We start from the raw sequence: 72,089 nt of genomic DNA, 5'->3' as shown, positions 1-72,089 counted from the left end.
TATGGGGTGCCCTGCAGTGTGTTAACTTTTATTAACTTGACGGAAGTATTATATTAGCTGTTTCATCTCATCTATAAAGACAGAGCAGGGCTCTGCTAAAGTTCCTAAATTTCATTTTCCATTGGTGTGCATATTTTCTATTGCTTATATAAATTCCCACTGTTTAGATCACCAGAATCAGGAACAATCAAACAGAAACAGACAAAGCTGCTTTCTCGGGCCAAGCCAAGTGGATGGCTACTCCCCCTTTCCCATCTCTGTGATACCCTAAAATACACCCAAGCAATCGCCATGAAGGAACGGAAGGGGCAGCCTAAAAGCATTTCATTGTTAGCAATCTATGGAGTATAATGTTAACTAAGCGAGGAAATTTGGCATCCTTTATTATTGTGAAAGTGTTGAATGTCTCTTTAAATGTTCTGGTAGGCTATCTCTGTGTGGCCTCTGAGAATGCGGAGCATAACGAACTGCCATGAATAATCAATGAAAACTAAAGGCTTTTATTACCTACAGTGCTTTGAAGCAGTGAAAGATAATGTAAAACTGCAAGCCAAGCAGCCCCGAGTAAATGGAATAAAACTCCTACAGTCCGACGCTTGGCATCATCCTCTCGGCCTAGTAAAAATCCTTAAACAAATTAGGGCTGTGCAAGCTGTGAAATAGACAGACTTAGCAGCAAAAGGACGGAGGTGGCTGCTGGGGTTATGTTCTGTCGCTGCCAAATGCATGCAGCTCATCTTGGCAGTGAGAAAGAGGCAAGTTATAAATTTCCCCAGGTTTAATGCACAGAATCTTCCAGCAAGCGAAAGCAGTCATAAAGAGCAGAGATGAAAGTCGCAGGGTCTGAGCTGCCTACCAAGAATTGCTGGAGGAGGAGGAGGAGGAGGAGGCCTGCCCGCTGTGTGTCCAGAAAACCTAAAGCACAGGGTTGTAGAATTGGTGGAAGCAAGAGCTTGGAATATGCTAGAAAACTGCTTGTGTTCGGCCCCATGTGCTGAGCCAGGAACCTAAAAGCAAATACCCACAAAAGATTAGCCTCTGCTAATAATATGATATTCACGCCTGCAGATCCCTCACACGCTGCTGACGGGTATGGATAAATCTATTTTTAAAGTGCTGTCACAGATATGATGCCTTTATCACCCATCACCCATCTCTGAATTGAGAAATGTCCACCTGTATATAATGCTGCACATGCTTCTGATCAGCGATGAGGCACTTCGCACTGACGGGAGAGGTACCCACAGAAAGCTCAAAGGGAAGCAAAGGCTGGGTTTAGGTCTCCCTGTGAGTTGACATTTATTTGATTGAGATAACATTTGCATTCCACTTTTCCAAGAATGAATGTTGAGCTCAAAGTGGCTCATAATAATCACAGTGGCATTGGGGAGGGAATATTGTAAATGCTATCATATCAAATACAGTAGCATATAACGAAAGCAAACAACAATTCATCAAAACAATTAATGCAATTCAGTATAATAATAGACTATCAGATATTTATGGTTTTAGTTTATTTACTAAATAAACTGGGGCAACTCAGTCAGATGGGCAGGGTATTGTTGTTGTTGTTGTTGTTGTTGTTGTTGTTGTTGTATTTATAACCTGCCTTTCTGCCAAGGAGCTCAAGGCAGCATCCATGGCGCTCCCCCGAATCTATTTTACTTTCACAGTAACCCTGTAGGTTAGGCTGAGAGATAGTGGCTGCCTCAAGGTCACCCAATGTGCTCCATGTCCAAGTGAGAATTTAATCCTGGTCTTGCTGGCTCTCACACTTTGCGAAATCCTTCCAAATGGCCGTTCCCTTGAGGAAAGCTATAAAATGACTGGCTGGTATTCAGGCTTTTCAAGACACAAATCACCAGCCGATAACACCAAAGAACTACCACTTCTCACAACTGTTTGTGTCATTCCATCTCCCAGCACAGACAAGAATTTCTGTGCGGTTAAATCAAAAGGTTGCCTAGCAACCATTCAGGGACTACTCACATGTGCCGAGAGGAAAGAGACATTTGGGGGAAAATTTCTCTGAGAACGTTGCAAAGGAAACAAAGGCTAGATATTATACCCTCTTCCCTGCATAATCAGCTGAGCTTCCCAGCGACACTTCCTCACGTACTTGCCAGACTTTGGGTCATTTCTGCAGTACTTGTGGACCTAGGCACCCCATGTGAAGTAAAAAAAAATCATGCTAATACCCAAGGAAAAGGAAGCAGGAGGCAATGAGAGTGAGGTGGTGGAAACAGGGAGTACAGAGGCAAATTTAGAGGATCACGACAGGTTTGCCCACACTGGATGCCGAGTTGAGAGGGCGCTGCAGGGAGCACTGCAAAAAAGATGCAGAATGGAAGACAAGAGGCGGGTGCGCTAAATTTGGGGCTTTGCACAGGCAGCAGCTGAAATTTGAAAGCCCAAAGTCTGCCACTGGGGGATAGAAGGAAAGAGGCAGAGAGCAAAACGGATGGAGGAAAAGACAGCCCAGGGATTGAGCAATAAAGGCGGCAGGGAAACACAGGAAGGACAGATGAAGCAAAGCCAGCTGGGAAATGATTCTCTAGGGGTGGCAACTGCCTGCTGACTCAGCTGTAATCCATGGTTATAATGACCATATTTCCCACTCTTTAGTGGAAACAGCAGTAGTCTTAGGTAAGGAGGGCTTCCACATCCCATTTTCATTTCTGTGTGTGTCATTCCTCTTACAAGAGTACACTCTTATACAGTGGTACCTCGGGTTACAGACACTTCAAGTTACAGACGCTTCAGGTTACAAACTCTGCTAACCCAGAAATAGTACCTCGGGTTAAGAACTTTGCTTCAGGGTGAGAACAGAAATCGTGTGGCGGCGGCGGGGCGGCAGCAGCAGGAGGCCCCATTAGCTAAAGTGGTACCTCAGGTTAAGAACAGTTTCAGGTTGAGAACAGACCTCCAGAATGAATTAAGTTATTAACCCGAGGTACCACTGTACTCAGAATAGTGTTATGAGATTAGGGGAGGAGGAAATAGGCTGTGCACCTACGGTGTCCGCAACCCTGGGCACTCACAGTTCTGGAGCCAAGCCAGCGGGCCTGCCAAAGTGACTTAATAGTTGATCTCTCTCCCCATGGAATCCTAAAAAGAACTACATTTTCCAGGCTGCTTCAGGGAAAACCATCACTGTTTAAAGCAGTGTGTTACTCCTTTAAATGTACAGTGCTAGATGGAGCCTCAGTGGCAAAGCACGAGGTCTCAGGTTCAGTCTGTGGAATCTCCAGTTAAAAGGATCAGGTGTGCTTTAAAGCAGAGGCTTTTCTCCATCCTGTCATCATGGGCCTTTAGCTTTTATTTCGCAATATGACCGTGATCCTGCTGCACAACAAGAAGCCAAAGCAAAATGAAACCATGATGAAATTGCACCCCGGTGTTTGTGCATCCTGATGATGACTACACAGTATCATTTACAGATGGTACCTGCTTTATTGCAATGAGATGCGAAGACACAGACAGATATGCTAGATATTTTCAAAGAGGGCTCCTGTTGAGCTTTCATGATTCTGTTGCCATGGGAATATTCATTGGCTGCACAAGGGTTTGAGAAGCACTGCAGCGGTTCAGGAAAACCATTCAGGAAAATACTGTTCTGTGCTGCATTGCTGGAGTTTCAGGCGAACAGGGAAAAGAGGGGCGGGGGAATCCCCAAAAGATTATATTTATTGTGTTTTATGGCTCTGGGTATTTTTGTCCTGCTTTTTTCTACACTCTCAGTCATGCTTCTTTGACATTACATCCTAAACTCAACAAAATAGGTAATAAATTGCTGAAGAAGGAGGAATTTCTCCTTCAGACATTGCAAGAGCACTTAGAGGGGAATCTATGTGAATCCTTTGACATTGCTTTCTTGAAGTTCCATTGGGCACAGGCAAGCTAAAGATCTCCCCTGCAGTGTCCCCATTTTGTAGAAGAATTGAGTTAAACTTTTTTTAACAAAGTCATTCAGAATTTTTTGTTCGCAATGGCTTTACTTTTATTGTCTTGTAAATTCTGAAAGTTCACCACAACTATAAATATTCACTGACACAAGATCTTGTCACAGACTTTAGCTATTGCAACAAGATCCTTTGGGCTGTCTGATATGTTTTGCAGCAAGCACTTTGGTGCAATTTGTCCATCTGGGAGTGTGCGAATCTGCAGCCAGTAGGAAATGGAACATGCCATCCCCTCAAGCAGCAATATGGAACATGCCAAGTTCATGCTCTAACATTGTGTACATGTTGCTGCTTACACAAAGCTTCATGTGTGCACTGGAGAGTCCATGGCATTCCACATCACATACTGCATAATCTAAAGCAGATAAACAAAAACTACGAAAAAGTTCGGGAGGGAGCAGATGGGAGCAACTTCAGCCCAGCTCTGTGCAGAGTCTCCAGGCCATATATTTTCCCTCATCATGTCCAAAATGCAGCTAGAACTTTAGCTAAAGCAACAAGCACACCAACCTAGAAGTTTTTAATATGCAAAATGTCGTAAAGCATAGGGTCTGACTGAATTAAATACATGTCCAACTAGCAGGTTTCAAAAACACTGTAGAGATTGCTTCATTTGTTTTCACGTTTAAGCCAATGAAAAAATCTTACCCTTCTAAAATTGTGACAGATTGAAGCATTGCACTAAGGAGTTGCAGAATATGAACTTCAGAGCGCCTAGCAAATGTGTATTTCCTCCTCCAAGCCACTCAATGTTGATCCATCAAAGAAAAACATGTAACATCTGGATCCTGTAATAATACATGCATTTGTTATTAATTCATAAAAGCAGGAAAGTACAGTCTATGCCATTTGAAGATACAACCATAATTTAAGCACCATCTCAGCTTCAGCTTGCTGTGGCTGAGAGAAAGGGCTTCTTCTTGAGTTCAGCTATACTGTGCACGCCTGTATTTAATTTGGCTTTTAGTTCAGCTGGTTTGGGAAAGATATGTTATTTTTGTGTATGGTTTTTGTCCTTCTTAGCTGATTTTTGAAATGCTGAATTTATATTTATAATGGCAATGCATTTTAAAAGAAAAGGATAAAAAGATGCATATACTTCTGAATGCATTGCAAATGTATTTGATCTATTTTTGTGGCACAACCATCCCCACTCACCCCAAAGCAGATGTTCCCATTATGAATTGCTTCTAATCAAATTAAATTAAAATGGAAGTGCTGGGCTTAAAAATCAGCACCAAGCTTAATGCTTTATTTGACTCATAACCTATACCTATGCAGAATTATGTTCTGTTGATCTCAAAGGCACTTTCATCCCTAGTGAGGGTGCATATAATAGCCTTAGTCATGGCAGCCTGGTCCTCTACAAATGAAATTTATTTTAGATTAGGGGCAGCCCATCTGAAGTTGGCACAGGTGCAAGTGACTTTATTTGCAAAATACATACCTAATTCTGGACAGCGGGCATTTGAGGGTCTCAAAGCTGCCTGCACAGGTTTATACCCAGGATGTTTTGTCACCAAACAGAAGAGTTCTGCTAGGTAACATTGAGCAGATCCAATAGTGGCAGAGGAGTACAATTTATTTGCTGCCATCACCACCTGCAAATGTGTTCCCACCTGACTCTTCAGCTATTTATGCTCTAAAATCAACTTAGCCATTTCCTTGGCTTCAGCGTCTCAGAATACCAATATATATAGTATATAATTGACTGCTGTATAAAATACCTGAAGAATCATATCACTAAAGATAAGAACTATCTCCTTCCCACTGCTCAAGTCTTGGCTGGTGGCAGGGGTGCCAACTTGAATAAAATGGGGGGGGGTAAGCCCTGCTCTGCATAATCGATCACGTGAGTTGGAGAGTTGGAGTCTGTTTTGGTGTCCAGTTTAACTGTCCAGTGTTGATAATATAAATCTGTCATGATCCCCAAAGCTGAGGATTAGCTTCCCTGTCAAAGGACAGAAAAGCAGATGAGTGACAGGGAGTTCTTGTTTCTCACCAGTTCCTCCAAGCCTTTCTCTAGTATTCACAGGAACCAGCAGTGTGACACAATGCCCCAGTACTTCTTGCCAAGCAGGCAAAACTACAAGAGCAGGCTGTGTGTGTGTTTTCTTTCCACATGTTCTGTTCCAGCCTTATCCACAGCCCTTAGGGAAAAACATACAAGTAAACCCAAAGAGTTTCCCTTGATGGTTGAAAAAATAGAAATAGATTGGAGAAAGTCTTCTGTTAGACAGCACTCCTGGTTCAACCCTAGTTTTGACATACTATATATTTGTTGCTCTCTAAAATTGCTTTGCCTCATAACTGTGGATACCATGTCCAAAGTTATATGAATATGTGCTTTGCATTAAAGGGGGGCTACTGGTATAGGATGCAGGTGGCGCTGTGGGTTAAAGCCTCAGTGCCTAGGGCTTGCCGATCGAAAGGTCGGCGGTTCGAATCCCTGCGGCGGGGTGCGCTCCCGCTGCTCGGTCCCAGTGCCTGCCAACCTAGCAGTTCGAAAGCACCTCCGGGTGCAAGTAGATAAATAGGGACCACTTACCAGCGGGAAGGTAAACGGCGTTTCCGTGTGCGGCTCTGGCTCTGGCTCTGGCTCTGGCCAGAGCAGCGATGTCACGCTGGCCACGTGACCCGGAAGTGTCTCCGGACAGCGCTGGCCCCTGGCCTCTTAAGTGAGATGGGCGCACAACCCCAGAGTCTGTCAAGACTGGCCCGTATGGGCAGGGGTACCTTTACCTTTACCTTTACTGGTATAGAGGTCCAATGAGCAATGCCGGTAGCTCCCCAAATAGGGCTTTCTAACCCACTGTATATCTTCTGCAATGCTGGATAGGGACCATATGTGAAATCACATTCTAGGATCCATGCCATTCAGCCCCATAAGCCACAATTGTTGCATTCTGTTGCACACAAATGCACACGCAGGTCTCCCTTGCTGACAAATCAAGCATTTGCCCCCAAAGGATGAGGAATTCGGCATGACCAAGTCCTTGAAGAAAGGCAGTGGCTTTTAAGTTATGTTCTGAGAAACCATGGCAGCTTGCCCTCTGCTATTGATTGACATCTGCACTGGGAAGGAGAGTGTTGGGTATATCCAGAGCATGCACTCAGATAACATGCTTCATACCAGGTTAGACTACTTGCCCATCTAGCTCAGTATTGACCACTCTGATTGTTCCCAGGCAAAGAGCTTTCCCATCATTTGCTGTATTGTTTTTAACACTCAATTGGGAACCGCCCAGAGTGGCTGGGGAAATCAGCCAGATGTCTCCTTTTGACTGGAGACATCAGGGATTGAACTTGGGGCTTCTGCATGCAAGACCTGTGCTCTAAGAACTATGGGGCAGCATTCCACGAACGCATCTTGACAGCACAAGGATTTCTGCTTCCACAAAGGGGCTTTCCCCCCCCCTCCCCACGTGAACACCTTATGCCCTCTCTAATTCTGCTCCAGAGCATTGGGAGACCCCCTAGAATAGACTGAGGGGGTGCACAGCAGGGGGAGAAGGGAGAGTGTTCCATTGCTCAAGCAGAAATTCTTGAACTGACAGAACATTTGCATAGCACTGCTTTGCATAGTCAGTGGTCCTTCCCTACATGGAACAAGAGTGAGGCCGTAGACCCCCTCTGGTTGGTACCCTTCATGCACCGGAACACTGACACATAGCAGATGTGCAGTTGCTCCTTGCTGGTGTGGAGCTTGAGAAGGGTTTCCTGAAGCTCAAAAGTTCAGAAGCCGCTCTAATCTTTGCTTTCTAATTAACTGTTTATGTTTGGTGGAAAGCAATTGGCTCTGACGTATCTAAGCCCACTGGAAATGAGACAATCACATGCTTACAGGCTTCCACTCCATTCTGCCCCCCAATCCACTTCGGAACCCTGTTTTTTATTTCCCCCTCAATAGTCAATCAGCATTCTGTGCCTTGTGCATGCTCAGACCTCATTTAAGAGGTGCCAGCTTGTGAGAGCGATGGGGATGGGGGCGATGTCATGCACATGATGTCGGGAAGAGCTGAGGGTAGAGCCCAACACATCGGCAGTACAACTCAATGGCTCCTCCTCCTTTTGCCACCACTACGGGCAGGAGGCTGCTTTGACCTTCCTTTCCCTCCGTGGCAGGAGGAAGAGGAGAAGGAGCCAGCTGCTGGAAGCATGCCATGCTTGGCTCCACACTTAGAATCATAGAACTGTAGAGTTGGAAGGGACCCTGAGGATCATCTAGTCCAACCCCCCGCAATGCAGGAATAGTCAGCTGGTCCATACAGGGATCGAACCTGCAACCTTGATGTTATCAGCACCATGGTCTAACCAACTGAGCTATCCAGGCACTTTTGGGACATGGGGGGGCTGGCCTCTACCCCAAAAATATAGGGAAGGCCAAAAGGGCTTGCCCCCTTAGGAGCCAGTATCCCTGCCTCATTGAATCATTTTTTGGGGGGGTCCTCTTTAGTGTCTCCCCAAAAGATATTCTTCTCTTATTGCTTCATAATAATTGGCACTTGAGGACTTGAGCACAGTGTTAGTATAGAGCAGTGGTTTTCAACCAGTGTACTGTGTCATGGATGCCGTGGGCAACACTGTTCTCTGTCCCTCTTTCCTTCCCTCCCTCCTCTGATGCCCTCTCGTGTCTCTGCCTCCCAAAGGCTTGCACAGCTGTTTATTGCAGCAGAGCTGGCTACAAGCTCCCCAGGCGAATGGTGCCTCTGGGGATGGCCAAGGGGTGCTGGTTGCCAGGAGCTGAGACAGCTTTGGAGTAAGCAAGCAAGTGGCAAGGGAGCCCAGCCAGCCAGTCCACCAGCCCTTGCTGTTGGGAATGGGCAAACAAGTCCCAGGCCCCTGTGGGGCAGTGGGAGGAGGCACCTCTCTTTGGAGCAGGGAGGGGGCAGCTCAGAGACCAGGGGTGGCAGCAGTGGCTGCCCAGAAGACTCCCAAGGAGAGGGGAGAGGAGAAGAGGTTGAGGGAACACTTCACAAGGGCAGCTGTTTGAAAAAAGAGTGAGAGGCTGCCAGAATGTAGTTGGTCAATAGAATGTAGTTGGTCAAGGGAGCCGTGGACACAAAATGGTTGAAAACCTCTGGTATAGAGAGTTAAACATCCTTGGATACAGGAACCTTGTTGTTGTAGAGGACTCCTAAATACTCAGAAATTTGGCAATGAGCATTAGGATTTTTGCAGTCTAAAGAGTTAAAAGCAAAGCTATACAGGTAAGTGGTTTGAACTCACAAATCGGTCATGAACAAAGGCAACATTCTTTGACTAGGTTCCCTCCCCCTGTTTTTAAAGCATTTTGAAATCAGCCTCTTACCCAGCTTTCTTTGCTATAGAAAACTTGTAAGGGATATATATATATATATATATATATATATATATATATGCATGCCTATTAACCTTTTGCTTTCCAGAACAGTATTTATGTTTGCTTTGGCACCTTCTGCTTACTGAGGACAGATCCATTTGGACGTGTTAAAGCATTTTTTCCTTAATCTCATTACAAAGAGGCAGTCTCTTTAATACATTCCAGGACTCCCTACTGCTGAGCTATTTTCTCTTGGAAACATCTCATTTTACTGTGCCCAATTAAGGCCCCATTCATGTCTCTGTAAATCTGGAATAAATATATTAGTCTTTATATGGTTGGTCCAGAAATATATGTCAGCTCCAAATATATCTCCACATGGCTAATTTTTCTAGACCTAAAGTAGGCTGAGAAAATGAGTACATGGAAGCATTTTCATGAAAAGATCTAGACTATTGTGAGCAAAGCCATACTGCGTCAGTACAATTGCCCAGCTATCCCAGTACTGTACCTTCTACTAAGACAAGATTCAGATGTTTTCAGTAGATTTTAAAGCACAGCTTATTTATAGAGGCCATTCTCTAAATATTAACTCAGTGTCTCTCAGTGGTTAATGTGTGATAACCATGTCAAATGTAAGTAGTTCAGTTCTGTGTAGGAAGCCATTTAAAAACAGTAGCCCAATTCAGATGCAACGAGAAACTATGGTTTTTATTACATTCTTGAGCAACAGTGAACCTTGTGCTCACATGATCCCCCTTCCCACTCTGTTTATGAGAGGAGATTAGAAGCTCCTATTCATGGTTTGCAACGAACTACAGTGGTACCTCGGGTTAAGTACTTAATTCTTTCCGGAGGTCCGTTCTTAAGCTGAAACTGTTCTTAACCTGAAGCACCACTTTAGCTAATGGGGCCTCCTGCTGCTGCTGTGCCGCCAGAGCATGATTTCTGTTCTCATCCTGAAGCAAAGTTCTTAACCTGAAGCACTATTTCTGGGTTAGCGGAGTCTAACCTGAAGCGTATGTAACCTGAAGCGTATGTAACCTGAGGTACCACTGTAATGTCTCCTGTTTTATCTGAATACAGTGGTGCCCCACAAGACGAATGCCTCGCAAGACGAAAAACCCGCTAGACGAAAGGGTCTTCCGTTTTTCGAGGCGCTTCGCAAGACGAATTTCCCTATGGGCTTGCTTCGCAAGACGAAAACGTCTTGCGAGTTTTTTCCCTCCCCCCCCCTTTTTCTAAGCCGCTAAGCCGCTAATAGCCGCTAAGCCGCTAAGCCGCTAATAGGGATGCTTCGCAAGACGAAAAAACCGCTAGACGAAGAGACTAGCGGAACGGATTATTTTCGTCTTGCGAGGCACCACTGTATGCCAAACTTTGCACAAACCAAACCATAGTGTGGTCACAAATGAGGATATCAAACCAGGATCGTCAAAGCATGCAACAAGCCATGGTTTGCCATTGCATCTGAACTGAGCCAAGTGAGTAGATTGTCATTTATGATGGTTAAACATATGTGTCAAATATAACTTCTCATTTTTTTCTTGCACCTCTTCCCAACTGTTTTTCACGCTGCCACCCCCGGTCAAGATTTTCTGCTATTCCTCAAACTCCCTTCTGATGTGTATGTGATGATGACAGATCACTCTGTGTTCCATCGCCATTACATGTTAAAAATATGGACACAATAGATGAGTTTTTGTCAGTAATTTTACATAGACTATGGGGTGTCCTTACAGAGGAGTTTTGCCATTGCTGTTTGCTTTCTGCAGACAGTAAAAAGACATCTATTCAAACAAGTATTTGGCTGTTGATTAAACTAATAGATTGCTCTGGACTGAGTTCAACTGGCTGCGATTTTTGATGCTACTGCATGTTTATGTATGAAGAATGCGCTGGTGGCAATCCCTGGTGAGCAATTTCAATCATTATGGCTGCAGCTGAGGAGGATATTTCTGGCTGCAGTGCCAGGGCAAGTATAATGCATGCGCTGAACCTGATTCTTAATTTATAATAAGAGTGTGCCATGTTCTTAAAGATCTTACTAAACCTTTGGTCTTCAATGTGAATATTGCCTGCGAAGGGGCACAGAATCTTTCCTATCCTTCTGAATACTTGTTCTTCCTGTAGGTCCCAGATCTGCAAACACTAAGTAGCAATTGGTGAATAGTCTTGATTTATCACTAGCTGATTCTGGATTAGGACAGCACTTCTGGCCCTGCTTCTAATTTTGGGTGTGTGTGTCCTCAAAACAGCAAGACCTTTGAGTGCCCTCTGCTGTTAAGCAGGAGCACTTGAGTGACAGTTTCCAGAGATAATGTACACTTTTTGTGGCTGGTGGTGCAGGTGTTTAAACAAGTTAAGGAAAAGAGCTATTTAATTTCAGCTATTTTTCGAGAGAGAAAAGCAGAGGGGGATGGGGAAAGTCAATGGGTAGACACAAATCAGTAGGAAAATAAATGCTATTTTCAGCTTTTTGAAAGGGTATTGCTAACAAAAAAAGAGAGCATAGCTATAGAATTGTTCTTGATGGAGCCCTTTTGAGATGAGATAAAGGTGTTTTTCCTCTCGCTGTTGCATGCATTTTCACTCCGTCTTTGTCCAGCTGGGTTTAGAGATTGAGGTCTGGGCGTGCAATTGTATATTTGTTCCACCAGATACTGAAGAGTGTTTGCTTTGAACAATGTGGCCTGGTTCCCCGCCCCGCCCCCACTCTTTTTAAAAGAACAGCAGCCTAGCAGTTGCTTACGGGGTGGGGTGTGGGGGAATAGAACTAACCACATTAGGAAAGTGAAAACCAGTTTTACTTCAGTGAGTGCAAAGAGGAAGACATACGTGCTTTGCCTAATTTCATTTTCCAACAGGGCTTTACGAAGAGGCGAATGTACTGCGTAATATACAGTATGTCTGCCTAGGCCAGTTGGGTGGGATCAAATGTACTCCTTCAATATATCCAGCCCCCATAAGCCACATTTGTCCTCATCTCATGCTGGTTCTTCTCACACCTCTTTTGAGCACATATGCCCTGCTCATCTGCACACCCAACAGAAAGAACTTCTGCCAAGCCTAAGACTAGTACTTCATCTCCCTTTCTTCCCCCACCTTTCTCTTTTTGACAGAAGCGCTGTGCCTTTTACAACAACATCCCAGGGAGCAATCCCAGGTAATCTGTCTCAGCATGGGGCAACAATGATTGAGGAAGCTGCATTTCTGCCTGCCTGCAGTATGTTAAAGGCACAGCGTATCTGGCAGGCATTGGGCCAATGTGATCTATGCAATGTTACTCTGCATATCAGATACATTTGGTACTTAGGAACATGAAATATACTCAGAGTCCTGTAGTGATTTCATGCTCTTTATTGCAGCTTGCAAAACAGTGATTGAATTTCCCCCCAAACCTCAGGCTTTTATATACATTATTTACACAATGAGTCCCATCTGATTGGCTGATTCTGCTTCCCTCCTGGAGCCTGATTGGGCTGCTACTGCAGGCCAATCAGTTGTTGGATTCTATGATCCTACCAGCCTAATAGGCTGATTAACTTCCTCCTGGAGCCTGATTGGTCCTCTCCTGCAAGCCAATCAGTGCAAGCCAATGCATTCTAGGATCCTACCTGCCTACTGTTCTAGGATCCAAGCTTAGTACATAACAGAACACTTACCCTCTGTGCATGTGTGATGTTGCGTAATGTGGTTTATAGCCACATGCTTGTTGTTGTTGTTATTGTTGTTGTTGCTGCTGCTGCATATGAAGAGAGTTCTACGTACAACAGATCTCTCTACCTGCCAGGGCTATTCATTTCCATGGAGAATGCATTTATGTCCCTTTTTTGCATGTGCTGATTTAATTAGAGAGGTTTGCAGGCACAAGAACTCCATGTCTATAGCAGAAAGCACAGAGGGGCCTGGATCAGAATGCTTTTAAGGAGAGAAGCGGCTGCGATATGGAACAAGTTTGTCACTGAACTGCATAATGGAAGCTACCAATATAACTAATTCACAGAGGAACCAGGCATGATTTTCAAAAGAGGGCAGATGGATGGATTAAAAATACCTGAGGGCAGAAGAAGGGAAAGTTTCAAAGAGTACCACTTCATGAAGTCTGCTCCATGCCTGTTAAATGGCATTTTTGCTATTTTGTAAGCTGCTATTGCTGATATTGCCACTGCTTTCTCAGGCTTGCAGGTGGTGTTATCGGTGCAGCTTCGCAAAAGTCTGTGCGCCCATCTTGTCCTTCAGATATGTGGGAGTCAGGAGGAGCTTCACAGAATTGTTCAAGGACAGAGTCTGGCCCAGTGCCCAGACCCTGAGGCATTTTGTAGCTTCTCAGAATGATAACACTCTGGCAAGACACAAAAATACATTTCAAGGTAACATTGACAATCCTTATTCCCAAGGCTTCGGCTGTCCAGAATGATAACATTAAGGCCCTTGGAGGGGTTTTTCTGTGTTCCATTGGCCAGAGCTTGGATGTATCCGAGATCTGCCCCTAACAAAAACATTTCAAATATTCAGACAAGTCTCCATCCACACTGGGATGAGACAGGACCATTTGATGTTTTCCAACACCCCAAAGAAGTAGCAGCTTATAGACAGTGAAGAGAAATAAGATAATACTATGAAAGTCAGACTGGAAGGTTTAAAATGTTGATAAGTATGTGATTCAAACTCTCCCCCTTTGTCAAATGTTACCAAAAATCTGGAATACAGTAGCAAACAAATGGAAGCCCTCAGAGGCTGTGAGTTTTTGTATTCTTTAATTTTCATGGCAAGAAACTGAATCCTCTAAAACAGCCTGACATAGATCCAGAGTACAGTATGAAGCACCTTTGACCCAGCAAAGTCTCCCGTTGATGGAAGGCGGGAGGCAATTTTGCTGGGGGAGCATAGGGGACTGAATGGAGAACTGGGGTGTTTACTGAGCATTCATCCTGATTTGTTTGCATAAAGCTTGCATGGAGGTTATGTGTCAGATGTCTGCTCTTTATAGATCATTCATTCTGATTTGTTTGCATGGAGGTTACATGACTTCCCATAAATCAGTTGTTACCCCCAAACTATATAGTGCATTTTCCCATCACTTTCCGTACTGCAAAAAAAAAAATCTGATTTTTTAATTTTAATTTTTAGTTTGCACTTTAATGCATGTTAATTGTGCAAACCTAAATTTGTTGGTATGCAATTGAACCCCTTCTGCAAAATAGTAAGCCCTGGTGAAAATCACCTCCCCCTTCTATCAGAAGACAATTCCTGCAAGTGCCTTCCCTGAGTGGAACTCTGGTCGCAGGATCCCTGGAGTCAACCATCTCAATATACAAATATTTCCATCTGATTGTAAGATGCCCAGAAGGTCTGGTTTCAGTCAAAAGATTGGGCCAGAAAATTTTAAAGGAATAAAAAGGACATGCTTTTTCACCCACCCTAAACATGCTTATTTGGAAGCGAGTCCAACTGATTTTTCCTGAATCCCGTAAGTATTTGTGCTTAAGATTCCAACAGTTGCAGTACAGACAGAACACATGGCTGTGTTGATCTGAGACAGAGCCTGCCTATGCTGGTAGATCATTTTTTCACAAAGATACTGAACAAACATAGAACACATTGGACCGGGCTGCTTTGCTTCTGTATCACAGCATCACCTAATCGTCTCCACAGGTTGACAGCCGGAGCGTCTTCAAATACCAGTCAATATTACTGTGACTTCTCACATGTACCTCTGCAGTTATGGAACTAGAAGTAGAAATTTAGGAGAGGGGTTACAGATTAGTCATAGAACAGGTATTTCAAGTCTTAGAATGTACACCTGTTCTGGTATAGGGTATGTTGAGCAGCACAGAACATCTCTACAAATAAGCAAAGAATGTAGAAGGTCTCAAGTTCAATGCTTGGCATTTTCACTTCAAAGGGCCTCAAGCAACAGGGCTTGAAAGACACCTTCCTGGACGTTATACAGCCACTGCTACCCAGAACAGACAGTATTGGACTCAATGAACTGACTTAGTACAAAGCTATTTCATGTGTTTAACATGTGTATGTAACAGGGGGGAAGAGTTCAATGGAATTCAGTATGGTCAGGATTCCAACAAGACTCAGATTGTCAGATGGACATGCCATATGTCCTCCCTGCTCTCCCAAAATCATAAATACAAAGAAGTATGATTTACTAGGCTTCCATATGTATCAGGCTCCATTATGTAAATTTTAAAAAACTTGACTTCTAAAGGGAGTAAAAACCTTCAGTGCGGCCGGGCCTTTTTGAAAAGGCAGCCAGTTTGTGGAAAATTTGGAAAATAAAATATTAGCACTTAATTCCTCCTTTGCCCTTCGAGAGGTTTTTCTAAAACGTTCTTAGTCCAATATTTCCTTTGCCAGTTTCACATGAAATGTTTTGGACACATTTCAGTTCAGACTGAGAGAACACAGTGACTGGCTAAACCTTTCAGCTTGGTTGGTTCTGAATTTGGACACAGAACAAAAGTCATGAGTTCTGTGCACTCACAGATGGTGAGAAACCAATAATAGTGCCAGGAAGGCACTTATCCTCATGTACCCTTTGAGTGCATCGCCACTGTCTTAATATGCTAGACCTGGAATCATGCTGTCTGCCATATTGTCTTTTGCTTGCTATGACTGGAGGTGGTCTGTGGAGAAAAGAGGGACCGGCTGCAGTTTACAGGACTTATTATTATAATCAACAATACATTTAATTAATAACATGGCCCAGGCCCCAGGAGTTCTTGGCACCTAAAAGTAACGCTTTTATGTACCAAAGCAGAGGCAACACAGCCCCAAGATGCAAGTAAGTGAAGATTAGCAGTGAGGAACTATCATCCTGTCTATGTTCTAGAAAAGCCATCAACAGCCTGCTGCCTCTGAGATGTTTGGGACTACAATTCCCATCAGCCATAGCTGTGGCCAATGGTCAGGAATGATGGGGGATGCAGTCCAAGATCTGGAGGACATCATGTTGGGGTAAAAAGTTTTCCAAGGTGAGACAGAAACACCTAAGAGGCGTGCTTGGCCAGTTCCAGAAATCAGCATGAGCTGAACGGTTAAGGCCCCATTGGGGCCTGAGATCCATGCTGGTTCCCACTATGTCTGCAAACCCTTTTTGCACTCTGAGCCAAATAGCCATTTTAAGTTTATGGCACATTACCCAAGAAGCTGATATCTGCAACCATTCTGTTGTTGTTGTTGTTGTTTGTTTGTTTGTTTGTTTGTTTGTTTGTTTGTTTTAAATGATGACCACATTATAGCTTGACATATTTTGTATTTCTTTGTAGCTTGTCTTCATTCTGTTCACTCAGAGAAAAGAATGGTTATAATAATAATAGTGCTGTTATTTTTACATCTGTTTCAGTGTCATGAACACAGTGTTCCCTGAGGGCAAAGGGTGCACAACTCAAATCACTTTGAGGACCATTTATATTTCTTTATTCATTTAAGAAGAAAGTGCTGCAATGTTAGCTTCACAAAAGTATTTTTGTGACTATTTCAACCCACAAGGTTTTTAAAAACCATTATGCATTAAGCTCACTTCTCCTGCCTGTGTGTCAGAAAATACATTCTTTTTCTTTGCTTATTAAAAAATTGTTAATATATTAATTAATTTTATTCCAAAATCAGTTCATAAGCACATCAACAGAAAGGCAAACAATTAATATATTGTAAACGATTACAGCAGTTTAAAATTACTCCCAACATAGTAAAATGAGGTGCTGAATCCTGAGTTCTAGAACATTATGAAAACACACCATTTTTTTGAGGAAACTTATGGTGTGACTGTCAGCCTTCCTTAGTCTAATAAAGCCTGTTAACTCCTTACTCAATTACATTTCCCTTCTCTTCTCTCTGTGTTCCATTGTTCTCTCTCTCTCTCTCTCTCTCTCTCTCTCTCTCCACCCTATAATAGGCTCACTTTCTCTCTCTGCTCCATAGGTCTACATCCTCTTTCAGTTACTCCCTCTCTTTTTTTAAAAAATAATATTTATTACTTTTAAAACTTACAAAAAAAAGAAGAAAAGAAGAAGAAAAGAAAAAAGACAAAAGACAAAAGAAATACAATACAATACAATACAATACAATACAATATATAAACAATGCACAACACAACATTAACACATTAAACTAAACATAAAAAAATTTAAAAAACATACATCATACCGTTTCAATGCCCTATCTTTCATTCCCTCGTTTCATCGACCTCCTCTCACCTCCCTTTTTGTATTCCACTTCTATTAATTATTTCAGCAATTCCTTTCCCTCTTTCTCTATTTTCTGTCATATAATTATCTTAACTTATTTTAACCTTATATTCCATTAATACCATAATACTTATTTATACTTAACTCCTTATAACATTTCTACTAAAGCCATATAATTTCATTCCAACATTTTTCTAACACTCATTAATTTTACAATATTTCTATAAATAAACTTTAAACTTTTTCCAATCTTCTTCCACCGTCTCTTCTCCCTGGTCTCAGATTCTGCCAGTCCTTTCCGTCTATTCCATATGGTCCATCAACCTGGTGATCTTCTGTCCGAGGCTCTTAACTCTTTTCCAAGTCCCTTCTGCAGATCTTCTTCATATTTATACATGCACTTTACTTTGTCTTCTGTTGATCTTGTTCTTAATTTCCTTCCTTTGATGCCGAGGAGTAGATCTCAGGGAGGCTCCAACCTAGCAATGTTTTTATTCCTTCTCGACAGGTCAGCCAAATCTCCGTAGTTAGCACTATAGTCCAAAAGATGTTTCAGGACGTGTTTCAAAATCCCTCCAAAATTGAAAGTCCCCACAACTCCAATCTCCTCCTGGCCCAAGTCCAAATCCCAAAGATCAGTACATCCCTGCATGAGGGAATCTATCCAACTTTCCTTCTCAAATCCAAGCAGGGTTCCAATCCTCAAAATCTGACTTTCTCTAAATTCAGTCATAGAAGGCAACAACTTATATTCATCAAATTGCCTCTGTAAGACTGGGACTCTCTCCACTTGTATTACTTTAGGTTCAACAACAACTTTCTCCCTTGCCTTCTCAACAATTTGCCATGTCAAAGTAGATTCCTGAAACAATTCCTGAATAGTTTCTGTATAGATGTTCACTTTTTGTCCCAAATCAGTCACTTTTTGTCCCAAATTGTCAATTTTGATAGTCATCACATCCGTCTTCTTATGAAGCTGTTCCAATGAAGCACTTATCTTGCATAATGCAATCACTAAGGCTTCTTCTGTCGACATTCTTACCAATCCAAGGTGAATCCCTGGTTCTCACAGTTTTTTATCTCTGCAGCTGGTAATCCCCCCAGCTCCACTCCTGTAACAGTTTCAAAGGCTCCCTCTAGAGGGAAACAATTTCTATTTCTATCAATCCTTTTAAACACAGTTCAAGCAACAAAATTAGTTTCAATTTTCAGTTACTTTTACTCCTTTTTAAACGCAGAAGGAAACAATGGAAACAATATATTTCTCTTATTTGCTATCTGTCCACATACGTTTTATTCACAGTCAATGAACTTTCCCAAAACGTCAGTCTTACTAGCAGCCCGTTTCCGGTGGTAATTTATCTTTCTTCGCTCTCTCCTGCAGGCTTACACGATCCAAAATTTCCCCCCTCTTCTCCTGCTTCCAAGGGGGGGGTTTAATGATTTTAACCGATGGAGGTTTAATCCTTTACAGAAGACTTTCTGAGACTTTAGCTTGCAGCCTCTTTGCTTCAGTCTATTTACAAAAGGGGAAGGCGGACTTCCTGTTTTAAACCTCCCCGTTTCGGCACAAAATTAAGACGTTTAAAAATCCAATTTTACATTCTACTCACGGGTAGTTGTTTTAAAATCAAATTGTCCACAGGAAAAAGTCAGCGCTCTCCGACAACAGCTATGCGGCTTCACTCCGTGAAAGAAGCAGTCAATTCGAAGCACCGCGCCACTCACCCCACGTCGCTCCAGATCCCCGAAACCGGGTTTCCCCACGAGTAGGGGAGGCGCAAAAGGTGCCAGCCGAATCCCACGTTCACAGGCTTCTCCCGCCTGTGATTTTTTGTGGGTCCCCGCCTTCGCCATGGCGGCCAGACCCTAATTTCCATGAAGCAAATTCCTCCCGATCAGAGGAATTCAGCCATTGCTGGAGGCGCCAACCCGGAAGTCTCAGTTACTCCCTCTCTCCCATTCCAGTCTTGCTCCCTCCCATTCCTCAGCCTCCCCTTCTTTTTCTCTCTGTAGCTCATTGCACGCTGCTTGGCAGCTCTCTGTCTTTTCCCAGTACTTCACAGATCCTCACCCCTATCTCTCAGCTATCTTTTTCTCTGTGTCCTACAGGTCTCTCTGCAACCTCTGCCTCTAGCATCCCTTTTCCTCTGCAGCCCATCCCTCAGTTCCCCCTTTTCTTCATTCAATGCCTTTTTGTTGTTGCTCAGTTCCCCCTGCCCCATATCTGCCCCTTGCCTGGCAGCAGGAATACAGAAGGTTTTCACTCTGTTAGCAATGGGAGACTCAGCATATAGAAGTCAGAATAGGGTTTAGGAGAGCAAGTAGCCAGTGAGTCCCTGGATCTTTTCTTTCAGATATTTTTTAAGAAATAAAAAAAAATGTTGTTTTTAATTTCCCATTTCTAACTGAGGCATACAATAAAAAAAGATGCAGCAAAAACAAAAGTAGGAACAAAATATGGGGGGGGATGCACCCCCTGCCCATAGGTCCATACATGTTTCCATAGAATTTTAGACTCAGACGTAAGACTATATGTAAGGTAAAGGTAAAGGGACCCCTGACCATTAGATCCAGTCATGATCAACTCTGGGGTTGCGGCGCTCATCTCGCTTTATTGGCCGAGGGAGCCAGCGTACAGCTTCCGGGCCATGTGGCCAGCATGACTAAGCCACTTCGGCGAACCAGAGCAGCGCACGGAAACGCTGTTTACCTTCCTACTGGAGTGGTACCTATTTATCTACTGGCACTGTGATGAGCTTTCGAACTGCTAGGTTGGCAGGAGCTGGGACCGAGCAATGGGAGCTCACTCTGTCGCGGGGATTCGAACCGCTGACCTTCTGAACGACGAGTCCTAGGCTCTGTGGTTTAACCCACAGCACCACCCGCGTCCATAAGACTATATGTAAAATGTCCAATACTAATAGTCTCACCTGTATAACTGCGCTATTAGGGATGAAGGAGAAACTTGATTCAATTCACATTTAAAACAAGACTACCTAACTGAACTTTCTGAAACAATCCACAAATTGAAACAAAGCCATGCTTTAGAATTCGTTCTTCTCCAAAGTTAGCAGTGCCAAATCATATGTACAAAAATGTATAAAAAGGTAAAGGTACCCCTGCCCGTACGGGCCAGTCTTGACAGACTCTGGGGTTGTGCGCCCATCTCACTTAAGAGGCCAGGGGCCAGCGCTGTCCGGAGACACTTCCGGGTCACGTGGCCAGCGTGACATCGCTGCTCTGGCGAGCCAGAGCCGCACACGGAAACGCTGTTTACCTTCCCGCTGGTAAGCGGTCCCTATTTATCTACTTGCACCCGGAGGTGCTTTCGAACTGCTAGGTTGGCAGGCGCTGGGACCAAAAATGGGGAAAGTGCTCAGAAAAATGAATATATTAGTGGGGGGAAACACACACAAAATGTATTACATTAGAGAAAATGCCTTTGCAAAAATGTGAGTTTTGGGCAAAATTGCATATAGATGTGTATATTAGGAGAAATCTGCCACAAAATGCTAATAATTTCTTTTTAAAAAAATAAATGCAAACTGATGTGGAAATATGGAGAACTGAAGAATGGAAGAATGAGAAGCTGAATGAAAACAAAATGGGTAAATCGGGATGCGCCATATATTTATTTTGTACCAGTTTGTCACTGCTGCCCCAATAAATACTGGGAATTGTAGCCTGGTGATGGTGCAAAGCATTGCATTTTACAATTTACAGATCTGTAGCCCCTCAATTCCAAGGGTTCCCTGAGGAGTGGAAATGACTGCCATACTAGTACAAGTCTGTGGTATGAATATCCCCTTAGTCATCTCTGGAAGTGGCCCTTAGTCACCTCCAGAAAGAGAAACCACTGTTGATCTGAGGTCGGTTCGTCTTCCAAACCCCATCTTAGGCAAACATCAGAGTTGTTTCTGCAGGAAAAGTAGTTGCAGCGGATGAAAGAAGATCCTGCTAGCCAATGCATTGGCACCAGTTGTTGGAATATTGCCTAAGGATATTGAGTATGCTGGCAGCTTCCAAGTCTTGCTTGTGAGATGTGTATAGTACTGTTTATTTTCTGACCAGTCTCTGTGTCTTATTGCACGTAGAAGAGATCCTCCTCAACAGCATTTGTGGAAGGCTTTTAAAAAAAATGAATGACTTGGGTGAAGGAATTGAGGGGATGCTCATCAAATTTGCAGATGACACCAAACTGGGAGAGGTAGCTAATGCCGCAGAAAACAGAATCAGAATTCAAAATGACCTTAACAGATTGGAGAACTGGGCGCAAGCTAACAACATGGATTTCAATAGGGACAAATGTAAGGTTCTGCACTTAGGAAGAAAGAACCAGATGCACGAATATAGGATGGGGGACACCTGGCTTAGTAATAGTACATGTGAAAAGGTGGACCACAAGCTTAACATGAGTCAACAGTGTGATGCAGCAGCAAAAAAAAAGCTAATGCTATTCTAGGCTGCATCAACAGACGTATAGTGTCCAGATCAAGAGAAGTAATAATACCACTCTAGTCTGCCTTACACTAGAATATTGTGTCCAATTCTGGGCACCACAATTTAAGAAGGATGTTGACAAGCTGGAATGTGTGCAGAGGAGGGCAACCAAGATGATCAAGGGTCTGGAAACTCAGCCTTAGAAGGAGCGCTTGAATGTATAGCCTGGAAAAGAGGAGACTGAGAATAATAATAATAATAATAATAATAATAATAATTTATTATTTATACCCCGCCCATCTGGCTGGGCCTCCCCAGCCACTCTGGGCGGCTTCCAAAAGAATATTAAAATATTATAATACATCAAACATTAAAAGCATCCCTGAACAGGGCTGCCTTCAGATGTCTTCTAAAAGTCTGGTAGTTGTTGTTCTCTTTGACATCTGGTGGGAGGGCATTCCACAAGGAGGGTGCCACTACCGAAAAGGCCCTCTGCCTGGTTCCCTGTAACTTGGCTTCTCGCAGTGAGGGAACCGCCAGAAGGCCCTTGGTGCTGGACCTCAGTGTCCGGGTAGAACGATGGGGGTGGAGACGCTCCTTCAGGTATACTGGACCGAGGCCGTTTAGGGCTTTAAAGGTCAGCACCAACACTTTGAATTGTGCTCGGAAACGTACTGGGAGCCAATGTAGGTCTTTCAAGACCGGTGTTATATGGTCTCGGTGGCCGCTCCCTGTCACCAGTCTGGCTGCTGCGTTCTGGATTAGTTGTAGTTTCCGGGTCACCTTCAAAGGTAGCCCCACGTAGAGTGCATTGCAGTAATCCAAGCGGGAGATAACCAGAGCATGCACCACTCTGGCGAGGCAGTCCACAGGCAGATAGGGTCTCAGCCTGCGTACCAGATGGAGCTGGTACACAGCTGCCCTGGACACGGATTTAACCTGTGCCTCCATGGACAGCTGTGAGTCCAAAATGACTCCCAGGCTGCGCACCTGGTCCTTCAGGGGCACAGTTACCCCATTCAGGACCAGGGAGTCCTCCACACCTGCCCGCCTCCTGTCCCCCAGAAACAGTACTTCTGTCTTGTCAGGATTCAATCTCAATCTGTTAGCCGCCATCCATCCTCCAACCGCCTCCAGACACTCACACAGGACCTTCACCGCCTTCACTGGTTCTGATTTGAAAGAGAGGTAGAGCTGGGTATCATCCGCATACTGATGAACACCCAGCCCAAACCCCCTGATGATCTCTCCCAGCGGCTGCATGTAAATGTTGAAAAGCATGGGGGAGAGGACAGAACCCTGAGGCACCCCACAAGTGAGAGCCCAGGGGTCTGAACACTCATCCCCCACCACCACTTTCTGAACACGGCCCAGGAGGAAGGAGCGGAACCACTGTAGGACAGTGCCCCCAGCTCCCAGCCCCTCAAGACGGTCCAGAAGGATGTTATGGTCGATGGTATCAAACGCCGCTGAGAGATCCAGCAGAACTAGGAAACAGCTCTCACCTTTGTCCCTAGCCCGCCGGAGATCATCAACCAGTGCGACCAAGGCAGTTTCAGTCCCATGATGAGGCCTGAATCCCGACTGGAAGGGATCCAAATGGTCCGCTTCTTCCAGGCGTGCCTGGAGTTGTTCAGCAACCACTCGCTCAATCACCTTGCCCAAGAATGGAAGATTTGAGACTGGGCGATAGTTGGCCATCGTGGTCGCATCTAAAGATGGTTTTTTAAGAAGTGGTTTGATAACCGCCTCTTTCAGCGGGTCTGGGAAGGCTCCCTCACGGAGGGAAGCATTCACCACCCCACGAAGCCCATCGCCCAGTCCTTCCCGGCTAGCTTTTATAAGCCAGGATGGGCAAGGATCAAGGAGACAGGTGGTTGGTTTCACTCGTCCAAGCAGCCTGTCCACATCCTCGGAGGTAACAGATTGGAATTGATCCCATGCAATTTGACTAGACAGGACTCTAGCACTCTCCCGCCCCGGCCCTGCTCCCACGGTGGCGTCTACCTCTTCCCGAATCTGAGCGACTTTATCTGCAAAAAACTTTGCAAAATCATTGCAGGAGATCATGTGGCCCGTACTGGGCCCTGATGTAGCAGGTGGTTCCGCTAAATTGCGGACCACCTGAAAAAGTCTCCTGCTGCTGTTTTCTGCAGATGCAATAGAGGCGGTGAAGAAAGTCTTCTTCGCCGTCGCTACCGCCACTTGGTAGGCTCGACATTGAGCTCTAACCTGTGTCCGGTCAGCTTCAGAATGAGTTATCCGCCACCGGCGCTCTAGCCGTCTCAACGATTGTTTCATTGCCCTCAGATCCGTGGAAAACCACGGGGCTCTCCGGGCTCCATGCAATCGGAGAGGGCGCTTCGGAGCCAAACAGTCAATAGCCCTGGTTAACTCCACATTCCAGCGGGCCACCAGGGAATCAGCTGAAAGGCCATCAACATGGGATAAAGCATCCCCTACCACTCTCTGGAAACCATTTGGATCCATTAAGTGGCGGGGGCGGACCATCCGAATCGGTCCCACCTCCCTGCAGAGGGGAAGGGTCGCGGAGAAGTCCAGTTGCACCAGGAAGTGATCTGACCATGGCACTTCTTTTGTTTCACTTTTAGTTAGTGTCAGGTCACCAACATCCGTAGAGGTAAACACCAGGTCCAAGGCATGTCCGCGGCTATGGGTTGGGCCAAACTTATTCAGGGACAGCCCCATGGAGGCCATGCTTTCCATGAAGTCCCGAGCGGCCCCTTGTAAGGTCGTGTCGGCATGGATATTAAAATCCCCTAGGACAACCAAACTAGGTGTCTCCAGGAGAACATCCGCCACAACCTGAAGCAGCTCAGGCAGGGAATCCTTGGTGCAGCGGGGAGGTCGGTACACCAAAAGGAATCCTGTACTGCCCTTATTGCCCAACTTCCAGAACATGCACTCAGAGAACTGGGTCTTCCCAATAGGACGCCTGGTGCAAACTAATGACTTCCTAAAAATCACTGCAACCCCCCCTCCCCACCCACAAGGCCTGGGTTGCTGTGCGTAAGAGAAACCTGGTGGACAAGCAGCAGCAAGAACAGGCCCATCCGCTTCATTCAACCAAGTCTCTGTTACACATGCCAGGTCAAATCCCCCATCCATGATCAGGTCATGGATGGCAGTGGTCTTATGAATCATTGACCTGGCATTGCACAGCAGCACCTTCAGGTCATGTGGGTATCCCTTGCTGATTCTAGTATCCATCTGGTCAGGACCAGACCTGGAGGCAGGAATAGTCCTCAGACAACGACTAAACCTGCCTCCTCTGTAATGACATGGTCTGGTCTTAGCGTAACTCCTCCTCCTACCCGAGATCACTGAGATCGGTTGTCCCAACGCATCCCCCCCTGTGGAACATGCCGCAGCCATTTTGTTGGCTGGGACCCACTCCCCGGCAGCCCTGACCCCTCCCCTTAAGAACAAAATAAGACCTTAAAACAATGAAGACAAAACAAAAGAAACCCCAAAAAACAAAAAACAATACAAATAAAAAACTCCAAAAATTACAAATCCATCAAAATCAAAACAAATTCCCAACTAAACATCCATCCCACCCCCACCCCATCCCTGCATATACAGTAATAATAATGACAATAATAATAATAAAGAAATAAAAAGGAAAAGGAAAATTTTAAAACATTTTAAAAAGAACTCTGCACCCCTCCGGATCCCCCTGGGCCGCAGCAGCAGTGACAGCAATCGTCCCTGTCAGGCCTGTCAGGCCCCGCCCTAGGCCAGATGGTGAGTGGCAGGAAGGAGCAGGGCCCTCAGACACCCACGCAGGAGAGTCCTCCTGGGCAGCAGAGCACAGCAGTCCTTATGGGCTTCAGGCCCCGCCCCAGGCCAGATGGTGAGTGGCAGGAAGGAGCAGGGCCCTCAGACACCCACGCAGGAGAGTCCTCCTGGGCAGCAGAGCACAGCAGTCCTTATGGGGCTTCAGGCCCCGCCCCAGGCCAGATGGTGAGTGGCAGGAAGGAGCAGGGCCCTCAGACACCCACGCAGGAGAGTCCTCCTGGGCAGCAGAGCACAGCAGTCCTTATGGGGCTTCAGGCCCCGCCCCAGGCCAGATGGTGAGTGGCAGGAAGGAGCAGGGCCCTCAGACACCCACGCAGGAGAGTCCTCCTGGGCAGCAGAGCACAGCAGTCCTTATGGGGCTTCAGGCCCCGCCCCAGGCCAGATGGTGAGTGGCAGGAAGGAGCAGGGCCCTCAGACACCCACGCAGGAGAGTCCTCCTGGGCAGCAGAGCACAGCAGTCCTTATGGGGCTTCAGGCCCCGCCCCGGGCCAGATGGTGAGTGGCAGGAAGGAGCAGGGCCCTCAGACACCCACACAGGAGAGTCCTCCTGGGCAGCAGAGCACAGCAGTCCTTATGGGGCTTCAGGCCCCGCCCCGGGCCAGATGGTGAGTGGCAGGAAGGAGCAGGGCCCTCAGACACCCACGCAGGAGAGTCCTCCTGGGCAGCAGAGCACAGCAGTCCTTATGGGGCTTCAGGCCCCGCCCCGGGCCAGATGGTGAGTGGCAGAAAGGAGCAGGGCCCTCAGACACCCACGCAGGAGAGTCCTCCTGGGCAGCAGAGCACAGCAGTCCTTATGGGGCTTCAGGCCCCGCCCCGGGCCAGATGGTGAGTGGCAGGAAGGAGCAGGGCCCTCAGACACCCACGCAGGAGAGTCCTCCTGGGCAGCAGAGCACAGCAGTCCTTATGGGGCTTCAGGCCCCGCCCCAGGCCAGATGGTGAGTGGCAGGAAGGAGCAGGGCCCTCAGACACCCACGCAGGAGAGTCCTCCTGGGCAGCAGAGCACAGCAGTCCCTGTGAGGCTTCAGGCCCCACCCCAGGCCAGATGGTGAGTGGCAAGAAGGAGCAGGGCCCTCAGACACCCACGCAGGAGAGTCCTCCTGGGCAGCAGAGCACAGCAGTCCCTATGGGGCTTCAGGCCCCGCCCCAGGCCAGATGGTGAGTGGCAGGAAGGAGCAGGGCCCTCAGACACCCACGCAGGAGAGTCCTCAAGAGATATGATAGCCACCTTCAAATATCTTAAGGGCTGTCACATGGAGGAGACAGCATGCTTATTTTCTCCTGCTCTGGAGGGTAGGACTCAAACCAATGGCTTCAAGTTGCAAGAAAGGAGATTCCGACTAAACATTCGGAAAAACTTTCTGACAGTAAGAGTTGTTCGGCAGTGGAACAGACCCCCACAAGAGATGGTGGTCTCTCCTTCCTTGGAGGTTTTTCAGCAGAGGTTGGGTGGCCATCTGTCATGGATGCATTGCAGGGGCTTGGACTATAGGACCCTTGAGTCACTTCCAACTCTAAGATTCTATTATTCTCATCCTCTGAATGTCCCCTTGATCCCCAATCATTTGGGAATGTCTTCTTTGACTATGACTGTTTTTTGCATGAGGTTAAGGGCAGAAGAAGAAGAGTTTGGATTTGATATCCTGCTTTATCACTACCCGAAGGAGTCTCAAGCAGCTAGCATTCTCCTTTCCCTTCCTCCCCCACAACAAACACTCTGTGAGGTGAGTGGGGCTGAGAGACTTCAAAGAAGTGTGACTGGCCCAAGTTCGCCCAGCAGCTGCATGTGGAGGAGCGGAGACACGAACCCGGTTCCCCAGATTACGAGACTACCGCTCTTAACCACTACACCACACTGGCTCTCCACACTGGAGAGGGGCAAGCATGAGAACACAGGACAAGCTTGCTGGATGAAGCCAATGGCCCATCTAGTCCGGCACCGTCTTCTCAACCAGATGCCTGTGGGAAGCCTGGACCCTGGACCTGAGTACAGCATCCTCCCCTCCTGCAATTCCCACCAACTAACATTCAGAGGCATAATGCCTCTGACAGTGGAGGTAGAACACAGCACATATAAACCTCAGTACCCAAAAATATTCATCCAGAAGCCTAGATCTGTTTTCACTGGATTTCAAAATGGTGCAAATAATCCAGGTGAATATCCTCCTCTGGTATTAAAAGTAAACAAACAAAATGAATAAACAGCCCAGAAGCATCCTAGGCTGCAAACACCCTGGTGCTACAAGCAGAGACAAAGTCAGCCTTGGGTGATTCTTTCAATACAGCGGAGAAACGAGTTGGTGGGAAATACTAAAGAGAACCATTATGAATAAATGTCCTCCGATGGAATTCAAAATAACCACAAGAATATTTGTAACTGATTTTCAGATTTAAAACAGCAGCAACATTATCCGTGACTCAATTAAAGCCTAACAAATTGTTGGCAGTGTGACTTTAAGGACCACTTTTTCACCAAAATATTTAGCTATCAGTGCCTCCTAGGAAAAAACTATGTGTTCTATATTAAATCAATCCATTGTCTGCAGTGCTTGCATTATATGGAGAAAGGTAAGGTGTTGGTAATGAAAACCCACACGTCCTGCTTTAACTCCCCCTATTTTAGCCAACCATGACTTTCCCATAGTCTTCTCAAAGCAGTAGCTAAGGAGGCTGTTATGAAAGGCTGGGCTGTCTCTGCAATTCCACCTCTATAATATGAGCACCATGGTAAGGACTCTGAGGAGACAGACTCCAACCCTGTTATCTGTTGCTCTTGGCGGCTTCTCCTTTTCATTCACCTACTTGAGTTCACTAATGTTCTCACCTTGGAGCCAGGTTTCTTTTGGATCCTGACATTGCCCCAGAGAAAAGGTATTGCTACAGGCCACCCCAGATTCAAAACAAGTAGGATAGCTCAGTTGGTAGAGCATGAGGCTCTTAATCTCAGGGTCGTGGATTTGACCCACATTGGGCAAAAGATTCCTGCACTGCAGGGGGTTGGACCAGATGACCCTCATGGTCCCTTCCAACTCATCAGTTCTGTGATTCTAACAGCCAACGTAGTTCAGAGCCTCTGTGCCATCGCCTGCTCCAGCCAGCCCACAGTGGCTTCTGCCCTTCTGTCAAAATTTGAAACGGGGTCATCCCCAAGCCAAATCCAAAAACTATACCCACTAGGCCACTTTATATCCACATTTGTTCTTTCTGTGGGAAAGTGTTGATGTGATACTCATGCTGTGCCACCTTGGATGACATCACAAAAGGTTACTTTAGAAGGAGTTGGCTGGCAGTTCCTTATTGAAGAATGTAGGAAGCTAGCATCCCAATCAGGGCTGGAGTCATAGTATTCACAGCACCAAGGCCTCTCTACTCCACTAACCCACTCTTTTGTTTGATGTAATTAAACCCTTATGAACAAACCGTTCAGTTTTATTTTCTTTAACTTTTCTGTTTGTTTGTCCCTCTCCCTGCCCCCAACACTGTGCCATTGTTCGGTCCCACTTTAGAACTCTGGGGGCATGAATGGCTCTCTCCTTACTCTGCTTGCAATAATATCCCACATCACAGATGATCTAAAAATAGATGGGTGAATCAAGTGCTTGTGAATGGCTGGAGTGAAAAAAAAAGCCTTATTAAGAAAGAAGTTCTTCAGCTATTCAGCAAGCAGGTCTAGCCCAGGCCAAAAGAAAAAAAGAAAAAGAACTCTGCATGTTTCTATGTAGCTTCTGCCAATGCGCCTCCAGTGAAACCCAGAGGGACTATCTCAGAGCGAGTTCATCATCCACGCTCATTCGGCGTGTTGGCAGCTCTGCCAAAGCTGCCAGGAGAAGTGCCAATCGAGTGGTGGTAGGGTGTTTTGTGTGTGTTGGGTTTCTTTAAAAAAAAAAGTGATGTGGAAGCAATTGCATAACAGAGGAACTCAGTGACGGATGTAACTAAGCAGCACACATAGTTTTTGAGAAGGAGGTGAGCTTGGCATGAATCATAATCCTCTGAGAACAGTTTCAGGGCCCTAGGCAAACGGTTCTGTGTGCATGTGGGCAGGGCTTGAAGTTTTTCATCACTGAAGCCCCAAGTTCCTGTTTACCTAGGCTGTTTGCTTTTTATACTCATGGGTAAACGGAGAACGAGAACAGCATGCAGGGTGGTTCTGAATGTTACTTTCGCATGTTGGGGGAGGAAGGGAAATACTCACATTTTTTTCTGCCTGCACGAACTGACAAAATATTCTGTCTTCTACAGCAGTGTTTCCCAACCTTGGGCCTCCAGCTGTTTTTGAACTACAATTCCCATCATCCCTGACCACTGGTCTTGCTAGCTAGGGATGATGGGAGTTGTAGTCCAAAAACAGCTGGAGGCCTAAGGTTGGGAAACACTGTTCTACAGAGTGCAATCCTTTGGTCTCTGGAAGGGCGTCTCATGGGATCCAGGATTGTTTATTTACCTGTTTCTTTGATTTCCAAACTGCCATTCATCTGATCAGAATCCCGGGCAGTTTTAGTTAAAACACCAAAAAGACAGCCAACAATTTAGGCAACAGCAAAAGCCTGGATAAGCACAACTTCAGAAACTTATATGACAGAGAGAAGGAATTCCATGGCCAAGTGCCACCACAGAGAAGACCCTACCCAGTGTCTCTACATAACAAGCTATTCCTGTCTCTTCAGCAGTGAGAAGGGCCTCCCCTGTCAGTCTCAAAGCCTTGGTTGGCTGGTACAGAAAGACGCCCTCCTTCAAGGATTTAGGTCCCAAGTTGTTTGGGGTTTATACGTTAACATCAGCATCTTGAACAGCACCAAGCAATATGTAGGGAGCCAGAAAAACTACCCTGTATAATTTTTGTCTATCTTCTGGTTACACCAGACAGAGTCCAAGCAAATGCATTTCACACTAGCTGAAGTCTTGGGAACATCTTCGGTGGTCACCTCACACAGAAGGTATTACACAGATGTGAAGATGTCCAGAAACAATGGCCAGTGAGTACTGTATGCATTCAATTTCCTTCTGACCCCCACAGAGTGTCTGCACAATAATTTTCAGCCAGCTCCTACTAGGCTGGAGCTTGCAGGCTGCATGCACAGTCCTCTTAATAATAACAAAAATTAGAGTTAAAGGCACTCTTGCCCACCTGGAAATTCAAGCCCTCCACCTGCCACCTGCAAAGGCAAGCATGGAGACTCCAGGTGAGTCCTGGAGGCCTAGCAACCCTAATTCACATTGGCCAGCAGATAGCCATTATGCTGCCCATCCAGAAGGAGCCCCAGGCACTTTTAATTTTCTGCACATACTAGTGTTGTTGTTATTTATGCATGTGTCTGTGTGTGCTAAGCAGGAAGTGCAGAAATTGAATCGTTCTATACAGTGCAAGGCCCTGGCTGATACAACAGTTGTGGCCTGTGGTGAAGACGGGTAAGCGATTAGCACGAAGTGATGTCACAGGCAGGCACGTAACACAGAGGGATTTCCTCTTCAGATTGTTGTATGAATCCACTTTCTGATGATTATGAATAATATAGAAACTAGAATACAGAAATGCCTCGCTGAACTTCATCACCGCATACAGCTGAACGACCAGCCTGAAGTTCTTGGGGCCTTTCCAGATAATAAAAGTAATGAAGCTAACAAAAAATCCAGACCTTGATTGCGTAAGCTTTTCCATAGAATGAACTCATTGCCCTATATGCAAACTTAAAAAGAAATCAGGGGAGATGTGCTTTATCATTTATGAGAGTAGGCCAGTGGCCTTGAAATAACTGATTTGTTAAGGGTTCCCATGCTTTTCAGGCATTGGCTATGCAAGGGAGGGAAGCAGGGAGCCTCCTGGGGGATTCACTACACTGTGAATAAGCAAAGGGGCACCAATGACAATGTCAAAAGTTGGACTTGGGTGAAAAGTTCTGCTGTGTTACTCGTGATGCACAGGCACTATTGAATACGTGCCCATGGCGCTCATGCACCCACATTCCCCACATCACTTTGCAGTCAGAATGGATGTGGTAGCCAGACTGGGAGGGATTGTTACTCAATATTATTGGTTGCTAGTGAAATGTGAGCAAAGACCTCCAGCATCGAATGAGAAGCAACCAGCTATATGATTATTGCCTGACAAGATCACTGAAGATCAGTAGGCCATGGAAACAAGATAGGATGTAAGGCAGTGATGATGATAAAGATTATTACTTTATTTATTGGCTACCATGGGTGTAGTATGAGCTGGATAGCTCAGTCAGTAAAACATGAGATTGTTAATCTCAGGGTTGTGGGTTTGAGTCCCATGTTGGGTGAAAGGTTCCTGCACTGCAGGAGGTTGGCCTACATGACCCTCATGGTCCCTTCCAACTATACATCTCTATGATTGGATTGGAATCCACCCAACCGCATTCTGTGGTGCACTTTTTCATGTCACTTCCCTTTATTAAATTTCCTTCTCTTCATTTAACTTTATTAGGAAGTAGCACTTCCTAAATTTTGATTTCAGATTCCATGTGTGGCAGTGTATAGAACATTGTGTTACCAGCCCTCTGGAAGCAGAATGAAGATTTAGTGTATGATGCCATGCAGCACATGTCCAGACCAAGGACATTTTTTTAAAGCTATCCCACTCGGAGAGGCTATTTACGCAAGTTTCTCAAAAGCCACATGAGGAGGAGGAAGAGAAGAGTTATTAAGGCAGCCAGCTGTTTCATCTCCAGTGGTTCCCATCCCTCAAAGGTCAATTGCCTATTTTTAAAACACCCTCATTTTATGCTATTAAAATGATCTTAACTCCTTGTATTCTCTGCTGAAGTCCACATTTAACTCCCCCCCCAAAAAAATATTTATGTTCACTTTCTAGAGCTTTGCTGCTTTTCTGTACATGTTTGAGCATGAGAGGCTCTCTAGACACACAGCTAATCATGCAGTTGGAAAACCTTTCTGGACTGCAGGTGAGGCAATAGCCTGACTGCACATTCCTCCATCAGAGAAACCTCCCCGCCTATGGAAGAGGAGACATAAAGGGGAAGGGTTGTAGCCTTCTCTCTGAACTGCTAGTTTTCTCCATAGTGGAATGTACTTTCATTGGGGTGCACTCAGTCATGCACCCTCACTCACCCCCACCATCTGTAGCCTGTAGTCCAGGAACACTTTTACCACCTGATGAGCTTGCTTGTCTAGAGAGCCGGAGGCAAAGAGAAAAAGACAAGCGGGGGGTACATTGCTGCATGCACAGGAACCATAAAACAAGTCATTAAGCAGCAGTAATTTATGCTTCTCAAGGCACAAGGTAAAAACTGCACTTCATCCGACTCACGGCTTCAAAAGGCTTCAGTGCATGTGAGCTACAGTGAAATCTGCAACTGCACTTGGAACAGGAGGAAAAGTATCCATTCCTCTTGAATTGCTTATTAAATATTTCCCAAGATGCTCCTCCCAAGAGGCTCCTCATGCATTGTCGAAACTACTTGGTAAGAGGCATGTAAACATTGTGGCTTCCTAACTGCAGAGCTACCATGTGGAAGCGGGTTCTAGTGGCCTTCACTTGATTGGCATAAAATATGAATATTCCCCTAGCCATACAAGTAACTTGAAATAGCATTCTCTACAACACACCCATACCCACAGTTTGGGGAAACAGCCCTTATTCTCCTAAAATCATTTGAAGTCTGTAGATTAACATCTGCACCCGATGGAATGAAGGGACAGTTCACAGGGCAGGGATTTTGAGAAACGCAATTATCCTCTTTGCAAGCATTTCCCATGACTGGATGCTCACAGAAAGGTATTATGTGAAGGTTTCATTGGCTCCCCTCATGATTACATGAATGACAGTCCTGCAGAATCAGAATTGCCATTCATTCCCAGGCTGCTGGTCAGAGAGAACATCAAGTGCCGACATTCCTCAGCCTGGAGAAAGAGCAGCAGTAGGCAGAACAAAGGCAGCTTTGGGCTCCCTGTGCTTTCATAGCCATTTAATCAAAGCAGCCATAAACACTCCTGTTCTTTGTCTCCCTTTGATTATTTTGAAGCAAAAAAAAAAAAAAAAAGTATTCAGGGATGTAACAGATCTCTCAGATCCCAGGAGCAGGTGACGGAGCATTGTGTAATCACGGTTGCTCCTAAATGAAAATAAGGCGGTGGGTGACCTTTGTCCCTTGCTCTGCTGAAGCATGTTTGCTTTCTTGTGGTTTAAGCCTGTTCAGGGCTGGGAGAGTTAGCATTTCAAAGGCAAAAAGTTGGCCTTCTAAAGTGTAAATGAGATGTGTGGAGGCTGAGCCCTTTCTCTCTCAATGTGAAATGTTCGCAGAGCTATCCCCATCTTGTATGCCGCACATACACCATGACACTGCAGAGCGGGAATACTCAGGAGGCCCCCATGCCTGCCAGATGCCCAGAAGATGAGGGGAGAAGAGTTATTAACATTTTGTGCGGCTCTCTGACTCCCTGTGACAAATGTCGGAATACCTTGCAACTCGTAAATTATGAAAACGAGCTTCTGAAAATCATGAATATTTCTTGCCAGCCTAAACTTACTTTGCTTAAAATTTAATGTTCAAAATCCATTCAGGCATTTTAACTTCAGAGGCCAGGGGCTAGCCATTTAGCACTCCGGCACTCTATTTTATACCTTATTACTCTTGGGGGAGAAAGTATTTCCATACCATGACATCTCTCACCTCAAGGTTTTTTGGGGTTTTTTAACAGTACAGGCCTACTTAGAAATAAACGTCCTTGAGTTTAATTGGACTTACTTCCAGTTAAGTGTGTATAGGATTGTACCCCAAATGATGCATTCAAATCCAACTAACTGGAAACAGTGGTACCTTGGTTCTCAAATGCATTGGTTCCCAAACACCGAAAACCCGGAAGTAAGTGTTCTGGTTTTCAAACGTTTTTCGGGAGCTGAACGTCTGATGTGGCTGTCAGCTATTGTTTCCAGGGTGCCTGCACCAATCAGAAGCCGCGCCTTGGTTTTCAAACATTTTGGAAGTCAAACCAACTTCCAGAATGGATTAAGTTCAAGAACCAAGGTACCACTGTATTTGGCGCTTTTGGTTTTGCTATTTATTTTGCTTTTTTGTTTTTGAGGCTATTTCAGTTAATTTGTTTTTGTGACTGTGTGGAACCCAGTTCAGCTGATTGATTAATTGATTGATTGATTGTGTGACTGTGGAAATGGATAAAAGTCCCCTCTCCAAACAATGACTATCATCAGAGCAAGTAAGGAAAAAAAAATAATTTTAATTTTCATCTTCTACAATACTGTCTTATTTATTTTATAGTACAGTACATTGATTATTTCATTTTATGGATCAATTAGATCAATTTATGGATCAATCGTTAGAAAGTAAAATTCATGTTAAATTGCTTTTTTTAGGGGTTGTTTTTAAAAGTCTGGAACGGATTAATCCGTTTTGCATTACTTTCTATGGGAAAGCGTGCTTTGGTTTTGGAAAACTTTGGTTTTGGAACGGACTTCCGGAACAGATTAAGTTTGAGAACCAAGGTACTGTTGGTTTCTGCTCTCTTCACTGTGCAGCGAAGTGCTTGTCACAAGACAATGTTTACATTCCAGACAGCATTGCTGTTGGGTTTTTCCCATGGGAAAGGGAGACTGGATGTGACCCACACTGGTTTCCTGTTTTTCACTGTTCTCTCAGTGTGATTCTCTCCATGCTTCAGAGGAGAGAGGATGCATTTTCTGCTCCGGCAGAGGCAAGATGTTTTTCTGTAATCTACCAGCTTTGAAATGTAAATAAAGCAATTTAGAGTATGTGCACATATTCCTCATCATTCCGCTGTGCACGGGACACTACAAATCAACATTTATGGTTATGGCCCAGAACAACGCAGTCATCTGAATGCCGGCGAGAGAGTTATTGGGCCGAATCTCTCTCGTGTTTTGTTTACAGTTATAATCGCAGGTTATCTTCAGCGATTGGTTGTACCCCCTATGAGAAGATGTTTGGCAAGAAGCCATACATCAAACACATGAAAATTTTTGGTTCTGACATGTGGGTTCACTCACCACAAAACTCCAAGTTAGACAAGCGTGGTTTGCATGGTATCTTTCTAGGTTATGAGAAAGGTTCTTACAGAATAAGGATGACTGACTCTAAGACTATTAAGCTCACAAGAAGTGTTGAGTACAATGCCAAGTGGGGGGAGAATGTGGGAATTTTCCAATGTTACCCTGATGACAGTGATGAGACTGAGGATAGTCAAAAGCAACCACAGCAACCCACACCCACTGATGAAAGTTCTGATTCTGAGTCTGAAACTGAATCAGGTGATTCAGAGGATTTCAAGAGTGCGAAAGCCTCTATGCGACCCTCTGAAAGCTCTGATCAAGAATTGGAAGAACCATTGTTCACAATAGGTCACTTTTCTCCTAAGAAGGAAGAGGAGAGTGTTGAAGACTTAAGGCTAATTCGCAGGTCACAAAGAGCCACAAAAGGCAAACCTCCAAAGAGATTTGCTGATGAGTTTGCCAAGATAGCAGTAACAGCTGTTAAAAGCTCCAAGAAGGTATTTGAACCTTCAAGTTTCCAAGAAATCCAGGATTTGGATTCAAAGGAAGCTGAGCCATGGTTAAATGCCATGAAGGCTGAGCTTGATTCCTTGGAAAGGAACAAAACATGGGAACTTGTTCCAGTAGTTCCAGGAATGAAACTGCTTGGAAGCAAATGGGTCTTCAAAGCGAAGACTGATCAAAATGGCAAGATAGTCAGACACAAAGCCAGATTGGTAGCCAGAGGTTTTGCACAGGTACCAGGTGAAGACTATCACGAGACCTACTCACCCACAGTGAGGTATGAGAGCATTAGGCTTATGCTCAAGCTAGCTGCAGAGGAGAATCTACACATTAGTCACCACGATGTGAATACAGGTTTTCTGTACGGATCTCTAGATGAATCACTTTATATGCTTCCACCTGATGGCGTACAGGTAAAACAGGGATATGTTTGTGCTCTGAAAAAGTCCCTTTATGGTCTCAAACAAAGTGCACGGTGTTGGCACACAAAACTCACTGAGGTATTGTTTTCTCTAGGTTTTCAGCAAGGGAAAGCTGATCCATGTGTATTTGTCAAAGAGGAGGGGCAAAAGAAACTGTATTGTTTGTTTTATGTTGATGATTTATTATTCTTTTGGGATGATGTCACAATGTACAATAACGCCCTAGCTCAACTGAAAGAACACTTTGACATGAAAGATCTTGGAGAGGTAAACAACTACCTATCTCTGGAAATAGAGAGAGATCAAGATGGTAACATTCTAGTACACCAGTCACGGAAAATTGCTGATGTGTTAGGCAAACTAAACCTGATGGATGCTAACCCTGTAGACACACCGATGACAACAGGTTATCAGGTAGATGACACTGAAGAAGCATTTTCTGACACTACACTGTACAGAAGTGTGCTAGGCAAGCTAAACTTCATTGCCAGATGTTCAAGACCAGACATTGCTGTTAGCTGTAATTTGCTAAGCAGACAAGTCAACAATCCTACTGTTAAGGATTGGAAAGCTCTGAAACGCATAGCGCGGTATTTGAAAGGCACTATGCATTACAGACTGAGATTTAACAATCAGAAGTCTGGTGGTCTTGAGATATTTGCAGATGCAAGTTTTGGAAGTGACACTACAGACAGAAAAAGCACGTCTGGAGTTTGCTATATGTACAATCAGGGTCTATTTGATTGGTCATGCAAGAAGCAAACAACAGTTAGCTTAAGTACTTGTGAAGCTGAACTGAATGCACTGTCTTATTCACTTAAGGATTGTGAATGGTTGTTACACTTGTGCAAAGACATGAAAATTCCTGTCAAATGTCCAATCCAGGTTTACCAGGACAACAAAGCATGTTTGGCTTTGCTGAATTCTGAAGGTTGTAAGCAAAGCACGAAGCACTTGCAATTGAAGTTGCAACATGCTAAGGAACGTATTCAGAAGGGACTCGTAACGGTGTCCTATATGCCAGGTAATGAAATTCCTGCTGATGTATTGTCCAAGATTGTATCAAGAGATCAACACTGTACCTATGTGCAGAAGTTGGGTTTGTACTGATATTGTACGAACACGCTGCCCAGTGATGTTCACAGAAAGGGGGAGGATGTTGGTTTCTGCTCTCTTCACTGTGCAGCGAAGTGCTTGTCAGAAGACAATGTTTACATTCCAGACAGCATTGCTGTTGGGTTTTTCCCACGGGAAAGGGAGACTGGATGTGACCCACACTGGTTTCCTGTTTTTCACTGTTCTCTCAGTGTGATTCTCTCCGTGCTTCAGAGGAGAGAGGATGCATTTTCTGCTCCGGCAGAGGCAAGATGTTTTTCTGTAATCTACCAGCTTTGAAATGTAAATAAAGCAATTTAGAGTATGTGCACGTATTCCTCATCATTCCGCTGTGCACGGGACACTACAAATCAACAGGTACCACTGTATGTCCAATGATTTATGTGTCCTTCCCACCTGTTCCAGTCTTTAGGCTTATTCGGGTGTTGCTCCTGTGAAGGGGCAATAGGATTATGAGGGGGCTGTGGGACCATGACTTCAGCTATACTCACATTGTCCCACAGTTTGTGCTGGCTTCTGCTCTTCCAGGATTTGAAAGCATGAAGGGATACTTCCTCTGAGTAGAAAAGGCTCCATAAATTATGAGCTGCCGTGTTTTCCTGTTATAAGGTTTCTTGAGCGTCATTTTGCCTGCTTTGCCTGTCCTGCCAATTTCAACAAGTGACAGATGAATAAATAAGGGGAATGAGGAAGCAAGATAAAAGTAAAATGAATTTGTTCTGCAGTGGTTTTGGCTTCATGCCACCAGGAATCATATCTGGATGTATTATCAAATGTTTCTAATGTCTCCAGTTTCTTAACTTATTGTCCTTTAGTTGGATTCCAGACACCCCACCCTAGTGGGGATGAATGAACCACAATCTAAATATTCTCATAGCAGTTTACTATTCAGGAACAGTAGTAAAACACAGAGATCCAATGTTACTTTCGGCCTCATAAAATGAATTTGTAATTTGTAAAATGCCAATAAAAATTAAGAGCAAATACTTAAAAAGAAAATGTATTTGAAGTATAATAGAAACACTGGAACTGTCACAGCTACCAACATGCAGACAGGGATGGGGAAAGAAATTCAATTCAGGTCACATTTGCAATGAACCTAGTGAATTTGCACTATCAGAGACATTATGCAAACTCAAAACACAACCATCCTTCAAAATTTGCACATTTCCAGATTTTGCAGTCCAGTTTTCCAGCCAAGCAATATGTACAAAAACGGATATATTACAGTGAAGTGTGCATATAAATGCATATATGGGTGAATATAACATACACGAATGCATTGTAGAAGCTAAACTGCTTGCAAACATTATGCAGCGGCGTAGCGTGGGTTGTCAGCACCTAGGGCAAGGCAAGTAATTTGCGCCCCCTAACCCGGGGCAAGGGAAGTAATTTGCGCCCCTAACCCCTAACCTGCCGCCGCTGCCAGCTTCTTCTTGCTGCTGCCTGGGCTGGGGTATTTACGGTAAGGTAGCCACGGCGGCGGGTCCGTGTCAGGTGATCTGAGGCGAGTTGCCGCTGGCGCTGCCGCCCAAACGACGCCGCTTGCCCGGAGGAGGAGGGCAGAGAGGCGAGGAAAATGCAACATGGCCCAGCAGCTGCAGCAGCGGCGGCGGCGGTGGGGCTGTGAGGAGGGGCTGCCTGGCACGCCGTCCGCGGCCCTGATGTGCAGGGACCACGGCGAGCGCTGAGAGCCGCTGCCTGCCTGCCTGCCTTCAGCCCAGACGCGCGCACAGCTCGTCGGTTCCGCGAAACATGGGGCTCTGCTACAGCCTGCGCCCGAGGCTCTTCGGTGACTCCGGAGGACACGAGCGTGCCCCCCCCGATGTTGCGTCCAGTGCAGCCGGCCCCCCCTGCACCCCCCACGCTACACCACTGACATTATGTACAAACAGTATACAAATGTGTTCATTAGAATAAATTCACACTAAAATGCCTCATTAAAAACAAATTGCAAATTGCCACAGAAATGTGGAGGATTGAATCTGAGACTGGAAAAATGAGAAATAGGGACGACTGAATCTTGACAGATTTGCTGATCCCTATGTACAGGTCTGATTCTTTTGTTGTAAAGGGTTGTCCATATTCGGATTTGTTGCTTTGTTTGGGAGCCACTTTCTTTTGCTCTTTCATGGGCATAGGCTCCTTCTATGATTCTATTTCTTTGGAGGTCTTTAAGCAGAGGCTTGACAACCATATGTCAGGAGTGCTCTGATGGTGTTTCCTGCTTGGCAGGGGGTTGGACTCGATGGCCCTTGTGGTCTCTTCCAACTCTATGATTCTATGATTCTATGATTCTCTTCATTCCCAGTTGGAAGGGCTGCTTTGTTTCTTAAACAAAGCTTTGATTGTATTTCCCATTGATTTCAATGTGCCTAAACTTTTACATTCCTAAAATATAACTGGGTGAAATTTGCAGGGATGGCAGGTTTCCTCCCCTCAGAATTTCAGACAAGCAGGTCCGGGCTGTTATGTGCTGACCACCTTTAATTTTAAAAAGTTTCTATTGCCCTGTCAGCTCCCCCGCCCCCCCCCCCCCGAGTATTTTCAAGAACACACACAGGAAATGTAGATATGCCCTTTGGTAAGTTTCATGCAAATGTTTACATGGATATGTGCAAGAGTTCATGAGTTATCCAATATCCATCAAACAGTGTTTGAAGCTTCTTTTAATAATAATATTTATGTTCAGCTGACATCAGGTCACACTGACATAAAGCTTCTCTCTCACTAACACAAAGGAGAAAGGATTAAGAGGCTCAGAAGTTCCCTCCAAGTCCCTCCCAAATCGCTTGCCTGCAAGAGGAACAGGACATGAAGGAGCAGAACCTATTAACCGAAGCCTTTAGAACCAGGTGCCTACAGGCCAAGTCAGACGTTATTCCATTGACAGCTTGACCCGCCAATCACAGTGCTAACTTGCATCCTGTCATCCGTCCTCTTCTTTGCCTTAAATTTGGTGTCTTCCGCACAAGGAAAAGATTCCAGAGTTTGCTGTAAATTGTTACAAAATTAGGCAAAAAACAACACCCCACCTTCTAGAATGCAAGAATAGTTTCATTTTCCAAGTGTTTTTATTCCAGGCACTTCACTTCTACTTCATGATTATGAAGCACCCCTGATTCATTCTGGATCCAAAGTATAATGGTACCTTGGTTTACAAACTTAATCCGTTCCAGAAGTCCGTTCTTAAACCAAAGCGTTCTTAAACCAAGGTGTGCTTTCCCATAGCGGCGGGGGACTCAATTTACAAATGAAACACACTCAACAGGAAGCGAAACATGTTCTTATTCCAAGGCAAAGTTCACAAACCAAAACACATAAACTAAGCTGTTCTTAAACCAAGGTACCACTGCAATGGCACAGTCTTTAAAAAACAAGCAAACCCCATTTATCCTATGAGAATAAATTCCAGCCAGAGTAATCATTCTCCGACTCAACATAACTGCACATTTTTGAGGCCCTATAGCATTCAACATTTCACTCTTGTGTATGCCTACTCAGAAAATTTGCTTTAATAAATGAATACATCCAATGCAGTTCAATGGGACTTTCTTCCGGGTCAGTATGTCTGGGACTGCAGGCTAAGAAAACATTATAGAAGAAGCCACCCTTTTACCAGTGTAAGGGAAAGCAACATTGAACTAATAACATTTACTGCAGGAAAACTGTGCCTCAACACATACATAGAATCACTTCAAAGCTAGTAGCATATTCATTCTGCATGTTTGGGCTGGCCTCAGGTGTGACTTAAGGCCTAGATTTTGTGAAACAGCTCTTCAGCAAAGTGAACCACAAAAAGTTGCAAAACAATAATCTCCGATGGTTTTATTGTTATTTGTTTGGTCCCATGATTCCTACAATGTGGGTCAGGAGGAGCCACTCCTGGGTTACAGAAATGACTATGTGGGTGGCCTGAGCCAAGCGACTTTGCTTAGCTGAGGCGTTGCTTGGGGGGGAATCAGCTTCGTAGGGATTTGTTAGGATTTGATCTTTCTTGGAAACTTGGGTAACTCAAAAAAGAAATATTATGTTAGTAAAAGAGATCACATATGTAACTCGTTCAAACAAGGAGGGCGCCTGAATTCTGTGATTTGATAAACCCTCCCTGAGGTGCAACTCTTGTTGAAGACTTTTCTTTTAGGATGCTTCCAGAGAAGCTTGTGCAAATCACATGCTCTGAATTTTGCATATTGCATATGCACTCATTGCAAAGACTGTGCAGATCCCTACACTGACTTCTGCTAGCCAAACCAGCAGAATAAACACAAACAACAAAGCAAGTGTGGTGCGAAACCAGTGGTGGAAGTGCCAAACTGCCTTGCAATTAGCTGGTTTGTCACCCAGGTACTTTCTGTGCAGTGTCCTGCTTGCAATTACCACCCTGGAAGCTGTGTCCAGCTACACCTTTTCAGCACATCTATACTGCAAGGTTAAACCAGTATTATTATTAGGAAGCTGCCTTATATCGAGTCCAGACCACTGGTCCATGTAGCTTGGTATTGTCTACACTGACTGGCGACAGCTTTCCAGGGTTACAGACAGGAACGGAGACAACGACCTAGCTTAGGATCCAAACATAATGGTGAGTGGCTTGCTGGGACTCCCTGACACCTGCTGCCTGAAACAGTTGCCTCACTCTGCCTGATAGCAAGGCCGCCCCGAGTCAAAAGGAGAAAGCCAATGGCATATACAGTTAGGAATATGCAGTGGTACCTCGGATTAAGTACTTAATTCGTTCTGGAGGTCCATTCTTAACCTGAAACTGTACTTAACCTGAAGCACCACTTTAGCTAATGGGGCCTCCTGCTGCCGCCGCGCCGCTGAAGCCCGATTTCTGTTCTCATCCTGAAGCAAAGTTCTTAACCTGAAGCACTATTTCTGGGTTAGTGGAGTCTGTAACCTGAAGCATATGTAACCTGAAGCGTATGTAACCCGAGGTACCACTATACAGTCATACCTTATGTTACATTTGCTTCATCTTACGTTCTTCCAGGTTGTGTACCGCGGCGACCCAGAAGAACCAGAAAGGGTTACTTCCGGGTTTCGCAGCTAGCACATGTGCACAAGTGCTAAATTGTGCTTTGTGCATGCGCACAAGCACCAAATTGTGCCGCACAACTGCGCAGATGCGGGTTTTTCATGTTGCAGACAGGCCTCCGGAATGGATCCCATTCGCAACCAGAGGTCCCACTGTACAGTCGTACCTCTGCTTACATATCCTTTTGGATACGTAAACTTCGGGTTGCAAACGTGGCAAATCCAGAAGTGTACACTTCCAGGTTTCGCCGCACACGCATGTGCAGAAATGCTCTGCATGCAGCATGCATGCGCAGAAGCGCTCAATCGAACCGCATGCATGCACAGAAGGACACCTCCAGTTATGGACTTTTCGGGATATGGCCGGGCCTCCGGAACGGATCCTGTCCGTAACCAGAGGTACCACTGTACTGCATTAAGTTGTTTGAGTTAAATGTAACCCCCAGTGAAGTTTGTATCTCTTCTGGCTGGCCAGCCTACCTGCATGACTGACAGCCAGATGCCACACTGCTCCTCACTTTACAATTGGAGGGTGAGCTGTCGCTTCCTGCCTTTTGTTTCTGACAACCCCAGACCCTGGCAAATCAGCCAGATGTGTACAGCTTGCCAGGACAAGCCTGAACTTACTGGATCTATTATTCCATCTTCCTTGATCACATTTGGCCCTGAGGCTGTCTTCCTAATTCAGGTTTCCTATAAGGAAATAACAAAGGCTGCTACTAAGGTTTCTTCAGCCAGTGGTGGCAAAACCTAGGCCCACTGGATTTTCCATGGCACCACCCTGCTAAGCAAGAAGTAGTGCAATCTCCTATGGTCCACTAGTAGCAAAGTAAGTTATAAATGCCTGTCTGCTATATCACCCAAGGACAAGCATTAATGACATTTTGCTTTTTGTTTCACTACGATTTCATTTTCTTTGGGAGGGTTAATGAATGCAGTGCATCACTCTGATGCATGCTTACTCAGTAGTAAGTCTCCCTCTGTTTAATGGGGCTTGCCCTATGGCACAGTGTTTCCCAAGCTGGTACTTTCAGATGTGACAGGACTACAACTCCCATCATCCTTTACCACACTAGCTGGGTCTGATGGGAGTTGTTGGTCCAAACATGTGGAGGGCATCAGGTGGGGAAAGGCTGTCCTTGTGTGTTCATGTAGGATTGGAGTCCATGTGGTCTGATCTCAGGGGATTCTGCCAAGCTTATCTCACCCTGTCTTACTGAATTTGTTCTTTCAACCAAGTCACTATGAAGAATTATGATAACACTTTGAAGAGTAGGCAGCTGGAGACTAGAAGCTAGCAGAGTTATAATTCTGTACTGTAGATCTCCAAACAGTACTCCTCCATGGCACTTTCTGCTGCTTACTCAATTGATGGTGGCAGCTAATAGTTAATAGTGTGTTTTAAGGTGAATTTAGGGTAAAGCTAAAGGAACTACACCACCATCTAATCAAAATTACAAGTGGCCTTGGGCCCTCAGGTGTCAGGGTAAGGAAAAGGCTAAAAACGCTCTGAAAGGGTCCCAGGGACACCCTACACAAGAAACAATTTTGTTTAATAAATGTATATTTTGCCTTTACAGTGGAAAAACACAATGTAGAACATCCATTTAATAAACAATATATGCTTGGATTAAAAATATATTTTGATATGTGTGGAATGACTTGACTTGTTTCCCCACAATTCCCGATGCAGTCAACAGTTATTTGACTTGTCTGCACTACTGACTGACCATGAATCACGTTCTGATTTGAAGCACCCACAGAATTTTTGGAGGCCCTCAAGCAAGACACGTTCAGTGGGGCCACCTCATCACTGCCACCACAACCCCCACTCGCTTACCCTCTTCCTCTACACCAGAACTAGGCAGCTGCTTATTTCCACCTTCAGCCAGTGGTAGAAATCCAAAGGGAGAAGGAAAGTAAAAGAGTGTAGAATGTATAACTTGCTGCTGAGGTGGAATACACAGGATGAAACGGTTAAATCAGCTATGATAAAGTGGGCACAGGACATTGGGTATAATATCATGTTTGCTGACTGGGAAAAGTTATGGACCACCGGTATGAAGTTTACGGCATGTAATGCCTTGAAAGAAAATATTATGAAAATGATATATAGGTGGTACATGACCCCAGTCAAGCTGGCAAAAATATATCATTTGTCCGATAATAAATGTTGGAAATGTAAGGAAACTGAAGGAACATTCTTTCACCTCTGGTGGACTTGCCCTAAGGTGAAGGCCTTCTGGGAAATGATATATAACGAGTTGAAAAAGGTATTTAAGTATACCTTTCCCAAGAAACCAGAGGCCTTCCTTCTGGGCATTGTGGGCCAGAGGGTGTTAAAGAATGATCGAACATTATTTATGTATGCAACAACAGCAGCAAGGATACTTGTCGCTAAATATTGGAAAACTCAAGATTTGCCCACGCTGGAAGAATGGCAGATGCAACTGATGGACTATATGGAGCTTGCAGAAATGACCGGCAGAATTCGAGACCTGGGAGAGGAAGCCGTGGAAGAGGATTGGAAGAAATGTAAGGATTATCTACAAAAACATTGTAAACTATATGAGTGCTAGGAAGGATGACAGATTTGACGAACAGGGCCCATTTAGTTGATAGATATTATGAGAATGAGTGAACTTCATAAGAAAAATAAATTTTGAATAAACATTGTGTTTAAAATTAGATATTTAAGACCTAGATAAAAATTTTCAAAATTAGGGACAAAATATTGGAAATGTGTTCAATAAGAATTGAAACAAGGTGATAAGTTGCTGGCTAAAGTATTATAAATTTGGAACGCAGGAGCGTGAGATGTGAGGAAGTCCAAAGGATGAAGAAAAGATGGGTACTGCAAGATGTTAAATTTTATGCTTGTTTTTTCTTATGTTTATTTTCTGTTTATTCTGTCTTTTCTCTATTGTATCAACAAAACTCTTAATAAAAATTATTATTAAAAAAAAGGAAAGTAAAAGAGTGAGCAAGGAGGTCAGGCATCAGCAGTGGCCAAGGGCAACGGTTGGCACATGAGCCATGGCAGAAGGAGTCTGGCCATGTCAACCCAATCCTGGCCCTAGGTATCAATAACACATATCTGGCCTACATTGGCACTAAAAGCCAATGGACTTCAAAGTGCCAGGGAAATCCCATTCCATGGAAAAGGACTGTATTGGTTTGAAGTAGAGCATATATCATATCATGCAACACAAAGGCGTATTATGGCTTTTGTTCTTCTCCTACTGTCTCTGGTTCTGTATAGATCCAGGTTTGTGGATATGTTTTAAAATGTTTGTTATGGTGCTACTTCCAGTTGCAAAAACTGGAAAAAGAATACGGCAATTTTGTGGAGAGTGTTTGTTTTTTTAAAAAAATAGGTCCTAAAAATTTGACAAGAATGGGTAACTGTGGCCACGCCCCATCTGTAAAATAGCCCAGTTATCCCCAACAGGGGCTACAAATCCCTTTTAAAATGTGGCTCTTTTGGGGGGGGGTGTTATTGGGTTGTTATTATTTTGATTATATATATTGTGGTGTTTTGTGTTGATCTTGTTCTGTGAACCACCCTGAGACCTCCAGGTATAGGGCGGTATATATATTTAAGCTACCATGAGTTTGACCAAACTGCTGGAGGCAGTGGAAGACAGGAGTGCCTGGCATGCTCTGGTCCATGGGGTCACGAAGAGTCGGACACGACTAAACGACTAAACAACAACAACAACATTAATAATAATAATAATAATAATAATAATGCAGTTTTAATATGGAAGCAACAGAGAGTAGATAATAAACGGAATCAACATTGCACAAAATAGCAGAGACTTGACCCGCAGTATAACCGTATCCTTAATGCTTGCCTGCACAGAGCTGTTGCACTCTTCTGAATCCCCACAGGCTATACAGCACAGAGACAAGCTCCTAACTGCTACTGGAAGTCCCCCTTCTGAAATCATATCTTGATTGAAGTGTATGCAGGAAGTGTCAAGGGAACTTACACAGACCAACGTTCTGACGCATGTACAGCCTGGCTTGCTCAGCCCTGAAATGTGGGCCTCTGTCATGAGGTAAACATCATGCCCCAAGCTTTGAGCGTTAGGTGCAAATAACTTCCATATTTATAATTTTTCTAGTTATCTCTGGCTCTGGCTCTGGCTGTGTGTGTGTGTGTGTGTGTGTGTGTGCATGCGTGCGTGCGTGCGTGTGTGCGTGCGCCTGTAACAAAATTCAACTTTCTGGGTGGTCTAGAATTAACTTAATTATTTGGGGGAAATGTTCAAGCTCTCTCCAGGTGTTACAACTAGGAATTAAGCAAACGTAAGGGAAAGCAGAAGGGATAAGCAACTACCAGCAACACCAGACCTTGCTGTTTCCATCGCTTTCCAATTTGTGGGGGGCAATCATGATTTTACATGCTTTAGAGACTTGATTTTATAGCATTCTAAGACATGTAGAGAGCCTTGATGTGTACAGAAAGCCTGCTTCAGAAGTGACTAGAACAGTACTAAGAGGGGGAATAGCTAACATGTTTGTTCCTGAACCACCCTCACCCACATTTCTACTTAACTCCTAGTGATTATTTTATCTCCAGGGCTATTTAATATTTATATGAAGCCTCTGGGAACGGTCATTAGGAGTTTGGGGGTAAGGTGCCATGAGTATGTTGATGACACTCGGTTCTATTTCTCCATAACATCTGAATTGGGAGAGGCCATGCAGTCCCTGGGGCAGGGTTCGGAAGCAGAGGTGAGATGGATGAGCTAAAACAAGCTGAATTTGTATCCTGGCAAGATGGAGGCACTGTGAGTGATTAGTTCCCATGTCTGAAAAATGGGTCAATTGCCTACCCTGCATGGGGTTGCACTGCCCCAAAGGAGCAGGTTCACAGTTTTGGGGTGCTCTGTTTCGGTAGCCTCTGTGGCTAGATGTGCCTTTTGCTAACTGCAAGTGGTATGTCAGCTACAACCATTCCTGGACCGGGAAAGTTTGGCAACAGCGTGCAGTGGGAGAATTAGGCCAAAGCAGAAACAAGCAAGACTGTCTGTGTAGCTCCAAAGTACAATAACGTGTAGCCACTTTCTGAGTTTGTCTCAAATAGATTGGCATCCATCTCTCTTGGGAGAAAATTGGAGAGTGCACCTTTGGGGGTGAAGTTGAACCAGTGCCCGCTTTGACTGTAGAGGCCAATATGGGAGAGACATGTTTTGTTGCAGCTGGGGCAGATGAAGGTATCTGGTCATGCAGCTGCAGGTGTACCACGGCGTTTCTACTTTCTGCACTCCTCCCAGCTGTCATTCCTCCGCTGGTCACTGCTGTGGATACGCAAGCTATCACGTGCTGACAGCTTCTAGGAGCTAGGTAAGAGCTGAGTGCAGCATGTATGGTGTGCCAATTTGGACTGTGTACACACTATGGGTAGAATTCAACACCCTGTGGCAAACTTCCCATCAACACAAGCATTGAAGCTTCCCAGATGAAGTGATCTATTCACACTGTTCTGGGGAGTTCTCTCTACCCCCACCCCCAAACCAACTGGGAGGGTAGCAAGCCGGGCAGGGAGAGCAGAGAGGGAAAATTCCTGTTGTGCAAAAGGAAACCCTCTTCCAGGGTTTGTGCTGAAGGGACTCACTTGGTGACCCCTGTGATATACCTTTGAGGCACACTCAGAACACATTCTTTCCCTCAAGGAATTCTGGGAACTGTAGTTTGTGAATGTTGCTGGGAATTTTAGACCTATGAAATCAGAACCATTTAAAAATACTGTGTTCTTTTTATGTGAACTGCCCTGAGACCTCCGGGTTTAGGGCAGTATGTAAATTCAATAAATAAAATACTGGAAAATAAAAAACCTACATTTGTTAGGATTATTTGGAAGAAGCCATAACTTTTAAAGTGCTATTACATTGCTTTAAATGCATGGTGTAGATGTGACCAGAGTGACTTAAAAGGGTTATTGTGGCAAATCTGGACTGGTCCATAAATGTAAGAAATCAATGGCCCTGATTAACAACAGCCCCCCTAACTCAGTTTGAAGTTTCCCACCATCACCTTTACCTGAATAATTTTTAATGCAAAGGACTCAGCACAAGATGTTTCAACTATCTTCATGTGGGCTACTCTAAACTAAAGATGGTGAAGTCAGAATTATACCCTTCAAAAACCCCGGTTGCTGATTAAATTAGTAAATAAGGCTGTTCATTTCATGTCCCCATTTTACTTTCTTTTTACTAGCTTCTGTTACTCCAGTTCAGAAGTTTGAACATAAGGATTTGGTTTGTTTCCCTTCTGGCAACAAAATGCAGCCTTGTTCTTTCCGCTCAAAGCTATAGTTTCACTTCCAATCTCAATTACAGGCTTTTATATAAGAAAGGTAATGCATTTTCAAAAGAAATGGTTGGCTACCATGTTTTGACAGTTTGGCTTCAGTAGAAGTATAATTAAACTTCTCAAAAACAAAGCTTTGGAAACTCAATCACACTATTTGCACTTGGGGAAGAAGCCATTCTGTTTTTACTTGCAGGAAGAGAATTAATTTGTCCTTCACTTTCTGTCGTGAAAGCAAACAGCCGGATTAAGAACAGTACTATTCTAAGCAGTGCATTGCTAACAGGGGGGGTGGAGGGGGAGGGAAATAACATCTGAAACAGGATAAGCTTTGATGCTACCTATGTGTGACACAGACAGGATTTTTTAAAAAGCAGAAACAACAAAACACCCTGAATGAGTCACAAATTTTGTGCATACCCCCCCCTCACTCCCCTGCCTGCTTCACAACAGCAGGAAGTGTAGGCATGTGTTGTATATATAAAACCCTCAGGCAACAAGTTTTCAAGTATGCTCAAATGGCACTCCCCATCTCCCCCCCCCCAACATACCACATCCCATTCTAATTATGGTTTATAGTGCATCTGCAAGTCCCGAATTACGTGCCTAAGAACTATTTGGCTGGCTTACAGCAAAAATATCTTTTGTTTTTCCTAGTTGCTCGGGTTTTCCTTGAATACAAAGAAGCATGCCTCTAAAAGCACAGGGCGACTGAGCCTGAGGCAGTCAGTGGAATGGGCAAGATGTTTGCTTGCATCCCAGTAACAGCAGAAGCTCATGGATCTGGAGGAGCCATGTGGATGCTGGGAGCATTCTGTTTTCGAGGTGGTTATTCAGTATCTGGAGGGAGATTGATACCATCAGAGCCTTTTGCTGATACTGGGCGAATAGCGGGGAACCCTGGAACTCAAAGAGATTTCAACAAAAAGGGGGGGAGGAATAAAGGGAATTTTGTGAAGCAAACCAGATATCATGAGCAAAGGAGTTCATAAATTCCCCTAACCTTGTTTGGTTATAATCTGAAGGAGGAACGCTCTATTGTAGTCACTGTGTCTGAAGTTCATGCCAAGGAACAGGATGGGGTGGGTGGGAATCTGCCCTAGTAAACGGAAGACACCATGCTACACAATTGACAAGAGTGAAATGGAAGAACTGGCCTAGATCCCCTCTCTCCTTTACACCAAGATCAGCACTGGGACATGTCTGCAGAAGAGCTTATCTCCCTTAACATGATCCCGCCACAACAATACATGCAGAGTATTAGGCTTTTCCCCTTACTGTCTGTTTTCGTTCTTTGTGCCTTTCTCTCTCTCCATTCCTTTCTCGTCTCATTGTTCCTCTTTTTCAAACACTGTTTGATTTGGTCCTCCTTTGGGAAAAACAGACGACTACAGACATGAATTGTTTTGGCACCTGTGGCTTCATCACCACCGTCCCACAACAGAGCTGATCAGTTTAAAGAGAAAAGTTGTAGAGGACAACCCAGGACCAACCTCCTCTTGACATAATGTGTACACCATGTTGCAATTCAGAAGAAGAAAGTCAGTGAGTCTAATTGGAACAGGATGGTTAGGAACAAGGGAAGCAGCCTAATACGCAGTCATCCAGCTGGGCCATCTAGTTCAATACTGTCTGCTCTGACTGGCAGCAGGCCTCCAGGGTTTCAAACAGGGGTCTCCAGGGATAATAATAAATAATAATAAATTATTATTTATAATAATTAATAATTTATAATGTTAGCCAGCTCAGGGTGGCTAACAACAATAAAACAGTACAAAAGTACAACACAACACAACACTCTAAAATCATTCATTATAAAATTAATTCAAATCAAACCAATGGCAACCATTGGGCCAGAGCTCCGCAAAGACTGCCGAAGGAGGGAGTCAGGCTGTTCCCTGGCCAAAGGCCTGGTGCAACAACTCTGTCTTGCAGGCCCTGCGGAAAGATGTCAAGTCCCGCAGGGCCCTAGTCTCTTGTGACAGAGTGTTCCACCAGATCGGAGCCACAGCCGAAAAAGCCCTGGCTCTAGAACCTGAGACCTTCTGCATGCAAAGAAGATGCTCTGTCACTGAGCTACAGCCCTTCTGTAATTACAGGTTCACCTGTGAAATTCAAAGCACCAGCTAAGTATCCATGCTCAGGTATATTTGAGGTATCCAAATACTATTTCTAATGTTTCATGATAGCACCAGGATAGGAAGTTGACCCAGTATTCCAGTGCAGAGTGGTATTTGGGCATGAGAATGAACAATAGCATATTAATACTAAACAGAGATATGATTCATATTTTTTAATAGATTTTTATTAAAATTTTAAAGGTTACATGAGTAATAAAAAAATAACAGCAGAAAAACACCCAATTAAACCAAAAAAGAAAGCAAAGCAATACATAAAAACAAGTCCCATCAAAGAAAAAAGATAAAAAAGGAAAACAGACAAAAAAGATAAAAAATGCATACAATAAAAAAAGAACAAATCAAACCTTTACATAACTTTCTTTCTTTAGCTTATTTCCTTGACCTCCTCACACCTCCCCTCTTTGTATTCTGGTTCAGTTAGATATTTCAGCAAATCCTTCATCTTTGTTTTTATTCTAATAATTTATCTTAATATACTGTAATTTAACATTCTCTTCTTTCACCAATTAATCATCCATTTTTTACTTTGTTTAATCTTATTTCTCATTAAAACTAATATATTTAAACTTAATCTCTTAAGACATTTCCCCTAGGGTCATAAAAATTTCATTCCACGATTTTTCCATTTCTCATTAATTAATTTTTTTTAATCTCCATATGTACACTTTAAATTCCCAATTTTCTTCCACCGTCTCCCCTCCCCGGTCTCGGCCCCTGCCGTCAGTTCCATCAACCTCCCAGCGTCCATCAACCTGGAGATGTTATATCCGAGGCTCTTAACTCTTCTTCACTTCCCTTCTGCCGATCTTCTTGATAATCTTTGGTGCTAAAAAGCAGATCTCGGGGGAGCTCCAACCCAACAATGCTTATATTCCTTCTTGACAGGTCTGCCAGATTTCCATAGTTAAAGCTAGGGCCCATAAAGTATTCCGAATCTTGTTTCACAATTCTTCCAAGTCCAAAGGCCCCAAAAGCTCCAATCTCCTCCTGGCTCAAATTCATATTCCAAAAGTCATTTGATCCCTGCATAAGGGGATCTCTCCACCTTTCCTTTTCCAGATCAGGCCAGGCACCCATCTTCAAAAACTGGCTTCTCCTAATTACAGTCATATAAGGCCTCAAGTTGTAATCCTCCATTTGCCTCTTTAGGGTTAAGGCTCCCCCTTGTTTTGCTTTGTACTCAACAACAGCAACTTTCTCCCTCTCTAATTCATCAATTTGTTCAGTTAAGAAAGATTCCTGTGCCGGGTTCTTGTCGACTTCTATGCTGATACCCACTTTTGTTCCCAAAATATCAATATTAGTAGCCATGACATCTATCTGTTTATGCAGCTTTCCCAACAGATAGATTGTCCTATTCAGTACAGACGCTACTTCTTACTTTGCCGACATTCTTAAGATGTTCAAGGTCACAGATCCGGTCAAGATTGAAACTTTCCTTGTTGGGTCGAATTGCAGCTATAAAGATGAATGTATTGCTGAAGATGTTATTTTTGTTTCAGACCCTACAGATCGTGGACAGAGTGGAGTGTTTTGGGAAGTGGCAGAAAGATATTTCTAGGTTTGTCTGGCAGGGCAAAAAGCCCCGAATAAAATTTAAAATATTAACGGATGCAAAAGAGAGAGGGGGGTTTGCCCTGCCAGATTTAAGGTTATTTTATGAAGCTGCGGCTTTCTGCTGGATGAAAGATTGGTTACTCCTTGAGAACACTGACGTCCTAGACCTGGAAGGGTATAATAATGTTTTTGGATGGCATGCATATTTGTGGTACGATAAGGTAAAGGTTCATAAAATGTTTAAAAACCATATTGTCAGGAAAGCTATATTTATGGTCTGGACAAAATACAAAGACTTATTGGAAGGTAAGATCCCGAGGTGGTTATCACCAGCGGAGGCCAAGGTTCGAAAAAAACCCAATATGGAGGCCGGATGGCCGAAATACTGGGAAATAATAGAAAAAATTGGAGATAATTGGAGGCTGCAGAGCTTTGAAAAATTAAAGAATAGGGTGCAAGACTGGTTTCATTATGCTCAAATTCAAGAGGTTTTTAAGTCAGACAAAAAAATAGGATTCCAGGTGGAAAAATCGAAATTAGAGACAGAACTGTTAGAACCTAAGACCAAGGTGCTTTCGAGAATGTATAACTTGCTGCTTAAATGGAACACCCAGGATGAGATAGTCAAATCAGCCATGATAAAATGGGCTCAGGATATTGGGTACAACATTATGTTAGAAGACTGGGAAAGGTTATGGACCACTGGAATGAAATTCACGGCATGCAATGCCCTGAAGGAAAATATTATGAAAATGATATATAGGTGGTACATGACCCCAGTCAAACTTGCAAAAATATATCATCGGTCTGATAATAAATGTTGGAAATGTAAGGAGGCTGAAGGGACATTCTTTCATCTTTGGTGGACTTGTCCAAAAGTGAAGGCCTTCTGGGAAATGATCTATAATGAGTTAAAAAAGGTGTTTAGGTACACCTTCCCTAAGAAACCAGAGGCCTTCCTCCTGGGCATTGTGGACCAAAAGGTGTTAAAGAAGGATAGAACTTTTTTTATGTATGCAACTACAGCAGCAAGAATACTCATTGCAAAATATTGGAAGATACAAGACCTTCCCACGCTGGAAGAGTGGCAGACGCAGTTGATGGACTATATGGAACTGGCTGAAATGACTGGCAGAATCCGAGATCTGGGAGAAGAGACAATGGAAGAGGACTGGAAGAAATTTAAGGACTATTTACAAAAACATTATAAGTTGTATGAATGTTAAGAATCTGCATGACTTGGAAATTTTAGCTCCTGCAATTAGATTAGGAAAATAGAAAGTTAAGTTATAAGTAAGAAAAAGTTGAAATTTAAAGTTATTTTATGTATTATCTTAAGGTATAAATATTTGACAAAAGGTACTTTAAATTTAGAAGTAAAACACTCTGAAAGATATAAATAAGATACGAAACAAGGTAATAATTTGCTGATATGTTTATTGTAAAGAACGCAGGGTGAGGGAGATGTGGGGAAGTCCAGTTAGTAACCTAAAAATGTATTTTGAAAGTTGGATTGTTTTTCTTTCTTTCTTTTTTCTGGTTTGTCCTTCTTTTTCTTTTCTGTAAACTGAAAATGTAATAAAAATTTTAATAATAATAAAAAAAGATGTTCAAGGTCAGAACTAGTTTCTCACAGTCTTTATCTTAAGGCCAATTTCCCAGCTGCACTCTTGTAACAATGTCCCAAAACTCCCGCTAGAGGAAGACAGTCTCCATTTGTATCAATCCTTTCCAGCACAATTCCAAAAGTAAATTAGTAACAGTTTCCAGTTACCTTTTCTTCTTTTTAAGTGCAGAAGCGGACAATAGAAACAATGTCTTTCTTTTAAAGCTAGCTGTCAAATTTGTCCTGTTTACCGTCGATGGACTTTTTGCAAGCCGTTCCCAGGTTCAGAGACGTGATGCTTCGATTTTTAATTTTTCACCTTCTCCTGCAAGTTCACTTGATCAAAATTAATAGTTTCAATCAGTGGAGTTTTAATCCTTTACGTAAGACTTTCCAAAACCTTAGTTAACAACTACTTTGCTTCAGTCTATTTACAGAAAGGGAAGGTGGACTTCCTGTTTGAACCTTCCCCGTTCGGTGCCAAATTAAATTATTTAAAAGCTCAATTTCCCGTTCTACTCACGGGTTGTTGTTTAAAATCCAATTGTCCACAGGAAAAAAGTCAGCGCTCTCCGACAGCAGCTTTGCGGCTTTGCTCTGTGAAATAAGCGGTCGATTCAAAGCACCACGCCTCTCACCCCACGTCGCTCCAGATTCCCGATACCGGGTCTCCCCGCGAGTGGGGGGGGCGCAGAAGGTGCCAGCCAAATCCCAGGTTCACAGACTTCTTCCATCTGTGATTTCTAAGGGTCTCCGCCTTAAACAGAGATATGATTCATGGCAAATCTGCTGGGTCTTCCTTCGTCCAACTCACACAAAAAATGAAAAATAGGCACTTGAAGTGCAACTAAACTATGGCACAGTGCATATACACATAACTGAGAACATCTGAAATTAGGGAATGTCAGTAAAAACTAACAAACACTGAAGGTTCCTCCACAGGCAGTTGTGAATATTCACCAGAAAAACTACCACCTCCACTCTACCACCCCCCACACAAAACAATGCTTTGGGCTACTCTGATTTATTATTTGTTTACTGTTTTTATTATGCTTTTCTAAGCTTAGAAAAATCAACAGTACACTTTTAAAACTAAATAATCTTCAGGCTTTTGCCTAAGAGGTATGATACCATGGTTGGTATTTTCTGACTTGAGTCCATTTTCTGTTAAGATCTGCAAGCAAGATCTCCAAACATTATCCATTTTGGACGTGCTCTTGAGAGAATGAAATAGGCAGTTACTTTAAATGTTCTCTCTTTCTACCTTGGCCATATAACAAAGACTCAATTCTGATAGTCATTTTACCTCAGCTCTGAAACACTGGAAACATTTTCAATATTGCAGTAATGAAAAAGACTGACAGCTTGCAGAGTACTGAAACAGGCCCTTTATGGATTTTTCCAGAGGTTCCTGCCATTGGCATAAATGTTACAAGACTTCTCTATGCCTGCAAATAATGATTGTCTTTCAGCCCAGCCGAGTGACCCAGACAGACTCTCAGATAATACTGAAGTGGATTCACAGCATAGCTGCACAGAACACATGCAAGGGCTTTCATTTTATTATATCCCATGTTTTGTTTCAAACAAGATATGGGATACAAAAAAAGAGGATGCCTCAGATATTTTTGCTTCTTTTGCTATCTGAAAGCTTTTCGACGTCAACAAAAAGAATACAAAATTAGGGCCAGATAAGCTACAACAGTGCTCCATGTGAAAGTGGGCCCAAAGGCAATTCTGTAAGATACATTTGTGTCTGATATGTAGCATAGGAATGTTTGGCTAATAAGTCGGACTAGAAGTATATGTCCTACACTAAAATCTAGTCCAAAGTCTAGATTTGGAAACTCACAAAAGTCCAAACTTTGAACCTCTTCCAAGTGTTATAAAATGCCTCTCCCCCTCCCCCCCATCCCTGGCTGTCTTTGGCATTTGGGTTGAAGTTTTCAAACTTTGAGTCTGTTTCAGTCTAGGCTTTATTTTTATTATTATTATGTTTTAAAAATTATATCATAACCTGCTAGGAATTGAGGGATAGAGTAAGCTATGCTAGGGGCTACCAACTCTCTTCCTTACAAGGCTGCTGTATCTTTAAAAGCTATGAGGCAGACAGAAATTCAACAGGTTCAGCCTGCCCTACAGGCCAGTGAAGTGCACTGCTGTAGAAAACATCAGTGTGATGATTCCTGGGAGTGGGTGGGTGATCATATAACTTCTGGTAAGCTAGAAATCCAAATAAATGAATAAATACTAAAACAACTAATGGTCAGATATTATGCATTTGTGGGAAAATGCCAGGTTCTACCTTCACCCACCACATTTACTTTGCTTGTCTATAGTACTCTTAGATAAGAGCTACCCTGGATGAATTCCCATGAATGGAATGAAATATTTGAGTGTTCTATGGTTCTAAATCCTGTTTTAGAAAAGTGCAGCATAATGAAGTAGCAGAGTACTAATTAGGATGGGGGGAAACCCTCATCACATTCTCACACATTTGAAGTCTGCCGTTAGTGGTAAACTTGAATTTGCTGTTTTGCAATATGTGAAACAGCTCTTGCTCTGGAAGTTTCCTGGTGACTTCACTGAGGTGAGCATTACCTAATGCTTAAGAGAATGATCTATAATTGGGACAGTTTAAATTATACTTTAGCCACAATATTGCAGGAGACTGAGATATAACAGTTTTAGGCAAGCTGCGATATTTCAGCTTGAGTCTTCCATCTCTAAAATGGGGGTAATAACAGTGGTCAATCTTAACCGAGATATTGTTAAGTATCCCTGAAAAAATGGCCATGAAGCACTTTTAGCACTTGTATGTATAAGTGTTTTATAAATATCAACAGGACATTCCCGTGCAAATGTTGTCCCCGTCTTTAAAAAGATGATGTTGATACCAGGAACAGTCCTTGAATGGATAATTAAACAGTCTGTGAGCACTTAGAAAAGGATGTTGTGATTACTAAGACTCAGCATGGGTTTCTCAAAAACAAGTCATGCCAGACGAACCTCATTTCTTCTTTTTTAATAGAGTTACAAGCTTGGTGGATCAGGTAGACATAGTGTATCTTGATCTCAATCAGGCTTCTGACAATGCTATTTAAGGCTGCATCGATAGAAGTATAGGGTCCAGATCAAGGGAAGTACTAGGACCATTTGATTCTGCCTTGGTCAGACCACACCTGGAGTACCGTGTCCATTTCTGAGTGCCACAGTTTAAGAAGGCTATTGACAAGCTAATAACTAAATGACTTTCACATGGAAGATGGAGCAAGCTTATTTTCTCCTGCTCTGGAAGGTAGGTTCTGGTTCAACATCAGGAAGTTGATTCTGCCTAAACATCAGGAAGATCTTTCAGCAATGGAACAGACTCCCTCAGGAGGTGGTGGGCTCACCTTCATTGTAGGTTTAGAAGCGAAGGTTGGATGGCTATCTATACTGGATGCTTTAGTTGAGATTCCTGCATCGCAAGGGGTTGGTCTAGATGACCCTTGATGTCCCTTCCAACTCTACAAGTCTATGATTCTATGTCTGCTCACAAGGGGACTTAATCCATGTTTAGTATGGGTAGGATTGCAACCTAAGTGTTAGTATTTATTAGAGGAAACTTGGCATGCCATTGCTATTTATATTGAAAGTGTTTAGGGTATGAATGGAAGATGGGGTGCCGTAGGGAGGAGAACCCTAAATGGCTGGCCTTCCCAGCTGTTTCTGTGAGGTTTCATTATTTGCAGAGCAGTGGGCCACAAAGGAAAACACTGCTTCTCGGAATGACCCATTTACTTGCTTCATGCCTATACTTTTCTTGTTTTGTGGGCCATCTTTTGCTCTTGCCAAATGGAGTCAAAGTCAGCACTGTAAATCCCGTTTTTTCCTTGTTTCTTGGAAAGCACCACTCGATACCAAGTCAAGAACAACAAACAGAGAGGGTTTGCTTGGGTTCTATTTATGGCAAATCACCAGTAGCAGTTCCAATAACAAATCCAAGGCCAATATTTATGCCGGTTACAAGACTGAGGCTACTGTGCATTTAAAAAAGGGGGTCAACACAGTTGCTTCAGTAAATGTGTCACCTAATATAGCTTCTCTTTTCATTCATTTTAAGATTACTTCCCTTCCCCAAGTAAAATAAAGGTAGGCAGCAAGGGCCTTGCAATAAATGAACGCCCTTAAGGCCGTATTGAATTGGTTAGGAGCAACAGTTTGATTTTGTATTGAAAAAAGGAAGTTAAACTTGTTGGTTTTTCTTCATCTTAAAGTAGTCAATGATGCTACGCAGGAACAGGGTTGGTTAATTGAAGCTCACAGGTATATGTTTCCTGTTTGACCTACTTAGCTGCACACCTGTGGTCTCTTGATAGGATGTGATAGGATAATTGATTATTTGAACTGTATTTAAGTTGATCAAATGTTTTTTAAGCTGCTTGTGAGGGGTAGTGATGGCTTGCAGTTTTTGGCTGTTATCTTTTTGAAAATAAAACTAAGCAAAGATATGGCAGACAGCCTTTTATTTATACGCTCCAGTCGCTGCACACACTCTGTGTTGGAGAAGAAGTCCAACAAAACTCAGTAAGGAAAGCAAGGGTCAGCTACTGCACATAGAATAAATACAAATGATCATTTCTACTGCTATCTTAAAATTTACAGGTCAGCTACAGAGCACATCTTGGGAGGAAAGCAATGACAAACCTAGACAGCATCTTAAAAAGTAGAGACATCACCTTGCCAACAAAGGTCCGTATAGTAAAAGCTATGGTTTTCCCAGTAGTGATGTATGGAAGTGAGAGCTGGACCATAAAGAAGGCTGATCGCCAAAGAATTGATGCTTTTGAATTATGGTGCTGGAGGAGACTCTTGAGAGTCCCATGGATTGCAAGAAGATCAAACGTATCCATTCTTAAGGAAATCAGCCCTGAGTGCTCACTGGAAGGACAGATTGTGAAGCTGAGGCTCCAATACTTTGGCCACCTCATGAGAAGAGAAGACTCCCTGGAAAAGACCCTGATGTTGGGAAAGATGGAGGGCACAAGGAGAAGGGGACGACAGAGGACGAGATGGTTGGATGGTGTCTTTGAAGCTACAAACATGAGTTTGACCAAACTGCGGGAGGCAGTGGAAGACAGAAGTGCCTGGCGTGCTCTGGTCCATGGGGTCACGAAGAGTTGGACACGACTAAACGACTAAACAACAACAACACAGAGCACATGGTTTGCATCAAACATCCCAGCCAGAACCTGGAATCTTCAGTGTAAAACATGTAATCCAGGTTTCAGTCCAGGTCGGTGGTTTGAATCCCTGTGACAGGGTGCACTCCCGTTGCTCTGTCCCAGCTTCTACCAACCTAGCAGTTCAAAAGCATACCAATGTAGGTAGATAAATAGGTACTGCTGTGGTGGGAAGGTAAACAGAGTTTCTGTGCACTCTGGCTACCATCACAGTGTCCTGCTGCACCAGAAGCGGTTTTGTCCTGCTGGTCACATAACCCGGAAAGCTCTCTGTGGACAAATGCCAGCTCCCTTAGCCTGAAAGCGAGATGAGCACCGCATCCCATAGTCACCTTTGACTGGATTTAACCATCCAGGGGTCCTTTACCATTACCTTTAGCCTGGCATCTCCACTCAAAGGATCCTGAGTACTATGGCTTCAATAGGCTCTGCCTAACACTGGGAAACAGCTGCCACTCAGAGGAGACCTCACTGGGATAGACAGCACCAGGTTGAACAGAGCCCTCAGCAAAGTTTCCTCTATGGTGTGACCCTTGACCTTGGACTTACCCGTAGTGGTGGGTAGCTATGTGCCACTTTAGAAATTGCCCAGAATATCCCAGGTTACTGACTCTCTCTGTGTGTGTACGCGTGCGCCATTTTAATTTCCTGCAATGCCTCACAGCAATGTTACATCAACCCAGTTACCTGTAGTCTCTCTAGCTCATTGTTCCCACACTCTAGTGTCATGATGATGTTGCTAGAATACAACACTCATCATGCCTGACTATGCCTATTGGCCATGCTGGGTGAAGCTGATGGGAATTGGAGTCAGCAGCATCAGGAAGGCCACCGGTTTCCCATTCCTGCTCTACTGGTTTAATTAGGATGGGACAAGAAGAGGACCTGCTGTGGTCAAGCCTGACCTGGCCGAGCTGCATAATGGGAATCAAAATTCATATACATTGCCAGGAACTAAAGTCATGTTGACAATGTGTACTGTTTGCAATGAATACTTGGCCACTCTTCCAAAGTCAGATATTACTTTCATCAGAAGATAAGTGAAGGTAGCAAAGCAAAGCTTCTGCACTGCAGCTTCTCACTGGCTCATGGTGAGCAACCTAATAAAGTCTAGCATATTTAACCACTGAATGCTACTAGTGTGGGATGCGGGGGAGAAAATCAGAATCCTGATTATTCATCAGCAGTATGGATTGGGCCACTGGCATTTTTGCATGATATCTTCTGAGCTGGCATGCGGATGCAGCCCTGCCATACTCCTGCAGCAAATTTGATAGCTCGAGAAACAGAGATGTGGTGATGTTCAGTTGGCTACATGGCCAGATGCTACAGATTACCATCTCTCTATGCAGCTTAAAAGCACCACACAGTAAATGGTCATGTGATTCTACCGGGAGTTGTGAGCTTAGCAGCTGCAAATATGCACAGCAATCAGGAAAGGAGACTTTCTTAGCCCAGGATTTAGACATGCCCCACGCACTGCTGGTACTTTTTCATCTGAAAAAATATATGACTTTTACGAGGGCTAAGGACTCTATTATTTCTAAAATTCTTTCCAGCTTCAAAGTAGCTTAGGAAATTGGCCGCAAAACCAGCCAGCTGATCCAGCCTGAAATCTGCCAACCTGCAAAATCAGGTTGTGGGATTTTGTTTTTCTTTTCTGCAGCAACAGCAGCAAAAAGCAGTTTGGAAGACCAACAGGCTGGAGAGCTTATCCAAACAGACTAACACATAATTCATTGGGATACATTTAGTTGGACCCTGTATTTGCTGCTGCTGTGACTTGAATTTCAGAATCAGGGATGGATTCTTGCCATGGTTTCTCTTTTGATGGAGAAAATCGGGACGGGGAGGGGGCTATATGATTTTTCTTTGGCGCAGTTGGTTCTTGCATTAAGTGAGCACCCCCACTGCCAAGACCACATGCCATATATTCCTAAGGGATATGTACTGATTGAACAGTGGACCTGTGCCAGTTTGATGGTGGGGGGAAAAGACACGTTTTCCTAGAGGGCACAGTAGCCATCTGTTAAAAAACAGAGCTTCTTTCAAGGTGGTCTTCGAATGATGGCTTCCAAAATATCAGATTCATGCATCAAGAGCTGAGGCACACAAACATATGGCTAAATATGTTTATATATGCAAATACATATTGTTGAGTTGCCAGTATTTTTAAATAGATATTGACTGGGATTATGACGGTGGTTGCTTTGTATAGATGACTTGGAAAGGGACAGTTTTATTCTAATAAACTTGGAATGGGTTTCAGTTCCTGACCCATTGGAGCGAACAATGTTTCTATCAGTCATTTTCTGTAAAAATGTGTCAGCTAACATTAAACTAGGCTGGGTTGCTGGCTGGGCCTGCGCTGCCCACACTGATACACTTGGGTTAGCATGCCTACTACAGTCATACCTCGGCTTACAGACTCTTCAGGTTGCGCATTTTTGGGTTACGGGTGCACCAAAACCCGGAAGTACCGGAATGGGTTACTTCCGGGTTTCGGTGCTCACACATGCACAGAAGCACTGAATCATGACCCACGCATGTGCAGACACAGTGCTGTGGGTTGCGAACACTGCGGGTTGCGAACGTGCCTCCCGCATGGATCACGTTCGCAACCCAAGCATCCACTGTACTTGGGTCATATATCATGTGCATTGTTTCTCCCTCAGTGATAAAGTTCACCAATAACAGCGAAAAGGAAGGCAAGTGGCATGATGCAGGTGGTCTCACAATATCAAGCCAGAATTCCACCCGCAGGCACCCTTGGAAGCTCCTGAAGTCAATGACAGAAGGTCTTTGCAGGGCTTTGTTAGAGAATGTCTAACAAACGCATACCAGTATTTAGGACCCCATGAAGTTACGTTTGGCTTCTAGAAGGGGCTGTTTATTAACACAGAATCCTGAAGCCCTTAACTCTTGACAGTGACCAGATTCTCCAAGAGACATCTGCTGAATGTATGCCAAGGACCAACAATACCTTTCCTAATACGGTAAGTACAGCTTGAGCTGTTGTTCTAATTCTCATTTATTCTGGAACAGGGATGGGTGACTCTGTCAATTTTGGTTTCTCATAGTTCCAATTTTATGTTGGGTTCTCCACATTTCCACACCAGACATAGACATTTTTGTATGCAGCTTTGTCTAATATACACACTTTTGCAAAGCACATTTCTCTAATATAATGTGCTTTGTTATTAGTTAATATAGGCATTTCATGCAAATGTGACTCTGATATATGAATTTTTGTATACATTAGTTGGCTGGAGAAATGTGTTGCAAAATTCAGAGAAGTGCAAATTTTGAAGGATTGCTGCTTTTCAGTTTTCGTATTGTTTTGCAAAGTGAGAATTAGATGTGCTCGCCTTTATATGTGAACATAATAAAAATTCTCATCTATCCCTTATTGGAAGTAACTGCTATTGAAATCAGTAGAACTTACTTCCAAGTAAACATGTATAAGATCCTGCCAATATTAATATTAATAGAGCTAGTCTATGAAGCAGAAATATTGAAGGTACATTTCCTCCCATATATATTTTCTAAATTTAGAAACTTTTGGAAATGCCTTCATTACTTCCCAGGGATGCACAAACACAATACATCTCTAGTTTTGTGGATCAGTCAATTAAAGAAAAACATTTTTTTCATTCTATAATTATGCACGAGGGGAGACAGATCCCGAGTGCAATGGGTTATAATTCCCTGTAATTAAGTCAATGGGTTGCATCTAACTACATTTTATTCAGAATAGACACATTGAAATTAAGTAAAGAAACATTAGTGTCAATGGGTCTACTCTGAGTAAAACTAATACTGGATGTAACCCAATAAGACTGTCATGCTACTAGATCCTACTATGCAGGTGAATCCTATACATGTTTACTTGGAAGTAACCCTTGCTTATTTCAATTAGCCTTTTTGTTTAGGGAAGTTTTTAACAACTGGTGTTTTAATGTATTTTAACCTTCTGTTGGAAGCCGCCCAGAGTGGCTGGGGAAACCCAGCCAGATGTGCGGGGTAGAAATAAATTATTATTATTATTTCTCCAGTAATGAATATGTGTTTAGGACAGGGCACTCCAACTTTTCATACTAAGTGGGCCTCAAGAGTACTTTGACATGGAATCCATGGGCCACAAATGGGGAGTGAAGCCAAAATTTGACTCTCTCCACCCCCAGCCCTCACACTGCCTTCCCAAATTCAGCCAAGTGATGCTCTGGCTTTTGAGAAGGAGGCACGAGGCTCTGGAAGGGTCCTAGCACCCTCCTTACTCCTTCCCCAAGCTGGGAAAGTGCTAACTAAACTTTGGAAAGGAAGGAGGACTCTAGGACTCTATCAGAGCCCTCACACCTCCTTCATAAAGCACAGTGTCCCATTTACCTGGCTTTAGGAAGGCAGCGTTAGGGCTGGGGGGGTGGTTGTCAAATGTTGCCAAGGACTGGGGGGGAGGGGGAGCTTCAATGGCTGCGTGTCGCCCTCGGGCCACATTCTGGACCACCCTGGTTTAGAATTACAGCCTAAGAAACAAAATATCAGTATCTCATTTGCAAAAGAACCGGGCTTTGAAGCAATTTATATGGGGTTGTTGGGTATGTGAAAGCCCCTTTAAGATGTGTTTTTGTCCATAATATGTCTGTTATGGGACCTGTCCATAGTATGTCTTTGGATCAGGTTTTTGAGATTCCACTTTGTCCATGTTTAGAGTTTCACACACCCCCACAGCAGCCAACCAGTAAACACAAGAAATATAACCTTGCAGCCAACCTGCAGTGCACATAAGCTTTGTTCTGAGCACATTTCGACTAGCTGCTTAAAGCAGAACTCGCTGTGCTGCCACAACACGTTTCCCAGCAACACAGAACACATGGTAGATTAGCTCTATCTTGCAAAGCTTTTGGGGAAGGGGGGAGCATGCGTATTAGTCCTGTTTTTAAAGATCCAGAGACCATATCTTTGTTGGAAAGGGAGCTAGATGTTGGAATAACACCAGCCCTCTGAAACATAAGATACACTCCACTTGTTCACATAGTTTATGACCTTGGATAGCTGATAAGCCAATACGATACGATTTCAAGCCCAGTGTTTTGCAAGCTTCAGGTACCAGGTGTTACTGAAGGTCACTGTTATGGAAAAATGGTCTCTCCCACAATTAGGAGAAGGCTACAGAGAATAGTTTTTATGCAACACAGCTTGTTGATGATTAACAGGGTGTTTTTTTAACTGCACAGTTAATACTTATTCAAAGCGCCCTGTTAGGATAGGAGTGGAGGCAGGGAGAAATGTTTATTAAACACTCATTGTGAATGATGTATGAGAAATTCAAATGCATATGATAGGAAAAGGCAATCAATTATGTTTTGAAAGAAATAAAAATGTGTGAGGTTATTTTGGTATAACAGGGCTGTCTATATGCTTCCTTTCTAAAAAGCACTGCTACTACAACACCCATGACAAACTGAAGTCAGAATGGGCCTTTGACATTCGAATGTTTCTCTAAAACCAATCTTACCTGCATGTTATTGTGGAATATTAAAAACAAAATAGGTAAACTCGGCAACCAAAGTCACAGGCTATGACTTTCTTTGCAGTGACTACAATGAAAATCTTTGCACTCTCGGAGATACTATGTTTGTGTGGTTTAGATTACAAACTGGCACTTGAAACAGGGATAGGGAATTGGTGGTCCTCCAGATGTTGTTGAACTCCCAACTCCCATCAGCCTCAGGCAGCATGGTCAATGGTCAAGGATGATGCGAGTTATAATCCAGCAACTTCTGGAATGCACCATTCTTGACCATCATGGTTGCTGAGCTGGCACAGCCCTACCATTAGGCAGAATGAGGTAACCACCTCAGGTAGCTGATTCTGAGTTGTGGAAACTGTTAACTGTTTGATTTATTGTTGCATTTCTATCTCCCAGGGAGAGATGCTCGTGGAATTTTGCTGACTCAGGTGCCAAAATAACTTGGCCAAAATAATTTCAGACCTATGCGCCTTGTCCAGGGAAGCATGGCACCACTACCTATTGTGTCCTGGGGAGTGAAATGTCTTGGTCTGGCCCTGCTGCTGGGCAGCTAGCTGAACTCCATCATTGTGCCTCACCTCTGTTTCCCCTACTGACCATCTTTCTACCTGAACAAAACAGTATCATATATCAGGTAAACCTAATGCAAGTGCTAAGAAATCTGTCAGCCTGTCGGCTCTGGAAACCCCAGTTATCTACTGGGACAAAATGAGGAAAGTGACTGGCTGTAGTTGACCAAAAGGCAGGAAGCCCAACTTATAGCATTTACATATTGCTGTTGTTCAATGGACTGTTTTCCTGTGATTGTACATTTGTGTTTGAAATTATTTGGGAAGTATCTGTGAGGGTGGCAATGGGGGGGGGGTAAAAACATTGAGGGAAAGCTCAGGGACATGGGGGGGTGGCAAAAAATATCCTGTGCAATAACTGTTGCATAAACATAGTGCTTACTCATAACCAAATCACGTGACCCATTTCATGAGCCAAGCTATGAGTGATCTCACTTGATGCCCCGATGCAGGAAATTACTCTAAAATAACTAATTGGTGGGATATTTTAGACTTTGCCTGTGGCAGCTCATGGAACAAATCAACACACAGTCTTGTGAATTGGGCAGCAGTTTGGGAATAGATGGTTAGATGCCTACAGGGTGCAGGCCCGAAAATACATGGGAGAAATATGAGCCCTGGTGAGCTATTGTGTTCAATAAAACCTTCCCAACACTTCACCTGTGATATTGTTTCATAACATTTGTGTGCATGCATAGATGTTCCTGTGGAGCAGAAACTAGAAGAGAGACAGTTCAAAAATCATATGCACATTTGGCTCAGTATAAGTTTTATCTTATACAGGCTTAGGAAATGCAAAGAAGCAGTTTTGGTGTCAGTGTGAAAATATCCCAAATGTTCACTATGACAAACAAGGTGCTCTAGCAAGAATGAAAGCAAGGCAGCCAGTGTAAACATATCCATGGAAAAAACTTTCTAATGAAGCAGATGGTAACTTTCGTAGCAGGAATGGCAAACCTAAGGCTGGGGTGGGGGGAGGGCAATTGTGACCCTCCAATCTTCTCCTGCTCTAGCCCTCTGGACTCTTCCCATGGCAAATCCTCTCTCCAGCCACACACCCTGTGCTGCATCCTAAAAGCCATTGACATCACAGGGTGGGATTGTAGCCTAATATTTCACTTATATGAATTCTGTTTTGATCATCGTATTTGGAATGTCTCAGAATCATTCTTTCTTTATTCATTCTCTCATATCCTTCTTCCTCTCCCCCCCCCCCGCCCAGCTCGACAAAAGAAGTTCCAAAAGCAGCTTAAAATATCCAGTTCAAAACTCAATTTACTAAAATTATATTTCACAGACCAAGCAAATCAGCAGTCTGAAAGTCATAAACACAAGACTGGAAAACAGCAAGACACAGCACAAGCTTTTCTGAAGAAGGAAGGGGAGCTGGTTCACCAGGTTGTAGAGGGGAGGGGGGATCTTGAATCCTCTTGCTAATGGCAACGCTAATAAAGGTCTGCCAGCAGCTGTTTTCCATGGAAGATTGTCTTGATCCAATGTGCCGAAAAAGCATGAGCCTTTAGCAGTGCATTTGTCTGCCTCAACACAATCATTGAAATGTTTGCCTTCATTACGGCTCCATCAAAACAATACAGAATTAAGGGGAGGGGAGTGAGTAATGTCAGCCAGCTATTGTCTTCATAGGTACAGCCCTGTTTTTATGCCTGCAAACACAAAACCTGGGCTTGTCAGTGAACTGGTGAATTGGCAAATAAGATATCCAACACCTTTGTGCAACATCTGCTAATCCAGGTGCAGAACACGGCATGAGCCCTTTGTTTGTGGATCCGTTAGAGAGAGAAATGCAAAATCACAATTAAGCAATATGTTTTTCTCAGCCTCACTCTTCTTCCTTCACACACACACTTGATGTCTGACATCTCTCTGTTAGCCGCTCCTCCTCTTTCACACCCCAGCTCCTCGTTTTCTTTGATACATGGGGGCTGCATTCCTTATTCCCATTTATCTGGGAAGTTATTCCCACTGAACCCAGCAAGACTTAATTCCGACTACAGTGTGTGTTCAGTAGGGCAAGGCTGCCAACGACAAGCAAAATATCCACCAAGGTTCTTGTGCTTTTAACAAAAACCCAGCAAGTAAAACTTTGTGTACCACACTGATACAGTGATAGGAAAGCTTCTCTGGATAAAAGGATACTGTCACGCTCTTGTTAAAGGCACCAGATCCCTGGGATGGGGGGCGGGAGGCTGGAAAACCCAGGGGAAGAAGATAAGCCAAGTAGGTAATCCAAATTTATCACCTGCAAGAACAAAATTCCAAATAGTGTGTGGGTGTGTATATAACAGCTTTATCAAAGCCACCAAGTCTCAACACCTCATTTCCTGCAAATCTCAACACCTTTCAAGATTTTGTGCTGTTTATCAGGAGCAATAACTCTGATCCAGCCCCTTCTGGGCCTGTAGGAAAGGGCAGCAAGGCTCCAGGATCTGAGGATGGGAACGCTGCAGATTAGGGGCAGTCGAGGTGCAAGGGTGAAGGGTAAGGGATAGGCCAGTTGGGGTTGTTATTCCTTCTCCCTGGCCATCTCTTCCCCCTTTGTCACTGAGCAATGGATTAGGATGGTGTAGAGAGTAGCTTCTGCATATGAAAATGCCATGGGAGTTATGGAAAATGACTGAACGCAGCCGATGAGAGTGGCCTCACACCTACAGGCTGCATTCCATATCATTTACCTGTTCAGATACATATGAAATATGGAAATAGCAGGAAACAGAGAAAGACCTTTATTTGGAATGCCCAAAGAACATTCACATGAACTTCTAATCTCCTGGAGACATGTGCTCAAGAACACCCACAGACCTTCACAACCATTGGCTATGTTTCTTGCACAGGTGGGTAATGCAATTCAACAGCAGGTTAGTCACTCTTGTTGCCATGACATCTAGTTGGGCCTTACAAGGTAGAATGTGTGAACCACTGATCCATGCTTTGGCTACCACTGAGCATAGATTAGAAATCTGCACGTTTACTCCCTCTCACCTTTTCTTCCTTTTGCCCCTTCCTTCCCTCTCTTCTTCCCACACCCTCAGATGTCATTTAGATCATAAGCTCCTTGGGGCAGTCATTTTTGCTTATAATCCCATGAAGACTGATCACACTGCAATAATAATATCAACAGGACATGTAAACATCAGCATGTACTTTGGTTTAAGACCTACTAGCCCCCCTCTCCACCCCCCCACATGCATTTCTGGGGGTTCTTCCACCCCCAGACATTTGGGGAACATGGGGGTGCACAGGGAAGGAGAGGGCGTAAACCTCATTGCAAGCAGAACCCCTTGAACAGGGCTTCTGTTGATGGGTCATTACTTGAATTTTGCCCACAATAATAATTATTATCATTATTATCTTTACCATTTCCTATGTAGGCATTATTAAATTAAACAATTAGATAATTTAAGGTGTTCCACCCCCACCCCACACACAAGAACTGTGTTCTGGAAAACCTTCCCTGTAATGACAAGTAGAAAATATTATTTCACTTTTCCCCCAAAGAAAGTTAAGGGGGTGGTTTATTGAGAGGTGATGAATTCCCCTTGTGGAAAGGAGATTTCTGGTAGCAGATGGCTCTTCAATTTAGCTGACAAATATGTAACTAGATGCAGTGGACAGAAGCCAAAATAAACAAATGCATGCGAGGCATGAGGTGTCCAACAATTAACAGTCAGGGTAATAACCTGCCTAGGGATATGATGGATTTTTCCCATGTTCAAAATCATTATAAATTGATAACTAAGGGAAATGCTGTTCAGCACAATTAGATTTATTTTCTTCATGAAGAAGAGATTCTGCATATTTTGCTGAAGTTTTGGAAAGCTATCTTCTTCGTATTCTTTTTTTTATTATTATTGCATTGGCAGATCAACGTTCTGCAAACCGAACATTTCAGCATGTGTTTTTAAACTCCCCCAATCTTAAACAAAAAATATTGGCAGAAGCCAACTGTCCTCAGAGAGAGGCATGTGAATAGCATATTCTTTGACATTAATTGGACCAGCAACAAATAAACAGTGAGTTTATAAATAGTAGATTTTCATGGTGGGGCAGTGAACCATTCTGCAAGCAAGATGTTGCAGCCCCTGTGACTTGGCAGAGCCCCATCCAAGAATGGTATTTATGTATAACGTCTATATCCTGCCTTTCCTCTGAGGAACTCAGGGCAACATACATTGTTCTTCCCCTCTCCCTTAAATCCTCACAACAACCCTGTGAGACTGGTTGTGCTGAGAGATAATGAGTATTCCAAGTCACCCACCAAACTGTGGCTGAGTTGGGATTTGAATCCTGTCTGACGAAATCCTTGTTTCCTGCTTGGCAGGGGTTTGGACTCGATGGCCCTTGTGGTCTCTCCCAACTCTATGATTCTATGATTCTATGAAAACTCTAACTGTGACACTGCACCAGTTCAATGGGAAATCTTGAAATCTTGGAAGTCTTAGTTTCACTGGCCCTGATCCACAGATGCTCATGTGCAGAAGCAGGCTATAGGAACAAGCCTTATACTGGTTATACTGAACCATTTATCCAGCACTGTTCACACTGATTGACAGCAGCTCTTCAGAGTTTCCTACAGGGATCTATCCCAGCCCCTGCTGAAGATTTAACTGGGACCTTTTCCTTGCAAAGCAGATGCTGTATGCTATGGTCAGAGATGGAAAAATCTGATAATTTTTGTTTCCAGTCTTAAATTCAATTCTACAATTTTCTGTATCAGTTTGAAAAAAAAAATTCAAAAGGCCTCATGAAAATTCATCAGCATTTTAGTGTGCATTTCTCATATTATACAACTTTAATGCAATTCTGCACATTTCTGTGCAATTTTATGCATACATGCAAATGTCAGTATTTTGGAAGCAATTTCCCCATATTGTGTATTTTGCATGCTATTCCCCCCAACATAGGCACTTTTGGACACATTGTTTGGCCGGAGAACTCCACTGCAAAATTCAGAAAACTGCAAATTTCAAAAGATAGGTGCTTTTTGGTTCGTATATTATTTCAGGAAATATAAATTAGGTAGCTTCACATTAAAATAGGAACTGAAACATAATTCCCACCCCCAGTTATATCTATGTGAATGCTCCTGTGTGCGAGGATCTGTGTGTGCCCCCAGCAAACATTTGGACAGTACATTCAGAGCACTTGGTGAATGCAGAGGGGAAAGGTGGCCTGAGGTGCAAGCTGAACAGGCCTTGCAGAATGAGTATGTAGAGTTAATTCAGAAGGTTCGTGGTGCAAACAAACCCACACAGCTTTTCCTTTTTCTGCATACAGACATTATTCTTTCTCTGTGTTAGTGTGAACACACAAATGCTTACAACACAGAGTCTGAAGTAAAAGCCAGCTTCATATATTAATTCCCCTTGCGGGATTTGAATTAAAAATGTGTTTTTCCATCCAATTTACAATAAAATATTTTTTTCAGAGGGCCTAGCCCCAAATGCTATTGTTTCCAGTCCTCAGTGTATACAAGCAAAGTTGTTCAACACAGTAACAGGGCAGGGAAGTTGGTATTTTAGCAGGCAGATGGATACATTGGGAGGCTATGTTTTGTTATTAGGTATTCATTTGGTATGCAGAAGCAAGAAAATGAAAGCACTAGGGTTTGACTTCCTACTTTTTATGCTTTGTCTTCATTAATGAAACAATGTTTATGAGGAATCATGAAGACACCTCATGGGAACAAGAAATAATATTAATGATAGAATTCATTGTGACTATATAAATACCAGAAACATCTTCATTCAGATCATGCCAGGCAGAAAGAAATAAGGAGTTGGGGGGGGGGGAGAGAGAGAGAGAGAGAGAGAGAGAGAGAGAGAGAGAGAGAGAGAGAGAATCCAATGCAATGCTCTCACAAGCCCCCAGAGGAGAGGGAACACACCTGTATCATGAAGTTTTAAATGTTTGATATTTTACTATGTTTTATATATGCTGCTGTAAGCTGCCCAGAATGGCTGGGGAAACCCAGCCAGATGGGTGGGGTATATATAATAAAATTAATACTACTAATACTAATACTATGACTACTACTAGCAAGAGACTCAGTTAAGGCGGAGTATGCCTTTTTCACTGTCACATGCAGCTGAGCAAGATCTAGATAAGCCTATTCTCTTCTTTGTAACAAACAAACAAACAAACAAACAAACAGTCAGTCAGTCAGTCAGTCATATTATCTTACAAACAGTATGTCAAGGCATATACAAAATATCTTGGAATCTATTCATGGGCATTTTAAATAATACTAACTGTGGCCTTCTGTGTGTCTCCCCACCTTTTGGAAATAACAGGGCTT

At 43.7% G+C, this 72,089-nt stretch overlaps 1 long non-coding RNA gene across 1 annotated transcript; it reads left to right on the top strand.

Moving 5' to 3' along the window:
* Positions 1–65,659: 65,659 nt before the first annotated feature.
* LOC307212816 lies at positions 65,660–67,375 on the top strand. Its single transcript, XR_013837246.1, has 2 exons — positions 65,660–65,838; positions 66,996–67,375. It is a non-coding gene; the product is annotated as an uncharacterized lncRNA (long non-coding RNA).
* The last annotated feature ends 4,714 nt before the right edge of the window (positions 67,376–72,089 follow it).

The sequence above is a fragment of the Podarcis cretensis genome, assembly GCF_951804945.1.
Source record: "Podarcis cretensis genome assembly, chromosome: 3".
Lineage (NCBI taxonomy): Eukaryota > Metazoa > Chordata > Lepidosauria > Squamata > Lacertidae > Podarcis > Podarcis cretensis.
This window is presented reverse-complemented; position numbering and strand designations above follow the sequence as displayed.